Source organism: Hetaerina americana, unplaced genomic scaffold, assembly GCF_022747635.1.
Source record: "Hetaerina americana unplaced genomic scaffold, ioHetAmer1.1.p SCAF_4, whole genome shotgun sequence".
Classification (NCBI taxonomy): domain Eukaryota; kingdom Metazoa; phylum Arthropoda; class Insecta; order Odonata; family Calopterygidae; genus Hetaerina; species Hetaerina americana.
The window spans coordinates 84,590,176-84,662,264 of NW_027286985.1; positions in this window are offsets into that span (position 1 = coordinate 84,590,176).

The following is a 72,089-nucleotide window of genomic DNA, read 5'->3' on the forward strand; positions in this document are numbered from 1 at the left end:
TCCTCTTCTTAAGGAATATGCTATCGTTTGCTATTAAGGCAAACTTTTACGCTATTAAATAAAAATGTTTAGTAATTGTTTAATGGAATTTAGCGTTTTGCGAAAATTCTTATAAAGATTATTATAATTAATGACTTCATAATGAATGGCTTCAAGAAAGAGCTTCAATTAGTATTTATATTTTATCATGAAAAATCAAATGCTTCAGCATAATATTATGTCGAATGCCCGAAAGGAAGCATATTTATGATTCTCAGTGCATTGATATGTGCTTTCAAAATTCATTATAGGTATCAGTTGCCTAAGCATCATTTTTGCTGCCTGAAAATAATAATTGAAAATTTTGACATTCTCCAAATTAAAGAATTATTTTTCTCTTACAGTACAATAACCATACAAATAATTTTTTAAAACTTCAATGCTGAATTCTACTCAATATAACCTGGAGGCTAGAAACTAATAAAAACCCAAGTCAAACTAAGCGGACGAATTTGGCAGACACATGGCAAAGAGTACCAGATTTCACGCAATGTGAAGGGGATTTATTCACTCAGCTATACCTTTGCCTATGTTAGTCTTCAGAGTCACAGCTTCCTTCTGTGAGCATATCCTCCCCTTACTTGCGTAATAAACGGCTTTACTACCCTTCTGGTGCATTCCACCTCCGTTGGTGAAGGAAAATAGCCCGGAGTTCGAGTTAAATGAGTCCAGGATGGACTTTCTCGTAGCCTCCTTCCCCCAACGAGACAATGGCCGAATTTTTCTTTGTGGAGCACTCGGTGGATTTCAGCGCGTCTCCGAAATGCAAGGGTGCCCTCGGTCTAAAGTAAGTAAACCAAAGAGAGTGGAGGGCATTCCGGTTCTATTTCCACGGGAGTGAGTGAACGGATTTCTCCCGCTTCAACGACCCGCCCGAGCACAATGGACGTACGGCAGAGGAGCGTACTAGAGTGAGGGAGAGAGATGGAAGGGCCCCGAGGGGTTCAAGGGGTGTCATAAATTGCCGCAGAGTGGAAGGGCCGGAGGGTCCAAGGGCTCTTCTAAGCCAGGGGAGAGAGGAAGCACATTGAACGGTGGATGGAAGCCCCAATCCCCTTCGTGCTTTCTCGTCTCCTAGGGTCGTATGGCTCCAGGTTAACTGGGCAGCTATTTGGTGATGTTAGGTTGTTTATTTTAAGTGATTTAAACTATCTCCCAAGATTTTCATTTATGTTTAACCTTAAAATAGACGGAGTTATTTTACTCAAATGAAAAAAACCGGTAACATGCTAAATAACACAGCGTTTCATAAGGATTATTTTCGGATTGTTCAAAGAGCATCTTACAATTGCCTGATTTTGAACTCGTTATTGCGGAATTGGAGGCCTGATTTTTTTATAATGTGGAGCATTGTTATCAATTTGTCATTAATCATCTTAAAATGTTTAACTTTGTTTAGTAAAATAATATTTTCGTGTGTAGTTTACCCTTGATGAGAACTTTTATACCATATTCAGTATGGCTTAGCCTCCCACAGATTCGCATATAAAATAAATTAGATTTTAGTGTATAAATAGAATTGTTTTATTAAATATTACCATACCGCTCTATTTTTAGTCAAAATATTGCTTACATATACTTGAATTGATGTCCACGCAAATAATTATTTGAATAGCCTTACAATGAATTTAAATTTGAATAATTGAAAGTAAATAACGCAGAACGGAATTGCTATTTAAGAGTCATAAAAATGTACAGTAGTTTCTCCTCCCATATATTATTTGCGGGGTTCTGCCTCTAACGGTTTATCGTAAATATTTGATTCTCGGTTCATAACCAATTAGATTCACCCTTTATGCTGCTCAATTACCTTTACACCTTTCATTGAAAGAGTCGGTTACATCTCTGTATTTTCCGTTCCATGTTCTCCGAACGATATAATTAATTTATATTTCTTATCTTCAAATTCAGGAAATTTATATCTTTCTTTTAGTGATTAATGTCCTGGGGAAGTAGTATAATGCACAATCCCTGCAAAATACATTTGCTGATTACATACTGTTTTGATATTTGAAATGCAAAATCACATATAAAAATATTTTACGATGCTCCGAATCCAAGGAGCGAGATATTTAAGTTTTAAAAAAATGAAAATTTTAAATATCGATATAGTTTAAATAAGCGGAATATTAATGAATGTTCCCAGTTCCTTGTATTCGTCTTCAGACGCGCAAACAATCCATTTTCATCGCAGCGTTCACACAAGATTCTGTCATGGAAATGCATCTGTTCTTTCCTACCGATTAAGGGCACAGGTCTACACTGGCGGGAAACCGTATGTCTGGCGACATCGGGAACCACTTAGAATAGCTCCCTTCAAAAACCAGGAAACGACTCTCATTATCTTGAAGGCGACCGATGGTGCCAAGGAATACCCGCTGGAGTCGGAGATGAAGTCTAGCTCTTCGCCTACCGGCAGCGTGCCATTATTTTCACAATGATAGGTATTTCCGTTTCAATTCAGGATGATTCATTCATATTCATTGCGTTTTTTTTGAAAAGTTGCCTGGGAGTGCGTTTCACCAACTCGCGTCAATCATCTGGGATCCAAGTCGCCGACGGGAGGTGCATATGTCTCCATTAAGTTAAAAATCGTTCATTTAAAGAATACACTTCATTTTACATGAAGCTTAACTAATCTTTATAAAAAGGTGAAACAGCATATCAGCGTATTCGGTCGATGTACTATAACGTGCAAGATTATATGAGGGTGTGTAATTTTGCCTGGGATGTGAATGCAACATCTTTTTAGGTAACTAAGCTTCTCTCTGCCGTGTGTGAGGAGCTTAATTCTTGACTGCGTGTCAACATATATATTAACTCTGATTTGAATACTGGAACTCATTAGATGATACATAGTACACGCTTGGAGAAATATATCGCGACACTAAAAAACAAAGAATGAATCTACAAGACAATATGCTTGTATATGCAAATGAGTGAGGCCAAAAAGTAAGGTTTTTATCTAAAACTTTAGAAAATTGCAATGCGTAGGTTAATTTTATTATTTTCCATTGAATAGCAAAAGAATATATTAATTTATGTTGCAGGTATTATTAAATAATCTAGATTTGAAGTTTTGTATCACATATTCATCAACCGAGAGGTTCCAGTAGTCAATTAAGTTTCATTTCATTGATTTTGACGGGAATGTGATTGTACTGACAAATCTCGAATTCTTAAATAAAAACATGCTTTCAAAAATATTTCTTCCAATATTTAAATTTTATCCGAATTCACTACATATTAATAATGAATTGATGATTCGTTGTACCTTCTGTATCAGAGAACTCCCCAGCTGTCTATACCTGCTGTGTCAGTTAATTTAATCTCATTTTAAGTAAATTAATCATTTCTTTTTGAATAAATATAAAATGGAAATACCCATAATCACTCCGTAATAGTTACTCTTTGGCTGTGTAATAATTTTGAATAGGTAGTTTGACTATATTCCAAAAAGAAAAACTTTCTTAACAGAATTGGCCGCTGTAAATTTCATCATCATCCACTTTTTTGTTTAAAAATCCAGGCTTCATATTTTAGGGGGATTAATGTGGTGATTTTTCTTTGCCTTCCACAGCAGTGCTGCGGTCAATTCTGTAACTTTCACTCTTTCCCGCAGCGGAGCTGTTAAGACCCTACCGATCATATTCATCTGTGCCATCAGCGCTTTACGGCAAAACTGGTGTCTTTCACCATTGGTGCTTGGTAGTTTTTAAAGAAGAATTTAATTTTCTCGTTAATCAGTTTCAGGAAAATTAAAAATTTAATTTTTCCAATGCTTAAAATCTTTGGTACCTTTTAAATCGAACTGGTGACCTTCAGCTCCGTAGTATTACATTTTGCCCCTGGGCCATCCCTTTCATAAATACGAGAAATATTCATTACATTTCTTTAATATAATTTCGTATAAACAAATTGTATGGTTACGAGAACCATGTCTTTGTCAAATAATTGTCTTCTATGTTTAGATATTGCGGATAAAGTTTCACCAAATCATGACCATTTCTCTCAAAATATTACTATCAATAATTTTTTCATTTAAATTATAGAGCATAGAGAATGTATTGGGTATCTAGAGTAGGGGTGTAAATTATGAGTGTCATTGTACTAGTTAATAAGTCGTAAAAGCCGAAAATAATGATTTTTGGGACCAGGGAATACACTTTTTCCCTTAAGGATACGAGTCAAATTTGCCGAAGCGAAAAAATAAAAAATGACTGTTATTTCAATTACCAATGAATATATTAGATTAATTTTCATTATAGGCACAAAATCGAGATAAAATGGCGAATTTCAGAAAATGTTCATTGATTTTTCGTGGCAAGTGTTTTTATCATAAAAAGAATGATTAAAAAAGCAATGTAAACAGAAAGGAAACGTTACCTTTTGAGCTTTTGAGCATAAGATCTTAAATGTATTAAAGTTATTTAGAAAAGAAGTAAAAAAAATACAGATGCGACGAATAATATTCATCTTCCTTTCGTAACGGTCTATTTGATTATAGATCAAATTGTTTAATCTTGATTTTTAAATAAAATTATGTTAGGATTAGTAAAATTCAATTATATTCCGCTAGCTTTTTCAGCTGACAGTATTGAAATGCATTAAACATGAGAAATTTTGACTGTAATAAACGCTCAAATTTATGCATATTCATGCATTAAATTTTAACAGCATAGAATTAAGTCTTTCGTATGCTGTTACGAAGTTTCCTCTCCTTCCATTAAAAATGTCATATTCCGATTTCCATTTTTTTAGTAGCATCGAAAATATCTCGTTATATATTGATAAATTAATCAGAAACAATGAAATGTACACTATTTCTAACGATTAACTTCTCCTGTGCGAAAAATAAAATATAAGTATGTTTTTAATAATGATTATGATGGAAACACATGGACAATGCACTAATGTTAAAGAGTGAAAATCGTTCACCTTGCCCGGGATTTAAACCCAGACCTCTCGACGACCGGTCAAGTGCTTTAACCTGTTTTCTAGCTACCAATGCTTACTGAGACTAAAGCACTCGCTAGGACATCGAGGAATCTAGGCTCGAATCCCAGTCAAGGGCAATGATTTTTACACTGTAAAATGATTGCATTGTAATGTGTATCATCGGATGACTCGATTAAAATTTACAATCGCTGAATCTCAAGCAGTTCTTTTGAACGTTTTGAATAGAGTGGTTTCTGAACGAAATGATTGGGAACGTAAGAACTGGAAAATATTTCTCATATATTTTTCTATGCGAACGCTGAGTTACAAAAACTAGGATAGCTTATTCAGAGAAAAATATGGTGAATCGATAGAATATTGATCTTTTCCGTGCGAATTTCAAAACTAGCTCTCATTTACAATTCATCATTTTTGTTAAATCGACAAGCTAAGCGTACAAACATTTAGTTTCAAATCTTCTTTTTAAGCCTAGAGCCTATTAATGGGAGTTAATGCAATGTGACCTCCCGCTAGGCAACGCAAATAACCTACTTCACATTTATTAGTGCAAGAACTCAGCGGAATTTTGGAACATTTTGAATCAAATTTTATTATGCTAATTATGAAATAGCATTTGTTTGAAGTTTATAAATATGTGTATTTATTTAAAATTAAGTTAATAAAGACACTAGTGGCATTTAAGATATGGAAATTTTTATTTACTTGACTTATTCATTGTATACATACGTCTATTAGTCTATTCATTGCCTATGTATGCCTACGTCCATATAAAGGAAGCAGTGAAAAATAAAAAAAATGAATACAGCAAGTATTTAACGTGAAATTTACAGTTTACAGCAATGCTAATATTACCATTGGTTGTACAATTTTGGGAAGTGAGATGGGAAGTTCTGATGTTTAACCGCATTTATTAGGCCATTACTTGAACTAATGAAACACCTGGTATATTTGGTCCTACCCGGCCAACTTTCACCGCACTTTGAGGTAACGAATTTCCCAAGATTGAAATTACCACGGTACACTAAACCCTTCCGCAGGGTGGTGAGAGTAACTACTGGCCCTAGAAATTTCCCTCTCTTACATTTATCGCTTTCCTAAAGTCGCTAAGTAAGACCCAATCACTAAAGGATTGGCTTCGTACATTTAATTTTAAAAATGCGAGCCCTCCTAACATAGGTCATCCCCTCAGCACCATTTTTCGGCAGCGCGGTTTAAAAATCACGATAACCGATTTGGCTGGCTTCACTACACTTCATCTCGTCTGCGATGATACTGATTCGCACCCACAAATCGATCGACCGGACGATGGTGGCGATCCGCCAAGTTTTGGGTATGAAAATCTGTCCGTAACGCATGCGAAATTTATGACCCCAGCCCTTCGAACTCACTCAGTGTAAGCCGGGGTCTCAGCGTTGATAGGTGGCGTCTTCCAACTGCAAAGCCGAATCAGAAAAGAAGTTACTGCGGGAATTGAATGGAGCTTAATATTACCATGCCATAACTTCTGTGCTAACCTGTTCTCTAAATGAGAAGTTCACAGAGATAACTGCATCAACGACGAATATTTAAATCTCATTGGCAGCCATTAGTGCTGAACAAGATCTCTTGAATGCATACTATTCCAGATTTTTGCATGCCTGAGCGACGCACGTAATAGATGAGCTCATTACAATCCTAAGGACTAATAGTACATCTCAATTCGCAGTTCAAATAATTCTTATAATTCCTGCTATAATAGTAAGAACTCATAAAACATTGCAGAACCATATATTCTATTGTTTCAAGCTTCATCTGGTGAAAGTATTTAATATCCATACTAAAAAGAAAGACTTGTCCTTTTCCACATATTTTATTATATTTTATTTATATAATAAAATCTGTGGGAAAGTCCAAGTCTTTCTTTTTAGTATGGATATTACAGAATCAAATGCGACTGACCTTTATTATTTATTATTATTATCTGCGATTTGAAATTATATGCAAAACAAGAATATGTGTAATTTTGAGGTACTCGAAAATAGTCTAAATGTGGATAAAAAAGTTGTATTTCAGGAATGAGTTATTTTTTATTTAACAGTTGTTCTAAGGGATAAGGAATGCGCCCAGGTGTAGAGAGGTGAGGAGATTCTTGCAAAGGTATCCTAAACGTGGAGATGACGAGAACCTTTTCAAGCCTCCCGTCACCCTTTCTCCTATAGAATGCAATTATATAATGTCGACGTGCAACGTGGCAGTGACCCCAATTGCATTCATGGATATAATTGGTTCGAAAACCGGTGCCCATTTTCTCTTACACGGAAAGACAAAGCTTTTTTTGCAATTTTTGTCGCATATCATAAAGATACTTTTTTAAATTTCTTATTGAGTTTTAAAAAACTTTCATTTCTTGAGCCCAGTACTTCTTTTATTTAATATTTTTTTTAAATTACTCATTCACCTAAAGAGTTTCTGATCGGTAACTAAATACCTAATTTTAGTTCTCGGGTCTCTAATCAAATGCTCTATTTTGGCTCTTGTTGTCTGCAGAAAATATATTAGAGAGATCCATATTGAAAAATATGATTTTATTAACTTCGTATCTCTTGGACTATTTCTAAATGACTATTTTAAGAAATAAATTTTCACTCACCTCGCGTTTAAACCTTGGTAATTCAAAGAATCGTTATTCATTTCTAATAGAAAGGCTGGCCTCAGACCGGAAAATTATTGTTTATACGTCTCACATAGCGATTACCTTTCAGTTGTGCTACCCTCTCCAATACACAAACCCTCCATTGCTGTATTCAGGATTTCCACATTCGCTTTTATTTAGTGGATGTTTTTTCCAGGTCGCAACGTTTTTTCCATAAAAATTCCAAAGGGAGTCGGGTTTGTTTTTCGATAAGCTGTTTTACTTATTGCATTATTATATTATTTTCGATAAGCTCTTGCCCCTACATATTATTTTTTAAGTAATCTACCGGTTAAGGTAAGTATTGAATGGGCACCACTACCAAATGCATATTTTGGGACTCCTAACAAAACACAATCCAGCAACCTACTCTACATCAAGTCCCATTCCATCTCTTTGTACTTCCTTTCACCCTTCATCCCGTCCAGCATGTCTATCCTGTTCCTTCCCTTTTCTCGTTTGCCTAACACTATCCCCTCTAACACAGTCTTCAACATCCCACTGCCAATCAATACGCCTTTCATCCACTTTTCCTGCCTCCATAGGATTTCTCCCAACAAACGCCTCTCCTCGCCCACCATACCTAGTACTTCTTCATTTGTTTTCCTTTCGGGTAATTACGTCTCCTCCATTCTTCCCCACGCTCAGATTTCGAAAGCCTCCTGCTTCAGTGACCACGTTTCCACGCCGTACACAGCTACGCTCCATATCAAAGCTTTTACGAGTCTTTTCTTAATATCCTTGCTCAACATCCCTTTCATCAACACCGTCCTCCTTGTGGAAACCTCTTTGCCTGCGCAATTCATCTTCTTACGTCCTTACTTCTCATACCGAGCTGGTCCAAAACACTTTCGAGACACGTGAAATTTTCTACTTGCCATAGTTTTTGCCATTCAATTTTAATGTTTCTGGCTTAGACTTTTTCTTTCTGAAATATCATATAACCATTTTTTTATTTATATTAATTCTCATCCCATACCTGTCGCACTGAATTTCCAATTCACTCAGCAATGCTTGCAACCTCTTGCCTGACAGGCAAACTAGAGCTTGGTCATCAGCAAACCTAAAGAATTACGTATTCCCCTCCGACTTTCATTCCTACCTCCATCTTCCCATGCCCCTTTTATCATTTCATCCACACATATGTTCAACAGCGACGGTGACAATGGACAACGCTATCTTGCACCTCTTTCTAACACTGCCCGTCCGGATTCTCCGTTCCCCACTCGCACCTGAGCAGTCTGAGACATGTACAGATTATGGATAAGCCCCCTGTCCTTTCAATCTATTCCTATTTCCTGCAATAAACTCATTAATTTTTCCCAATTCACTCTATAGAACGCTTTTTCGAAATCTACGAAACAGGCAAATACCTCCTGGTTGTGTTCTATATTCCTCTCGATTAATAATCTCATTACTGCAATGGCATCACGCGTACCTCTCTCCTTCCTAAACCCAAACTGATCATCCCCTAAGTAATCATTTGCCCTACTCTCTATCCCTTTCTTTATATCTGTTTATGATCCTGAGAACAACTTCAGCTGTGTGGGATATCAAACTCATCGTCCTGTAGTCCTCACATGACGTGGCCTTTACCTTTTTCGGAATAGGAACTTACAATGATCTCACAAAGTCTTCCGGCCAGATTCCTTCCTCGTAAATACTACGGATCAGCCCATATAGCCTCTTCCTCCCACATTTTCCTAAGCATTTTAAAAGTTCCGCAGGAATGTTATCCACCCCCACGGTCTTATTTAGTTTCATCTCCCTTAATGCTTTTTATATCTCATCGTCGAGTATGCCTGGACCTAACCTATCTTCCTCTACGTCAAGTTCCTTTCCAATGTCTAACTTTTTTAGTCTAAGTTCTTTACTTTACAGTTCTTCTATATACTCCTTCCGTCTCCCTTGGGTCTTTCCTGCGTCAACTATTATCTTACCCGCCTTATCTCTAACTGTTAGCATAGATCTTCCTTTCTTACTTCCCGATAAAGATTTAACTTTGCTATACAGCGCACCAATTTCACCCTTCCTCTGCAGACTTGCCATATCCTCACACTGCGTCTTCCGCCATGTTTCTTATGCTTTATTTTTTGCCCGCCTCAATTTATTGTTTAACTTTTTGTTCTTCATTTTACCTAACTGTATTTACATTCTTCCCTTTCCTCCGCTCAGCCATCTTGGTAATCATCTCATCCGTGATCCATTGTTTCCTAGTCCTTTTCGCGTTAAGGGTTCCAATAGTGTCTTTTACGGCTTTCGATAACCCTTCTTTGATTCTTCCCCATTTTTCTTTGATAGTACTCAGCTCTTTGTCATCCTTCATGATTTCCTCTACAGCCTGTTTGTACTCCTTCCTTTTCAATCCATTTAATGCTTCTACATTCCATTTTCTAACCTTTCTTATCTTTTTGAAACGGACGCTACATTTCATAACAAATTTCTTGTTATATTCCCATTTTATTTCAATCGTACTCAGCTCTTTACCGTCATCCATGATTTTCTCTACAGCCTGCCGACAATCCTTCTATCTTTCATTTCCCGATCCGCCGCCCCTGCCTTATATTTTTGAAGTGGACGCTACACTCATAACAACTAAATTGTGGTCGGTGCCCACATACGCTCCCAGTAAGCTGTGCGGATTGATCACACTGTTCCAGAATCTGTACCTAACCATAATACACTGTTATTTAACTGATCCCTTTTTGAGTCAAATGACATTTTCCATGTAATATTTTGCATGTTTATATTATTTGTTGCGGGACGCTGCGTGGGCTACGTTTCTTCCGGCTTCTAATCTTTAACCTATTTCGTATGAATGACCCTAACAGGAGAAATTACCATTACTCCTACCAGCACAGCTATAGGGGTCATCGGAACGCAAAAGCTCTTCCACAACATCAAGGTTGTAGTCCATTAGAGGGCGTGCTCTTATTACGGAGTAGTTATTTTTATCTTTTGTTTCAGCTCTTACGGTTTGAACAATGTGCATTTTGATTTTATAAGTCCTTTTTTCTTTTCTTAATTTTTATTTATGTTGATTATGTACTTGAAATGAGGTCAGTTGCGGGGGTAAGTCATCTCAAATAAAGGATTTGCCACGAACCCTCACACTCGCCACGGGAGAAGGCGTTCGTCTAGCTCTTATTCTCTCTCTCTCTCTCTCCCTCTCTCCCTTCGATTCTATTCTCATGCATTCCCTATCGAACTCAACTCCATTGTCTCTTCCCTCGCTTCTTTCAACCATCCCTCCTCGTCTTAATGAGATCCCTCCCGCCTACGCCACGTCACCCTCCCCATGGCAACGCCCTTGCGATGGGGTAACAACACTCCCTTGGACTCGATAATAATGATCGGAGGAGGTACTCGCGAAAGGGGTGCATGCCGTGAGGCACCTGTGCCAAGGGCGGTCCGGTTCACACGGTGAACCGTCGACATTGACCTGTGTAAGTGCTTTGATCCCGCCAAGTGTCGCACTACCTCTCGGAGAAAAAAAGGGATTATTTCATTTGCAAAGAATGATCTGCACCCATTACGTTGTTTTCCTTTCCAAGGTTTCTCGATTCTTGGAATGGAAAGAGGAGCAGTTTCCCAAGCTACCTTGCTCACTACAGATCCTCTTCCTTCTTTCATGAATTCCTCCATCGATGTTTCTCCAATTTAAAGATCTTATCACGGTTTCAAGTCAAATGTTCAATGGCTTTTCAGTATTGTGCCTCCGATAAGCCCAAATAATTTTTGGTTCGCGTTTCTTAAATGTTTTCTCATAACATTTTCCTAGAACAGTTTATTTAGTTACTGTCCATATCCATTCTATTTGCAAATCTGTGATACTGTGAACCTGTATATCCAATAGCGCAGTACTTTTTTTTGGGAGGTTTTTCCCCCTTCTTACGACCATTTCCACCTTAGTTGATCAAAAACAAACTCTTTGTTTAAGTTTTCATCACACAGTTTCTTCCATTTTTGGTTTCATGAAAGAGCTCATTCATTTATTTTTGAATTTTTGAACGTAATACCCCTAAGTTATCAATGTTTTCATATATTAATTGAAGCATAGAAGGTGTATCTATTTCTCGGAGTACGGATGAAAGTCATTTTATTTATTAAAAAAGGCTTTTAAAATCAATTAATATTTTGCAATAATTTATTTTTCAAGTTTTTCGAGGACTGATTTTATCAGCTTTCTTACCAAATGGCATCCCTCAGTGTATCAAAATAAGTGAAGCTCTTCTCATTAAAAGGAGCTCTTCTATCAAACATTAACGATAATTTCAAGCTATAACACTGGCTTTTTATCCAGAGATTCATAAACCAATTTGAAAGCGTCACGACGACGCCTCTTTGTGCGACCACTTTCTTGACGAACAAGTCAGCCTTAGTCTCAGCGTTACTGAGGTGGTAAATAAAATTATCAAATGAGTCATTTCTGCCAGAATGGCATCATGATGTAGTTATAACTACCGTATCGCTCAGGGCTACTGGGGTTGTTTCACGGCCATGCAACTCAGAAACCGCGGCCGCAGTATCATTGAAGTGAATAAAGAAACTAATGGCATTCTTCAATTCAAGTGGAGTAACTATAAAGTCCTCAAATATTGATTGTTTTAAAGGATTAATGGATCAACCACTTGAGATTCACATAGGTTTGGCCGTGGCAGTAGTATAATGCCTCTAATAAATAAATCATCATATGATGAATACGTAATCTGAAAATATATTAGGATTAAAGATATCGCATGGTTCAAATTACACCATTAAATCCACATTGCATGAGTATTCATATGCACATGTAGAACCTGCAAAGGAGATGAAGGTCGCGTTATGGGTTGTCATCCTAATCGGTGTCTCTGAGGGTGCGAGATGAAAAAAGATGGATGTTTGAAGTTGGCCACGCTTAGCGGCGTTTTAATCGCGAGGTTGTGATGGAAGAGCAGTTGAAGTTTGAAGGGCGCGCACTACTTCCTCCTGTCCCGGTAAGGGAAAAGGAATCGGAGAAGTAGGGCACGTTCAAAGGGAAGGAGGTGTTTGAGTCACCGCAGCGCATACACAGGCTATTTGCAGGGGAATCGACAAACCCTTTTCGGCGGTGCTTAACAACAGACTCCCTCCCCCCTTTCCGCGCCTTCTCCTGCAAAACCGAAAAGAAGCGCCTTGATAGGACGAGAAGCTATTAGTGCCGTCACATGGTTAACAAATTTGATCTAGAAGCCTTTATGTACTCGTACAATGTCCCTCGCAGTGAAGTGGGCGCTAACCATTAAGGACTAATCTCTCATTTAATTTATTGGAAACAGTAAAAGGACTAACCCTTATTTTACCATTGTGAAATAAATTCCATTTCAATTACATATGTTATGGTGACCTCCTCTGTTAGAGCTGAAAAATGGATTTTTAATACCAGTGTATAAAATAATTAATCCATTCTAAAGGTAAGTCTTGAAAACGCTTATTTTTCGTGATTAAAATTATACCATTTATCACGAATGTGAGCATACTATCAAAAATATTTTATCTGATTTAAATCAAAAATAATTTCGAATTTATTTGGGTATATTCAGTAAATTCCTCAAAAACAGCTCCAATTGCATAAATATCTTCCTTCTTGATCTCCTTAAAATTATCTTGAAGCGGAAATATAATTTCTCCTCCCCTCATGGGAATGATAAACAGAAATTATTTTTAATTATGATCCAACCCAACGATACAAAGGTATATATATATATATATATATATATATATATATATATATATATATATATATATATATATATACACACACACATTTACCAATAAGCTATTAATCCCTCTCTATTCAAGAACAATGTTTTATCTGCATTACGAACGACAAGTATTTAAATTTATGAATGAAACTTGAACGATACTTTTCTCTGAAAAGGAGTCTTTTGGATAATTTGGTTTTCACTGTTACTGAAATAGAGATTTTAACTTTTATTCCTAGAGAGTTATTTCAAGGAATTCTTTTGTATTAAATATACGACTCTTGTCATAAGTAACTCACGCAATAGAAAAACATGAGGAGTTGAAAAAATATTTGGATCGTAAAAATAGTGTGTGCGCGTTTTTTAAGGCTCGGAAGTTGATTAAGTTGTCCGTAATGATCTTATCCGAAGAAAATTCATTTTCTACCAATTTTTCTCATTTTTTATCAATGCATCAACGATAATTTTTAAATAATTTTAAACATGTTTAAAAAGTTTTTTGCCTCAATAAAGCAATGGTATTGGGAAGGTTTCGAGAGAGACTGGACACACTGCGCCTTGCTCGAGGGTAGGACACATTCAAAAATCAACCCTTTAATATCCGTTTTTATACGTGGCTCCTCTATGCTGCGACCTCACACCCCTCTCTTGGTTTGTGCTTGAGCCCCCGAGCCCTTACGGCGTAACCTCTGCGCGTAACGCATCGGAAGGCGACTGAAGCTTCTGGAGGGCGATTGAAGCGGAGTGGAAATGTAGGTCTCGTAAATCTGAGCGAAGGAGAGACGGTGATTGAAATACTTGGCGTGGCCGTCTCCTTCCAACTCCAAATGTATCTGTGTTTTTTGGCTTCAGCGTGTGACCTCATTTTTGTTCCTCAGGCCCGTGCATAATCTTGACGCAATAACATTTCCAATAATTCCCCTTCTCGTCAACTTCCGCTTTCCGGTATTTGGGGAACTTAGATGAGCATCCTGGAAGATTTTATATTACAATAATTTTCTAAGGTGGTGGAGAAACTCGAAATAGCACATAAAACCTTTGTTTCGACACCTCCTGACTAGTGTTGAGACATTTCATTCATAAAATTATCATAGCACCACTATCCTCAGCTAATGTGTGAGAATTCTTATAGATTGGTTGAGCATTTTTTTTCATTTAATCTAAGAATCACTATGCCCCTGAGATGTTAATTCATTACAGAAGAGAGTAAAAATACGCAGAGAAAAAAATCCGCTAGAAAAATATGGTCCCTTTCTATTTGTGGCATCGCGGTGTATAATTCGAATTCATAAAGCTATGCGTATACCAATATTATAATACACAAATAATTTCAAGACAACACAAAAAGGGAGTAATTATTTAAATAAAATCTAGGAAGCCACGCAGATTGCATGAATATGGTGGAGGGGAAAGATTTGACGTTGAATGGAAAGAAATGAATCATGCAGTAGAGTTGAAGAATGGTTTATTGTATCTATTTCTGAGTGCTATAATATTCACTACTTGGTTAGATGGGGTTATAAATTGGTATGCTTAATCCCTTGTTCCATTACCAACTGCCTAAACTTGTAGGCAGACTACTATTTATAATGACAAGTATTTGTATAATAAAGGTCAAGTATTATTAAAAATATTTTTACGGTGCATCTATTGCCGATTCAGGCATTGTAGCATTAGGCCAGGTAGTATTATGTACAGCGAGTTTAACCTAATCCTAAGCGATCCCTTCTTATTGAAATTATTTTAAATTTTGTGTATCGGTTTATTGGTTTCACTGATAATGGATTTTGTTACATGTTAATACGCATTGGTGTTAGACATAAGTGTAGGTCTCGTACAGTCAGGGTATTCATGTCAAAAGTTGTATATACGATTATTTATTTTTCGATTGCATTGCTTTCACATCTTCAACCCGAGCCGGGTTAAGATTGAAACTATGGTGTCTGTCTACATCGGACCCGTCCTGAAATATTTTCCAATTTTGGCCAATGAACTTGTATTTTTACACCCTAATAAGCAAATTAGGAAGTTTACTTTATTAATCTTTTATTAATTAGTATTTAAATATGAATATAAGGTAAGTTTTTATTAAATGAAACTTATAATAAGTATAAATAACGTATAAGAGTAAAACATTATATTAAATGACTTTATTTTTCGCGCTAATATAACATACTATATGTATGTAAAATAGGGTGACGAAATTAAACCTATGTACCGACACTAATTGGGTGGCCCTGAAATTTTGACGTTTTGTTGCGTAATATCTTATTTCATTATCTTTATTTCGTCTATCTCACATATCCTGGCAAGTCTCATTCCAAGAAATTCACTCAATAACCTAAACATGGTGAACATCTTGTTGAAAGTTTAATCTACGTAATTGGAAAAGTTTTAATTTGATTTTTTTACCCTCAGAATGTTAGCAAAGTTAGAATTTTAATGAAGACTGGCGGTTACCGAACTTGACCAGTTAAAATAACGTTGTATCTTCAGTAAGTTCATACGAGGTGGTATCGTTAACTCTTAATTATTAATAAAAACTAATTGAGATAGAAATTTATGTATTATTTACAATTCTTAACATTGAATAGTCACCATTCAGAATTATACATATCTCCCAGCGTTTCTTGGCTTTTCGTAGGCCGTAATTTTAGAACTCAGCAGAATGCGTCAAAACCCAATGCTACACAATCAATAACGTAGTTTTTTACCGAATCTCCGACTCTGCAACGGTTTTTTACGTTCCGGGAATAGTATAAAGTTGCTTGGGGCGAGATCGAGAAAATAGGATGAATGCAGCACAATTTCAACGCCACATCGCTATGATTCCTCAGGCGCACCTCGGCAAGAAGACGAATGCCTTTGGTGATCATACCGTGCCGTTTCTTTCTCATACCATCACGCAGTTTGTTCAGCAGTGTGCAGTAATAGGCAACAGTGACGTTCTGATCCTCCTCCAGGTAGTCTATCAAGAGGACTCTACGACAGGCGCCCCAAAAATAAGCATGACCTTCCCTGCAGACTTCTACACCTTAGCCTTCTTGTGGGGAGGTGTGTCAATATGCTTCCACTCCTTGCTCATCTCTTTGGTCTCTGTATCATATCGATAGATCCAAGGTTCATCCATGCTTACTCTGCAACCAAAAATGTTCTCTTCGCTTTTTCCCAAAATATAAAACATTTCCCTTCATAGATCGTGCCGTGTTTGCTCATAAAAAAGGGTCAGTAGTCGTGGAACTCAGCCTGCTGTCAACTTTGACATGTGAAGTTATTCATGAATAATTTTCACACAAAGCTGTAACTAAGATCATTAATTTCATTCATAATAATTATGATGGCTTCTCTTCGGTTTAACAGGGTTAATTACTCCACTTTCTTTGCTGTGGTAGCAACTTCCATGAGTAATGGTCCTCCACTTCTTGGATCGTCTGTGAGAGACTTGTGCCTGTCTGAAAATTCCTTTTCCCCCTCACAACTATTTTATATAGAGGACTATTATTTTCATAAACAGCCATCACAGTGGGATTTCCTAGACCTGTAAATTTTCAAGTGAAGGAACTTGATTAACTTTTGAGGCTCTATCTCCATGTTGATAGTTGCTTCAATATGCGGCTTCCTGAAGGAGAAAAATATTTTAATCAATAACTTTAAATCACAAAATCATGTATAAAAGGCTTAATAATTATGTAGATTCATTTTATCCAAATTTCCATATTTATTCGTAATTATATTATTATAAGGAAATCTACCGGTTAAGGTATGGTTTTTGGATGGACACAACTACCAAACAAATATTTTGTGACTCCCAACAAAACACAATCCAGCAGTCTATTCTACTTCAGATCCCTCTTTATCTCTGAGTATTTCCTTCCTCCCTTCATCCCGTCCAACATCCATAACCTCTCCCTGCCCTCTCCTCGTTTGCCTAACATTCTCCCTTCTATTAGAGTCTTCAACATCCCACTGCCGATCAATACGCCCATCATCCACTTTTCCTGCCTCCATAGGATTTCTCCCAACAAACCCCTCTCTTCGCCCACCATACCAAGTACTTCCTCATTTGTTTTCCTGTCGGTCCATTTCACCTTCTCCATTCTTCTCCCCACCCACATTTCAAAAGCCTCCAGTCTACATCTATCTTCCTGCTTCAGTGACCACGTTTCCGCGCCGTACATAGCTATGCTTCATATCAAAGTGTTAGTGATTTAACCTTGCTGTATAGTGCACCAATTTCACCCTTCTTTTGCAAACTTTCCATATACTCGCACTGCGTCTTCCTCCGTCATTTTTTTTGTTTTTTTTTGTAGCCCATCGCAATTTATTATTTAACTCGCTCTCGCTATCTTTAGTCAAAAATATAACCACGATAATTAATTCTCTGGCCTCATCATAACTTTTTAAATATGTTATATAATTAAGTGTTTTCCATTTTCAAGCTTCATGCTTTTTTATGACTACATGTTCCATCTCATTCAACCAGAAGACGTAGGATGGGCCTCAGGCGAGCTTTAGCTAATCTTAGTTGCGCTCATGAGTTAAGTTCATAGACCTGGTAGACAAAACATAATCTCTGTATGAGGAAATTTGATTTTTCTGCATTAAACAAATGCCAAAAGCGTTGAAAAATGACGGAAATTCTTGTAACTAAGGGTCAGCATCGGAGTTCAAATTGATTTCAATTGTTTCCCTAATCCTAAAAAAAATGGGTCCTCATGATATCCAATTCATTCTTTAAATGTGGGAATAGTTTCGATCGGCTCTAATGTCCCATCATTTCACGCCTATGTCACAATGCACAGCAATTAGAAACCAGAAGAGATGTAATTTACCACCAGTCGTAAATCTGCCGCGCTGATCGTTAGCGAAGGGCAACGTTGCGTCTGATTGTGACGCGCGCTAAAAGTTGAAACAAGTGAAGGTCGTGCATCAATTTCGAGTGCGCGAGAACGTTTTCTGCTGATCGTAAATCACTTATCGCTGATTATCCGAAATGTTCGTCTTACTGAGAGAAGCATAGATTGGAAATGAAGGCTAGATTATTCCTCGATAGCAATTCACAGCACCGATGACAGTACTGTCGATAATCAATCCACCTTTTTATCCTTCATTTTGTGTCTTTGTTGAGCCTTAAATTGTGCAAGATATTTAGTGATTCATTTGAAAAATCTCGGCAAATCACATGTTTTGCGTGCTAAGACTAGATAAAATTATGGACTACGACAGAAACCGTTTCAGTACAAGATGTGAGCACTCTCTTTGGCAGATATATGTGTATAATTTGTGAATAATATAATAAGCAAGTCATGTTGGCAAAGTAAAAATGTAAGCCCGGATGAAAGCGTCCCAATTCCCTCAATGATGTGAAACAGTGTACTGTTTGTTTTCAGACATAAGGTGGCGGGCCAATAAAAGGCTGGCTAGCAAATTTCTCAAGTCAAGTGGCGTCTATTATGACTATTTGTTAATGGCATTGATCAAAACCACATAATTAATTTGTTTCAGAGTGATTATCGATCGTTCAATCCTACCTGTTATTTTTAGTCTGATTAATTGCCATATGATGCGTACAAATAGTAACTCTAATTCTCTTGTAAGGAGTTGGTTCCATAGTGGGTATTCTTTTAATAAACATTAACTTTTGTCAATAATCAACGGGAAAATTACTCTATTAATTTTCCTCACAAGGGGGTACTGATCACCATTGCCTGATTGTAAGGGATACACGTTAATCACGTTATACCTCTGCATTTTCAAGCTCCAACCTCAAGCCGAAAAATAAAATAGATCTTTTCCTCTGTCACGTTAATTTTCCTCCTCTTTACGGAATTAAACAATCTTCTACAAAGGATGAAAGTGTTTTTTTTTGAGGTCACCTTTATTCCCCAGCTATCTCATGTCGGTGATAACACTTACTCTCCTGATTGATGTGACTGTTTAGGTAAAGAGGCAAGTTTTATTCGACGAGTATGATCATTATTACATTCTTCGAGTGGAAAATCCTTATCGCGTCGTAAGCTTACGGTAAACGACGCGTCGAACTGTTTGTAACTCAAAACGGCTGGGAGATACGTACTACGGTCTGTCGCTTGAATGAAGGGAAGGGATTATAATTCAGTGGAAATGGCGCGCGAGTGTTCACGGTCGGTACCGAACCCGTCGCAGATTGGCAAGGACCTAATTCGTGACCACACCATCGTTCCACTCTATTCGCCTTGCCGACGCTCGAATCAGATCAGGGTCGGGCACGGAGCGCCGAGCCACACGGCCGGGAAGGGATCTCCAGGGCTAGGAAGTGCCCCTCGTCCCTAACGATGTCGCCCTAATCGATGGAGCCGTGATCATGCCTGCAGACGTCACTTTTTTGACGTTCATCAATCTCCTTTCGACACGCTATATCGTCACCAGTTTTATATCTCTCAGCTTTTGTTTTCCCGCGGATGGATTTCCAGATGATACGAGAGCTTAGGATGTTAATGTTCGTCAGATATCAAGACTTTTGCGTATACTTTGTCCGATGAAATATGAGCAACAACCCAAGTTAGCAAAGTTATCAGGGCTTTTCTTCAACCAGTGATCGTCACGAAAATGCATGGATATCAACTAAATTGTATTAAAATTTGCAAGAAAAATATTATACAGGTAGTATCATACTTACGTAACATGCAGTATGCAGTATTGCACCAACGTGTTGCATACCATGTAAAGCAAATCAATTTAAAATGTTTTCAGGATAATAATTTAGCCGGTGATCGTCACGAAAGTGTATGAATATCAACTAAATTTTATAAAACGTTGCACAAAAAATATAATTATGTGTAGTGTTATACTTACGTGTTGATAACCACGTAAAGAAACGCAAGTTTGCAATATTTTCAGGATATTTATTTTGTCAGTGATCGTAGCGAAGTTGTGCGCTAACCAGTTATGTAAAACGTTGCCGAAAAATTAATTTATGATTTATTTGATTTATTTAAAATTAAAAATAAGTTCTTGCAGGAACCTGCTGCTACGAAAGGGAGCTGTCGCAAACTTCTTTCTTCGTTTCGGTGAATGAATGAGAAGTGATTACGGAATGTCTAATTCTATGGGAAGAATACTTATGAAAATTCTTCCCAAAGAATTAGACATACCTTAATCGCTGACATTCTGTCCCTTAAGGGATTAAGTGAATTTAATTATCGGTATACCGGCTTACTGAGTTGATATTAGGAATATGCTGGATAATTTCTTTTAATTAATGTTAATAGCTTGAAGAATGTATTATTAGGCTTGAAAGTTGAAGCTCAGCCTTCGATAATTGTTGTGGAAATTCTATAAATTAAGCTCTATGTTCATTATCTATTTAGGGATGTAGTCGGTAGATCATAAAAAGTAAATGACCTAAATTTAATTTTAATTTCAATAAAATGTACCCTTATTTTATAATTAAAGCCTGAACAAACAAAGGTAAAACACATTAAAAACATTTCGCACTCTACTGTTTACTGCGTGTGATTGATCGATTTTGTAAATTTTATTTATTGATTTCAAGTTATCTGTTTTCCCTAACCGTTTCTCGAAACCGTGATGCTTTAACTTAATTAGTATTTATCTGTTTTATAGTGGGGTGAGAAAAGATTTTTACAAATATTACTAACAGATCATCGCAAAAAATTAGGGAAAAAACAAAAAAGAAAAGCATCTTATAGTAAGACCACTTCACTTTTTCTCCAAATTTTAATGCGTGGCTAGTAGAATAATTTTCATATTTTTTTTAGACAAAAGCTACATGAAATTATAATGTACAGTATAATATTTACGTGTTATTAACCGTGTAAAATAGGTGATGTAACTGTTGCATTGGGCCAGACTCCTAAGAGAAAAAATGCGTGCAGTATATTCAATGTTACCTTTTACAAAGTTCAAACATTGTTTTCGAAAAATTCCAGAAAATATTTGGAAAATACAAAGTTGAAGATATGATTGTGAAAAATCAAATGAAATATGCTTTTTTTGTTAAACCCAAAATAGAGTTCCTTCCGGCCCTCACAGACTCACGCCGAAAATAATGGCCAAAAAACTTGACTGAGGTAGAGTGAAAAACTGTACAACTGTATCATGCTGTAGCTGTTTAATGTATTTTATGGATAGGAGCTATAGCATGCTTTTGCTTTGAAGACTTATTTTTTGACTTCATTTTGTGAAGTACATTTTTCTTCAAAATTCTCTAAAGAGGTTTATTTCGCAAGATACCCTGGGTTAATAAAGATTGTGGCTTATGACCGGTCAAAAATTGAACCTGATAGCCTCAATTTCGACCAAAATAAGAAGGCACTCTCCTATCCTTCTTCCCTTCGAGTACAATGGATCGTTCATTCGTTTGGGCTATGAAATTATTAGATGAGACGACAAAGAGGTGGAAAAGTCATCGAGCGGGCCGATATTTTGGTCTCCTTGAAACTTTGAAAGTTGAAAGAGTGGATTGATGGGAGAATCCACTAGAGGCATGAAAAGGGCGACAGTTGAGTGAACAACAAACAAATCTGGCGAAGAGAAGAGGGGTTTGGTGGTTGGGGTCAAGAGAATAAGAGTGTCGCAAGCCGAGACAGATGCGGCTGCGTTGGGGATGGGGTGTAAAGGGAGAGGAGGGAGGGTATCGGCTTTTGAGGCCGGCCGCAACAAAAGAAGCGTCTCGGCAGGAAAATTGTTTGCGGAGTTGGGGTGTGTCCTCGCGGAGAGGAGAGGCCATGGGACGCGCTCGAACAACTCAATCGCTGGCCGTTGTCGGGGAACAAAATAAGGCACAAAAGGGGTACGACAAGGTCCCCCCCTCCACTTGCGCCCTAGATGGCATACCACCCTCAACCCCACTGTGGATGAGTCAATCCCCCCTCCCCTTTCCTTGATCCCCTGAGTATGAGCAGTGTGTGAATCGGTGGATGTGTGTTTGAGAAAGGGAGTGAGCACTATTATCCTCACAGGGAACTGGCCATAAAAGGGAGCATCCGCCGCTGGTAGAAGAAGTGAGCGAAGACGAGGAGGAGGGGATATCACGAGAACCAAGTTTCGGTTCCGGCAATCGAAGTAGGAAATGTGGGGGGAGGGGAATCTCAAGCTACGTCGTTGTCGGAGTCGAAGGCCCTTTTTTGGAGGCAATCCGGGCCTTGAGTATTGTGTGACTGTCGGAAAGGGGTCAGAGGAAGTGGGGTGGTTGGAGGTGAGTCGCCACCCATGTCACGTAGTGGATGATGAGTTAGGAGTGGTATGGTGCACAAAAGGATAAATATTGCTTCTATGTACCAAAGGGATATAAATGTAGTATGTGAGTCTTAAAAAAGAGTGCCTAATTTGCTGCAGGAGTGCAATATCTTGAAGGGGTTGCAGAGGAAATAATGGAAGAAGATTAATACGAATACCTGACGTTGCTCTTTCTTATCGTTATTTAAGACATTTTCATACAAGGCTAATCCCAGAAGTACCCGACCCAACAAAGAAGGCAAAAATTATGGGAAAAATTGTATTTATTTTTCAAAATATTTTGCTTTCAACTCTAAATACTTTTCCCAGTGACGTTCAACAAGTACAATACCCTTTTTATAATAAGAACTGTCTTGCTCCTCAAAATAGCCATTAATTACCGACATCACTTCTTCACGGTTGGAAAATCTTTGGCCGCCGAGGGGTTTTTTCAAGTTTGCGAACAGAAAAAAACCTGAGGAGGCTACACCTGGCGAATAGGGTGCCTAAGGTAGCCATTTAAACTTTAATTCATAAATTTTGGCCATTGCAATAACGGTTTTTGATAGCTGGTGCATTGTCTTGAGGAAACAACACTTTCTTCTTAGCCAAGTGCGGCCAAGTTCGCATAATACTCGCTGTTGATAAATTTTCCTTTTTCAAGATACTCAATGAAAATTATCCAACGTGCATCCCAAAAACCCCACGCCATGACCTTGCTTGCAGATCTGCTTGCGGTCTTCGCCTTCTTTGGAGGTGGTTCACCCTTTTGAATCCATTGTCATGATTGTTCTTTTGTCTCGGGTGTGAAGTAATGGACCTTGTTTCATCCATGATTATGAAATGGCGCAAAATTCTGCTCTGTTGCTGTGAAACTTTGCTCTACACTCAATTAAAACATCTTCACGACACTGGTTTTGCTCGATTGTGAGCAAACGTGGCACCCATCTTGCACACAGCTTTCTCATGTCCAAATTTTCAGTTAATATGCAATGTACTGCACTTTATGAAATGCCTACTATATTGGCTAGCTCGCGCACTTTCAGTCAATGAGTATCCAGTATCACTTTGTGGATTTTCTTCACCGTATTTGGAGTCATCTCATTTGGTCGACCAATGCGATGCTCGTCCTGGCAGCTCTTTCGGCCTCGTTTAAACTCTGATTCCCAATATATTACTGCTGTAAGCGAAGGATCAGACTCACATAGGGTAGAATCCAGTCCAGCTTCTATATTGGTTGGGCTGAGGTCTTTCAAATAAAAGTATTGTATCAGATAACGATGACTGATTTTCTCAATTTGCACGAATTCATTGAAAACGTTCGCTATTGATGGCTGCTAAACAAATATTAAAAAACGTAGCGTATTCATACCTTAAACATATGCTTTATAAAATGCATATATTCTAATACAGTGATATTTTTTAACCAATACCGCCATTTCTAGGTCAGGCCGGGTACTGCTGGGCCTTTCCATGTAGGTTTTGGAAAAATATAGCAGGGTTGTTCCATCTTATGGAGCTTCATAATTAGTACATAGTATAAGATCCCGAAAGGTATGGAATGCTTATTTAATGTTATCTATAATCAACAGTATCCGTTTCCTTCCTTGTCTAAAAGGCAGTAGTTTCCAAATCATATAATCGGGAGACGTTTGCAATGTACCAATTGTAACCAATCTAATTGATTGCTACTGGGATTACTAAATGTTGATCTGATTTCTTTTCTCCACACATTTGCCATTATAATGGTCCTTAGGTGCACACATTGTGTTCACTGTGGTGAGTAAAACATTTAATTAATCCTCGTATTTAATATTGTCATAACTTAAGATTACCAAAATTAATGTAATAAATCTGCCTCAAATGGCCGCAGCTTACTCAAGAGCTTGAGAAAAATTTATAGCTCGCAAAATATGCCAAGTATTCGTAAAAAGAGATGACAGAAAGCAATTTATTATGTGAGCACTGGAGAATTTTTTGGCAGTGATCATGGTTCGTCCAAGGGGAAAACCATCATTTAAATAAATATTGCAGATAGGGTACTTTTGTCTTTATCTCTGCATCGTATGCCCTTTCGATAAAATCATATATTTAATTTTTTATTACTTGTCATACCTTAACTAGATTTGCAGTACAATTAAATTCTGACAAGCTTTTTAGCAAAATTTTTTTGTAAACTTGTTATTTGAGAATATTGCAGTCCTTTACCAGCATCAAATCATTTCCTTATTAACACTTACTTTGGTACATTCAATGTATAATTTAATCTACTTTAAATTTTATTTTCACTTGAAACAAAACTTGTACGAATGTACGAATTTTTATTGCACACTTCCACTCGTACAGTAATTCTTACATTATTTCAAAAATCTGATGAGAGGTTTTCCACGCATTCCGCATGGTATCTTCTGCTTCTCATTTTTAAGAGAAATATTTCCTGTTCCTAATATTATTCATCATTGAAATAATTTTTCAAATTTGAAATTAAATATAACTTTAATTTGTTGCCGTTTTCGTTATTCATGATGCCGGAAACAGTGTAAGTAAAATTATTTTGTGCCTGAAAGTCCAATAGTTTCCACCTCCAAGTTTATTTCGTGCTGCCTCGAAACAGTTTATCATGACAGTCAAAATATTTTATTTTCTATTAAAACTACTGGGGAGGACATTTGTGTAAAGTAGCCATTTCCGATCTCCTTAAATTTGCGTGGGTGTTTCCGAAAAGTAGTTATTAAATTACTTTCTATATAAATAGGTTGGCGCTACGTTAATCAAGCGCATGCTTTTCTCAGAAATGAATTGAGATGTTAAATGACTTCAGCCTATTTTTAGGCTTCCGGTGAGTGATTATCCGTTCAAATGAATGGTGTCCTCGATTGAGAAGTTTCTTGGAAAAGCGATCCAAATCTCATTTACAAATTGTAACAGTAAAAGGAAAGTTGAGTTCAGTCTTTAGGATAAGGTTTCTTGGGACAAAAACGTTTTGATAAATATTGGCACCACAAATCGACTTGGCTACTACAGTCATATCATCAGTACATACTCAGTATAAAACGTTCATGCAATTATGGCCAGAAAAAATGTTACTCGTGCTCATAAAAATTGCGTATGCATAATCGTTTGTGAATTTTTAATGCACCAACAAATTTTTTGCACGAATGAAAATAATTTAAATTATAGGCATCTCCGCAGGAAAACATGAAGATTTCTAAATTTTATTCTTCAAGTCAAGTTCTCTAATTTAAAATGGAAATAATAATCATGTAAACTTAGCCTAACTGCTACATTCTATAATAAAGCATGAAAATAATGCGGTTGCAAAAATTAAATCATTGAAGTTTAACTTTCCATTATAGACTGAATGTAATTTTTAATGAAATGTTATTCATACAAAACTAACGCAAGTAAATAAAGCGTGCTTATTCTAACATTGTAGTGAAGATATGCGTGACTCATTTCATGAATTCGCGCAAACAAACACCGTATGCTTGCCGACTTAAATGTTAGGCTGTATTGACACCAGATAGCGTGATAAGCTTTCCTTCGTACTTTCACTAGGAATGAATTGCCGTTGCTTTCTCAAAATAAATCGTAAACTAGGCGTTAGAAACGTTATAAATTAAATATTAATATTCCTTGTGGCATTACTAATATTAATAATAGCTCCACTGTAAGTTCTCAAACCCAAGAAAGATTAAGATCACAGCCAAGATTATTTTGAGGCATATTAACGTAAAGTTGTTTTGATAACCGTCGCTGTAATGACACACTTAAAAAAACTCTCATTGTACTCGTCATCACATTTTGTGTAAGGTGTTAAAAAAGTAGTTCTTCTCATATCATGTCCTTATTTGCGCTTCTCCTATTCGCTCTCTTACTGTCCAGTGATTCTCAGATGACCTTATGAGTCAAAACTTTTGCATGTACAGCAAGAGAAAACATATAGATATATAATTTGAAAGGAAAAATCTATTTTCACTACATTTCTTCTATCTTCCTAATGCAACCACTCCTGATTGAAATACCTTCACGATGTTATTTCCATCTTCCAAGGCTCGTGCTATCAACCTGGTATTCTTCCCACTCCAACTAAGCCACACACTGCCTGGCCGAGCTGGAAGGACGTTAAGCGCTGCCTATACCTCCTCATACCTTGGCGTATGCTCCCCTCTTTGTTCCCTGGAGAAGCAGTAAATTTACTCTTTAATATAGAGTGCCACAAAAGACCTTGTTTCAATTGCTAAGACGAAAACAATTCCCCCATGACTCAATTTGGATACGCATACATTCTCGATAGCGATAGTCTCGCTTAGTGCCTCTACAATTCTATTCTAAACAAGTCTTTTCTAATGAAAACACTAGGTGCCTTCATTAAATTACTTCTGCGTCTTAAATTGCCCATTTTTCGTGAGTGAGGGTCTACCGTCGTAATTGTGCGGTGTCTATTTCGATCTGGCATTTTCAACCCCAAGAAATTCTGGTCTTTTTAATCAATCACCGCCCGTTATCCCCGACGGATTTCAAATGTATTTTCCTATAAGTATTTTTAGCTGTGGGACCAGAGGCGTCAATTTCTCAATTTCTTTTGAGACTGCCTTACGTCTACATTCAATTTCCCAAATCACTCGTAATCACTGCTTTCCTCTTAACTGTAATCACTGCCTAACCCAAGTGGAGACCGATTCTCGGTAGGTTTTCCAATACCTCTTTAAAATACCAACTCCATCATTTTGGGGGCACCGTTGGTCTAAGTCTTATGTACGTACAGGTATATAACTGAGCTTTCTCCCTCTCGGTGCTATTAAGTGCCTCAATGAATTTCTGCTTTTATCTTGTAACTTTTCTTCCTCAATGGAAACCCACCAATTTGATCCCCATTCATAAAGCTGACACAAAAACTGACGAGTCTGTCGTCAGAACCCCTGTGTATCATTCTTCCTTCTCTCGCTTGGATGATTGTTTTGAATCACTTCTACTATTTTAAGTCTCCTTTACTGACTATCAGACATCATGGCTTCCTTCCTGGCCGATCATTTGTGATAAACTTAGCAATCTTTTAGAGCCATACTCTGAATTCAATTACAAACTCGATCCAGCCTGACGTCATCTTTCTCGATTTGTCCATAGCTTTCGAATCTCTTAACCTTCATTGCTTCAGTTTGCGGTATAGCATCCATGGAAAAATTTTATGAACACCTTGTCCAGCAATCTTAGTGACAGAAACCAGTAAAAGAAAGCGGGTAAAGGTGTTTGGTTCGTTATCCACCAGGTCACCATAGACACCAGAGTTCCCTATGGCCTTGTCCTAGGGTCACATCTTTTTAATTTTTACATCAATGCTCTAACTTCCTTATTCCTTTACTCCGAAGCTCACATCTTGCCTTATACTGTCGGCTGAAGGACATTTAGAAATATTCGTAATGCTGCAGACTTTTACAATCAGGATGCTCTTAATATAATACGAGGGTCATCCGGAAAGTAGTACCCGTTCGTGAAATAAAGACACAAAAGTAAATATTAACAAACATAAAAAATTTTATTTGAAAGAGGATACTTTAAACTACTTCTCAACATAATCTCCAAGCAAATTAAGGCATTTGTCATAACGTGTGACAAGTTTCTGTATTCCTGCTGCATAGTCCTTCGCCGCCAGCTCATTGAGATACGCGAGGGACCCATCTTGCACAAATTTTTGCATAATGCAAATGGTGTTTAACAATTTCATGAACAATTGTTCGAGAAACATTGGGAAAATGCTCACAGATGTCATCAATTGTGACGCGCCGATCGTTCCTCACGAATTCGTCAACTGAGCTCACCAGTTGGTCTGTAATGACAGACGGTCTCCCCGAACGCTCATCGTCGTGTGTGTTCCCCCTCCCCATGTTGAAGTTGCGACACCACCGCCGAACAGACGACTCGTCCATTACATTGTCTCCATACACCTCCTTTAATTGGCGATGAATATCACATGGGCGAACGTTTCTTGCATTGAGGAATTTAATCACTGCCCTCACTTCACAACTGGCGGCGTTCTCAATTTTTTTAAACATTGTAAACAATCACAGAAACAACACAGGCAATGCTAGCGTCACGCAACTTGGCTCAGAGAAGGCAGACAAGCCACTGAAGCTATCTGACCTCGTCCAGTGGCTACTCGCGGCGTCAGCACTTCATGCGGCACGAACGGGTACTACTTTCCGGATGACCCTCGTATCAAAACGGTGTGATTCCTGGAAGCGCTACTTCAAGCCATCTAAATCCCAGTTCATCTCCCTAAAATAATCTCGTTTTAACTTCAACGACATCATTAAGTCCATGCTATTAAATTATGAGCCCTCATTTAAGGATCTGGCCATATTCAGACAGTTAATACTAAAGCCATATCTCTCCTAGACCTCTTATATACCACTTGAGGGAAATCAGAGGTCCCTTAACGCTAACCTAGTACTTTTCCCTACGAACAGTTTCTCTTCCAGTTATTTCGTTTGTCCTTCCTATTTGATTAATGGAAGTTCCATCTAATCTCAATACTCTTAGTAATGTAAATTATTTATTTTTTGTGCAAAATTGAAATGCAGATTCCCCCATTTTTGCACTATGCTCACCGACGCCATTTTGTCTTAAATTTACATCTGTGATCATCTAATCACAGACATAAAACAGATTTAAAGTCCATTTATGATACTCCTAATTCCATCATTAACATTCCTAAACGGTTTTTCAAATATACTGGAGAGTACCTTTTCGACCTATCCTAAACCACTCCTTACTCTATACGCCCGTTCCTATATTATCACTCACTAACCCCTCGCTATTCTTCTGCTTCTCTTTTCTCTTTAATTTTAATTTCTCAGAGAATTTATCCCTTTTCTTTACCTTTAAATTACTTCGCCATCTAAGCTCTATCTAATATCTCCGAAAAGTACTTACACCCTTCTATTTCAGTATTTTAAAATATTTTTATACGGTTCTTGCTGATATTGCGCTGTGTGCGAATTTAATTCTATGTTTTGTTTTATGTCCCTCTATAAATTGGCAATATTTCTGAAGGAGGAGAAGGTTATTAAATTGATAATGAATGAATATGATTTTCACGTCAGTATGAATGCTTCTCTGTAAGAGGAACCACACATTTATTTGGAAAAGTATCGTGACATCGGAAAAGTATTGACAATATCAAGAAACATCTGCATGAAGAAGTGTTTGTTAGTCTTATCTTTGGATATAAAAGGTTAGAGTGACTAACTGTTTTGTGGCTAAACTGTGATTCATTTTCCAAATTTGTGATAACCATTAGTGAGCAATCATAATTATTATTAGCAGATAGAAAGTCAATGAAATAGTTTCGAGAGGTAACGGTAGGCCAAGAAGTTAATGAGTGAATATATCGAAGAAGATCTCAGATGAACACAAATAAGAGCTTATTTTATTTTTTATTTTATTACCTTGCAATCCATCTCTAGGGTGTGTGATGGGGGTGAATGCCCATCAGGTTAATTTTGACCAGAACATGACCCTACCGCGGTCGGACAATGTTATTCTGATCCCTCATCGTTCTTGGAGAATATTACATCTTTGATCCATCTGTTTTACTTTTAATCTCTCTAATTTTATTGACATGATGTTTCCTACCGTACTACGATGGCGGTAATACTGCATTTTCAACATCACTGCTAAAGAGACGTCCTTCCAATTTATACAAGATATTTAATCTGTAATTTAACCATTGAGTGATTCCCGGCCTAGCTCCTCTGATATTTTGGGTGCACTACTAAGTTTATCATAACAACGTTTTACAAATCTAGCTCCTCCACGCTGCATCCGATTCAGTTCGGCAATCAATCCAACTTCTTGAGGGTCCCATATAATAGATGCATATGCTAAATTAGACCAGCGAAAGATAACATTTCCCTTTGACATTTTCATCACATTTACCCATTACTCTTCTAATAAGTCCTAATTTTTTTTGTTATCTTGTCCATATATTCCCCACATGTGTTTCATCCAGGAGATATCGTGAGTGAGGGTAACTCCTGGGTATTTAATTGAGTCTACGCATTCCACTTTGGTGTTCACGATGCAATTGACGTTCGGGAGGGAATATCCCTTTTCCCAAAAATTCATCACTACGTCTTTATTCAAGATCAACATAGTATGTATGAAGCAACGTGTGAAGGTGACAGAGAAAAAATAAATATGCACTGAGAATACAGTTTGAAATTTAATATCGCGAGGTTTTAAATTTTCTGAAAGAGCTTCAAATCAATTGTTTTTGGCTTTGCTTACCCTGAAAGGGTACGAGAGTGAATGGTATAAAAGAATGAACGTAGTTATATTTTTATTGATATAAAATGTGGGAAGGAGAAAAAAGAAGAGGAAAAAATTGAATCTATCAGTGAGGTAAAGTCTATCTCCGACGATATATTTTGCTCCATATGGGGTGGTCTAGTCAACCTTTAAAGTGCGTCTGATCTAAAAGGGATTCTTTTCCTTGTTCAGAAGTAAATTCAAAAGTTTTATGCCCTTTTAAATATTTCCCTCGCTCACTCTTTATAAGCTTATACTATTTTAATATCGTCGACTAACTTCCCCAAAATGATTTCTTCTCGTTCTGACTTTTTATGAGTCTGACGGATCACTTTGAAGCCTTGCAAATGTCTTTTCAAAGACCTCTTTTTTTAAAATTACATTTCTTCAAATGTTATTTCAGAACATGCATCACATTTTGCATTCACCGTGTGTTCACGCTATTTAAGTGAGAAAGAAATATAACTCCAGTCATTTGGGATTGACGATAAAATACGATCAGAGTTTCGACTAGCCTTTCTCGAGCGGTTCACCACTATGCGTACGGGGGGTTTCATGGGGGAGGAACTGGGTGGGGGGGAAGAGGGCTGGAGAAGGGAAGGGTGGCGCACGCACATAGGCCCTAAAGCCCACGCTCAAGAGAATGAACGAGCGACCAAACATTGACCCAACTCCGTTCAAACAAGAAAATTATGGATTTGGGATTTTGCAGTACTCCGGAAGAGCTTCAGATCGGTGGGAGTGAGCTGGGAGTGTGAGGATCCGGTGGTGTCACTAGGAGGGAAGGAAAGAGAGGCCTGAAAGCTCCCTGGTGACCCTTGAGACACCCACCCACACTCGCAGGCTCACATTTAAGGCGGGGAGATAGGCTAGAGATTACATGGCGGTCCTGCGCCCACTCCAAACGGACAGTACCCCTAACGCCTCCCGAGGGACGCGACACGCGTTAATCGCCGGCCGTGGTTTGAAGTGAGTGTTGCGATAGGATCCGGTCCCTCCCGCTGGACCCGATTCCAGGCGCCCTATCCCTATCCCTTGGCATTGCTGACTCGATCGGAACCTCACTTCTTAATCCGCCATTCGGCCGAGGAAATTTCATACCCCCCTCTCCCTCTTTGTGAGATCGATGATCACGTCAGCATAATGATTAATGGCCTAGTTTTGGAAGGTTTGCAGAAATGAAGAAAAATTGCCAGGTTTGGGAGAAACTTTCGAAATATTTTCATGGAAAGTTTATTTTCGACACCTCAAGATAAAGGAAAAAAAATGTCCGTTGTTGTGGAAGTGGTGACTACAATGTGAAGATTGAACCGATAGAGTAGTAGTGGGGAGTAACGTAGCTCTAGGATATGTTTAGACCTGCTCATACGTGTGCATGTATTACGAGCCCTTATGTAAAAAGGAAACTAGTTACAGAAAGAGAATTTTTTAAACTTTGATTTTAAAAATGTCCTCTCATGCATCACTTAGTATTTGCTGAAATTAATTTTTAGTAAATCCGAATTAAATTAGTACACTAAAAGCCACGCATCCGAAAACGTGGAATATTCCTGGTGTTAGTCATAAAAGGAAGCACAAAATAAGAGATATTTTATTGTATAAATATTCAATGACGTATAATTAATTTTTTTCTTATTTTTGTATTTCAACGATAATGAAACTGATAAATCAAGCACGTTTCCCTTCGTCAGCATTCTGATTATCAACTCCGTTTCCAAATATAAAGGAAATAACCAAGAGAGGTCGTCAACAACAATTTTTTCGGGCTTTTCCCGCGGTAATCCATTTGACTATACCACTTTAATCTTTCTAACAGGTTATCTCGGTGTCATCAGCACATCGCCCTCAAATTCTTTGGCTACAGAACTTATTTTAGGAAGATGAAGCTATAATATGCCAACTTTCCAGTAAAATATCCATTTCAACACTAAATTTGTGTGACAAAGTTTAAAAATGGAACGAAATCAAGATTTCAATCGCCTGATTGGGGAAAGCAGGGAAAAAAAATTGTCAAATCTGTCGTCAGAATAAACCCTTACTCACCATCTAATTTCGAAGTCTTCAGTGACTTGGAATGAATAGGCACAGATCCAGGCTTTAGTTTATTTTTCTCTTTTCTATTTATTTCTTTGTCCGTTCCATTCTGATTAAACCTGATTTACCTCGTCCGTCGAGGCATAACATTGATTCCTTTTTTACTTTTAGTTAAAGAGTGCTGTAATTGCAATAACAAAATTTTCTCGTACTCTTCTACGTCATGAAATGCTTTCGAGCGTCAAAATTCAATAATGCAATTGATATAAGCTAAATGTGGCCTCTATTCATTTAAATATTTTCTTGCGTCGCCATTCGAAAGTTAAATTTATATTTACCTTGCCTCTCTGTTATATCATCCTCAACCCAAAGTGGCTCTTACGATATAATTTTGACAATTGGTCCGTTGTGCTCCCTTTCACCGATCCACAGAAGGGTTTTAGGTCACTCCTTCTACGCAGCGGATTAATATGAGGAAATTTAGGAGAAAAGGTAGTTTTGGAGGACGGAGAATGGGTCGAGGTGGATGTGGACAAACGTTTACAACCGCGTTTCCTGAACTCTGGCGACGATTCACCTGATGGATTCAATCCATTGTTCAAACTCGACACGCTACGAAAACACAGACTGCGATCTGCCTTGATGAAAAGGATTGACTGATTTTGGGAACGGATTTACGTTCTTGGTCCCTCAGTGTGGGAGGAGGAAAAGATAGGACCAGCAAGCACCCTTTCATTTTACGAAGTTCTCTTTGGAGGAACTTCTCCGAACAGACCACTCTCTTGCTTCTGTGCTACCTTAGAATAACCCTACTGTATGAATGAATGACAACACCTGCTGAAAAGAAGTAACCAATTTATCAAGTGAAATATCAAGCATATTTGATTAAACCACCTTAGAACCACAAGGCCTAAAATGTCAGCGCAGATAGACTGACAAAAACCTTAATTAAATCTTATTAATAGGAAAATTTTACGTTCATCTTTAGTGATTGGTATCAATACAATTAGCTGTTTTGATACCCATAAGTCTAACAGTATGTGAAGTAATTGAATACCAAAAGTTTCGCCAGGGACCTGAATATCTCTGGTATTGAAAAATAATATTCATGTTCGAGAGGGTATTTATTTGCGGCATTATTTGTGAATATTTAAATCCAATTGCCTATCAGAGTTGACAAAATCTGTCTCTATGTTTGATATCTCTGGAGGAAAATGTACAGTTTTAAAAAGGTAGCTAATATATTTCCAATGAAATTTGACATACGTACAGTACGGATCGCTATCATTTTCAAGTAATTCAGTAATTCAGACAGACCCACGTTTTATCCTAAGGGTTTCTTATAAATTATTGTATACTTATGTTATTTGACAATGGGTTTCTGGATCGAATAAACTAAACATGAAAGAGTGGATAAGTTTGGGCTTGTCCATAGAATTTTTGTTGAAGCAGAAAAATTAAAATTACCCCTAAAATGTTACACATTATTATCTTTAATATATGAAGTATGGTATAGCTTAATTTCTGAAAATATGCATATCTCCTCCATTTTTCATACAAGTCATTATCTCGAGTTTCCAGTAATAATTATTAATTAACTATTGTCGAATATGCGACCACAGTATGGGATCCCTTTGAAATAGAGCATGTGAAAAAATTAGAAGCAGTGCAAAGGAAGGCTGCCAGGTACGTTTTAGGGCGACATAGGCAGACCGACAGTGTAAGTGACATGCTAGGCTCACTAGGATGGGGGTCACTAAAGAACAGACGGAAGCTGAATAGACTGTGTGCCATTTTTAAAATATTGAAAGCTGACGGAGGCTGGAAAGAACTGAACGAGAGTGTAAATAAGCCATGTTATCTCGGCAGGAATGATCACCCGCTTAAAATCAAATACATGCCCCAAAGGACAAACACCGCCAAGTTTTCGTTCCTAAATATGGGAATCAAAGAGTGGAACCAGCTGCCTGATGAACTCTTTAAGCCCTTACCCAAAAGCATTAAATCATTTAGGCGTGAATGCAAAAGGTATACATGATGGGATTGTTAAATGACACTATTTAATGGCGACTATTTAATGACACTGTGATATGTTTTAAGAATGACTACTGTTTGTTATATCATGTCATTGCCACCCGGCTTATCGCCTAACAGCAATGTATCCCAAATAAATAAATTACTGGTAACTACCTGGAATGTTTTCTTGTAACATTTTAATTATTAGGAATGTGGCTTTTCTCGAAGTTTTCCTGAATTTTTACATGAAAATAATAGTATAAATAAAAGCAAAATTTTGTTCTACTTCCCGTGAACTCTGTCAAAATGATTGATGACATGCCAAGGACGACTTTTTTTTAGATTTGAATACCTTTACCTTTATTCCTGCTTATAAAGAGCATGAAGACAGTGATGAATATTGGACTTTCTTTTCGTTATTCAAAATATTGTCCTCAAAAATTTCCTCCCAGTTGGTATAAGATAATATGATTTTAAAGTTCATAAAAATTAAGATTTTTTCAGCTTAAGAGTTTTACCATTTCAATGACCTTTTAATTACTTTTTTAATTTTTCAAATCATTTTTCGTTTTTATAAAAAATTTACCGATACAACAAAAAATATATGGTTCATCATCCTTACATGTACTTCAATATAAAACATGTAACAACTCACGGCATTTACTGGCGTAATGTTTCGGAACAATTTCTACCATTTCAAATTGATTTAAAATATTTTCATTCATTGAGATTTTAAGTGATGTCTTTGGTTGTGGTAGTCAAGTGGGAAGGACGAGGACCCGAGTTGGATTCGGGATGACGACTGTTCGCACTACAATCCTCACCCAGGTTTTGTGATTTTTTCGAATACCAGTTTTTCCTGGGAAACCACGGTTGGCATAAAGAAAACAACTGACCCTGATGTATGAATTACACACACCACTTGGCTTATCAATGGAATGGACAGCTCTACCCTCACCTATAAAGCCACCTTACGAATTGACAAATGTTACTACTAAGTAGATTACTTAGTTAAATGCCGCTTGATTAAAATGTTTTAAGTGAAAGGGGCTCCTTTCTTCTTCCAACGTATTCTTCATTAATGGACTACAAATTTTCCGGTATATTGAATGGATTTCAAACGTCATTTATCGTCTTTTTTCGATAATATTTCTTTAAATGGTGACAGACCTTATTAGCGCAGTCAGAGAATAATGGAGAAATGGGGACTCTTTCCTTCGTCAAACGTCGTTGTGATTGAATTCATCGACTGTAGACGCCAGGGAATCGTTTTCAAACAAGGACGTGGGCGATTAAAGCTCCAATTTCGAAATTAGTTCGCAATTCGATGATGTTTGCACGGCGTGACGTCAATATCCCACGGATATGCCCTTATTCCGTTCATCAAGACAGAAAAGCTTCCATGGCCGCCGCCGCTCCCGTACCTGTCAAAGGAGCGAGATCACTTGGAAGCTGCCTTTATGATAAGAATTAATTTGCTTGCGGAGTAGATTCATTACCAAAAATACGCCAATCAAGCTCCCAATATAGATTTTCTGCTTTCATCCTCTTACCTTCTATGATTTCCTTTTCTGCCCTCTCCTCACCACATCCGCTGCCAACCTACACCACATTAACCCTTAACTCTTTCCTTCCGATGTATCCCTTGTCTACCATTCTCCCAACTTATCTGTCCCCCCCTGCGGGAGGGTGAAGGTGATTCTTTCATTTTTTTCCGTCTGAACACTTCAATTGCCAGTCGTTTTAAACAAAATCCTTTTCAAATTTTAACCTTCAGAATACTACTCTATATAATCTATGGCTCACGGTCTTATTAATAATTTACCTATCAAAAATAACATAATCAATAAAAGGTTTTCGTCGCATATTTTTTCATGGAATTTCACCGGTTTAATTGAGTTGTTAGAAGGAAATTCGAAGAACATTTGGTTATATTGAATGGATTATTGAAAAAAGATGGGAAAACCGAAAGGAAATTTCACATTGGAGAAATAATTCCCCTAGCGAGAAATATATGAATGTAATGAATGATCATTTATATTGTCGTATATTTTCTACGATTCGTCAAAAATTCGCTTCTGCGATATATTTTTAACATCTACCGTTATTCTTCTCTAATCCTCTTTGCGGTAGACTGCGTTTGATATTTTTTTTCAAATGAATATAGTTAAAGAAATTGAAGTACCAACAAGTTTCAATATAATGTCACGAGTATAATAACTATTACCATTTTACTTGGACAATGTAGTATTTCATAATTAATTTGGTCGATAAGTTTAAATTTCACCGCTAAATAATCAGAATATTTATATGATGATGACAATTTTATTTACATTTGAATTTTATTTGCTCAAGTTGAATTGGCCATGACCCCGCACTGTCTGGAATGAGATAAATACTTGAGAAACATAAGATACTAATTTACTATAAAGTTCAGATACCATGCATTTATGTTTCCTTACATTCGTTTATATAACGTATATATTTATAAATATTGCGAGTATTTCTCTTCATGCTCCATATTTGGAAGCTAACAAGTTATCGTAGATCAAGAAACAAAAGATACTCACAGCCAGCAACTACATGGGAAGATGGGCTGTGTTCCACGAAGTTGGTCGGGGGCGAGAAAGAACGATGATAGCAGAGAGCAGCAAGAGGAAACATAAGGATATCATAATGGGGGAGGGGGAGTGGGGAAAGGAGGAGGAAAACCGGGAGGATGGGCCATGTGCTTGCTAATGAAGGGTGTTCAACCCCCTCTGCTTCCGGCTTGCAGAAATAAGTTCACCACTAGACTGGTAGGTGAGGAATCTTAACCTTTCATGGAAAATAGAAATGTGGGTAGAAATTGTATTTCTCTCTCTAGTTCTTCATTTGCACTACTTACGAGTTCTATCAAATGAGCAAATATTTATTTTGTGCCATGAAATTTTCTAAAATCGGTAAAAGGATCAGTATAGAAAATGATCGTTGACAAATATTTTTATTGAAATCTTCATTTTAATATTTTTATATATCTCTTAACTGAATTGTTAATGTTTAATGTATTGGATAGTGTCTTATTAGATATTACTGTGTTCGACGGGGATTTGCAAAAAGCTTGATTTCGAAAATATCACTTCTATCAAAGCAGGACGCCGTCGATGCTCTGTAAGATGAGAGGAGGCTGCCGAAAACTAAAGTCCCTTATACTTTTTCTCGCCTCCAAGAATAATGAGCTACTCTCTCGCACGAAGGGAACTCATTTTCACTGAGATTCCTGGCGCAGCGTTTACGAGGGTAAAATTAACATTGTTAAAATATAATAAAACTCTTCCCTAGAGTTCCGAGGGAAAGTGAGGGAGAATGAGAGCATTGCTCATAAGTTCCACTCCGTTTGGAGGCTGAGAGCGAATATTTTTCGAGCCCGGAATCAGACTATACTCACGCACATTTGGGCAAGTCGCCAAAACTATCTTGCCGTGGCAGGTCGCACTTATTTTTCTCCAATTAAAGAAAAAAACGTGATGGTGGTATTAGTAATTTTATTGCTAGTGAACTGGTATATACTATATTACTTTTATTGCGATGTAACAAATATGAAAACTAAAATTGTTACAATATAAAATGATAGAAAATGCTTCTTCTAAAACGCCTCAGAAATAATCCGGGAGAAATTCGACACATAAGTGTTGAGGAATGTTCTTTTATTTAGGAAATATCATCATTTTTAATTATTCCTCAATTAAATATTAATTTTTCCTTGTGCAATTATTTTTAATAAATCACATATCTAATCAATTCAATACCAAATTTTCTGTTTGATTTTATTTAAAGAATTTGGTAACCTGTTTAATACAATTCGACAAATAAAACCAATCACCAACTTTTCGTCTCCTCATTGTCTCCTTGTCCGGCTGTATGTTAATTTATGTTTCGGCATTTTCGCCCCTCGGTTTTATTTTTAAATTTCACCCTCCTGCTTGATCACTTCTGTTCTCCCATTGTGAATTCAATGAATGGAGCACATTGATATCCATCTCCTTCTGGCAAAGATTTTTATATAAAAATAACCTAATAGGTTTTGTGGATTGATTTGTAATTTTTGACAATCGGCTAAAAGGTAAAAATAAAATAAAAGCATTAATATGGAAAGAGGCTTTGAAACTTTTACACATATTTAGGATAGGGTTTGGGTTATTAGACCAAGTTCTCAGCATCTGAAATGTCTGGATAGAGATACATTAGAGAAACTGAGAGCCGACTTCCGATATTCTTAACGAGACATGACTGTCAGAGCTAGAATTTAGTCCCGTCATGATGGCACTGTTCACCATTCTCTTTTTTTTCCCCGAGAGTTGTAAATTGAATCATATAAATGCTTCTATTATTATTTTATCTATGCTCTTGTTTTATGAGATATTAAGGGAGTTCTTATTAATTACAACAAAAGTTCCTAAACTGTGGAGATAAGCTTAAGGAGAGAAGCGGTGGGTTGGAAATAGTTAGGAAAAACGACAACGGAGCAGGATAAGAAAGAACAGCGATGAATTGATGGTTTGGAGGAAGATTAAGAGCCGAGAAACTTTTGTGATGGTAATATAAGATCCGGGTTTGGTAGGATTCGTTCACGGCCAGAGGGCGACCATGGAACCATAAAGGAATAGAAAATATGGGGAAAGAATTCTTCAATGGCCGTGGAATAGAAGAGAAAATTAAGATAGCTGTGTAGAGATAGAGAAACTATTTCCCGTGTAAGAGTCAAGGAGAAAAATGAATCTCACGGACTCCTACACATGATTCATTCGCTGGAGACCCCTGCGGTGATAGGACAGCAGAAGGGCCACACTGCTAATCGTGTAAACAAGGGATATCCCATCCCATTCTCTCTCTAGCCCTCAACCTGAGCGGACCTGCCTACTGAGCGCTCCTGGTAACCGGTTTGACCCACCAGAGACTACCTGCCTGCCACCTCGATTCTTGGTGCTTTTGGTTTTAGTGAAGTGCAGTGTAGTGTCAACGTATACGTTGCTTCGTTTTGTGTGTGGTTTGTTAACCTGTGTGTTGTAGTAGTAATTTATTTAGTGGATTGTGGTGGTTTTTGTCCTTCGACTCTGATTGGTGACCGGTGAGTGCTTTCCTTTTTCTTTCTTTTGGTCCTCTGAAAACCAGACCTTACTCAAACATCGTTTTTTCCACTTAGGCTTCATATTCAATTCCAAATCGTAACTTATTGTTTGAGCTAAAGTTAGCTAACCCCTTCTAGAAATTTTAGCATAGTGTATACAGGTTAGCTTTTGTTGGGAACTTGGTAATTAAATTAGGATGGCTTCATCCAGGTCCCCTGTTGCTATGCTCGAAGGCACTGGCGAATGCGCGGCTTTAAGGGCCCGTATCGTCATGCTGGAGAGAATGGTGCGGGAGCTTCGATCGGAGATCGCCGGCCGGAGGGCTCCCCTCGGGAGAGATGGTGCTCAGGGTGGGAATTCGAAAACCCGCCACGCCCATAGGGGTGCACGGATTCGTCCGAATGCAACACGTGGCTGGGCGATTAGAGACCTACCCCGTGTCCCATCTCTCAACGAGGGAGTGTCTCACGTCCGTAGGTCGGACGATTGGAGGGTCGTCTCTCGGGGCAAGGGGAAGGTAACGCTGCGGCGAGGATTGGACTCTGCGGAGGCAGATACCATCCCCGTCTCCAACAGGTACCAGGTGCTGTCGGATGACAGCACCACCGTACCTGCAGCCCCTATCCCTACTCCGAGGGCACTGCCTAGGGTAAGGCATCAGCGGTCGGGGAGGGAGGGAACCGTTATATTAGGTAGTTCAAATGTCCGGCGTATAATGAACCCGCTGCGCCGCAGAGTCCAACAGGAGGGAGGTGTTGGATTCTTGTCGTCCTGGTGTATACCGGGCGGCGGGGTACCCCAGGCGACGCTGGCGGTGAAGGCGGCCGTCAGTAATACGGGCTGCTCCAAGCTACGCATTGTGGCTCATGTCGGGACAAACGACGCCTCGGAACGTGGATCTGAAGAGATCCTGCGCTCCTTTAAGGAGATGCACTCGGAGGTGAAACGAGTCGAGGCAGAGTTTAAGGTCCCAATTAAATTAAGTATATGTAGTATTGTGCCGCGTTCAGACCGCGGAAGGCTCGTTTGGAGCCGCATTGAGGGTTTAAATGAGAGATTGCTGGGATTTTGCCGGGGAATCGGAGCGGACTTCGTTGATCTGAGGCCCGTCCTCTCATCGTGTCGGGTACCCCTTAATCGCTCCGGGGTCCATTATACTGCCGAGGCATCGCAGTTGGTAGCGCGTAGGTTACACGAACACGTGTCGAGGGTTTAGCATAACTGGTAGGCAAGAGCGTAGGTCATATATTGGGAAAAATAAAGTAGAATCCAGCGCTTTTTGTCAATTCAGTCCAGGTAATGCCTCTCAAATCCCCAAAAATATTGAACAAACAAGCACTTGCGTTAAAACAACATATAACCCACGTAAATTTAATAAAATTGGTGCCTCTACATACATAACAGATAGCAATGCAAGTGAATGTAATTCTTTTGTCTCTGTTCACCACGAATCGTCTCAAAACAGTTTTGTTAGCGTACATAAAACCGAAAAACAAGAAGTTATTACCATATTAAAATTATAACATTAAATTGCCGTAGCATTAGAAACAAAATATCGGATATTGAACATATTTTTGTCAGTACAAACGCAGACATAGTAGTTGGAACAGAAAGTTGGCTCACGGGAGATATAGCAAACAATGAGGTTTTTCCAAACGGCTTCACAATTTACAGAAGGGACAGACCAAATAGGTTGGGTGGGGGAGTATTCATTGCAGTAAAGTCACATCTTAGTAGCCAACGATATGAATGCGACGTAGATGACATAGAAAGCGTTTGGTGCAACATTAAGGACTACAACGGCAGAAGCCTATGCGTGTGTTCATTTTATAGACCCCCAGATTCTAACACAGATGTCCTACACAAGCTCGACGAACAAATATCCACTATCAGCAGCAGACAAAGCAACAGTATTACTATAATCGCTGGTGACACAAATCTACCGTCAATTGACTGGGAAAACTACTGCGTGGGAAAATCTGCCAAAAACAGAGATTCATGCCAAGAACTCCTTCATATATTCACAAAACACTCCTTAGAACAAATAGTTAAATCACCAACACGGGGCCAAAGCATACTAGACATCTTTGCGACTTCTATGCCCGAAATCATTACTAACATTGAAATAATAGACGGAATCAGTGACCATAAGGCTATTCTTGTGGAGTTAAAAACTAAGTTCGTCAAAATAAACAAAGAAAAGCGTAAAATATACCTATACAACAAGGCAAATTTTAACGGACTAAGAGAATATTTAAAGATAAAATTACCGGAATACAAGACAAAAACACTGACAACAAATACAGAGAACACTTGGAATTATTTCTTAAATATTTTACGCGAAGGAATAAAGACGTACATCCCGTCCAAACTCAAATGCGACAGTAAGGAACCTAGATGGTACAACGGGGAAGTCAGATCGGCATTAAGAAGGCAAAGAAAGCTACAGTCAAATTTCAAAAAGAGTTTAAAAAGTGACGATATAAGTTTTGTGAATACAACCAAACAGCTACTAAAAGAATGTCGTAGTAAGACGAAAAGTATTATGCGCACAGCACTACACTCTTTTAAATCTAAAATGCTAAGCGAATATCTTGAGGAAAATCCAAAGTCATTCTGGTCCTATGTTAGGGAAATACAGGGTAAACGTCCCACTGTTCACTCTTTGAAGACGGAAAATGGAGAAATCATTACAGATAGCGTGAAAAAGGCAAATATTTTAAACCATTTTTTCCAGAGCGTCTACAACAAAAACACAAACGCACCAAACGATCCTCCACACCCACCCGGGGAACACATGAGCGATCTTACACTGACCAAGCAGGGAATAGTACATCTGCTCCGTAGTATCAAAGCACACAAGGCACCTGGTCCGGAAGAAATACCTGCTAGAATATTAAAGGAATTAGCTGACGACATTGCCCCATTTTTACATATTGTTTTTCTAAAATCGATAGAAGAAGGCTCAGTGCCTCGCGACTGGAAGCTAGCCCATATAACTCCCATCTATAAAGGCGGCGATAGGGATAAACCAACCAATTACCGACCCATTTCTTTAACATCGATCTCTTGTAAAATATTGGAACACGTTATTGTCACTAACATTATGAAATTTCTTGATAGTAGGAAAATACTAATCCACAACCAGCACGGATTTAGGAAAAGCAGATCTTGCGAAACACAACTTGGTCTCTTCATTCACGATATACTTAGATCGGGAGAAAACAACACCCAAGTCGATGCAGTATTCCTGGATTTCAAAAAAGCCTTCGACAAAGTCCCACACAATAAATTGTTACACAAACTTAAATACTATGGGATCAATGAGAAAATAATTAATTGGATTAGGGACTTCTTGTCAAACCGCAAACAAATAGTAGTCATAGATGGGTTGTGCTCAACGGAGAGAGATGTTACTTCGGGCGTCCCCCAGGGAAGTGTAATAGGGCCTCTTCTGTTCTTAATATACATAAATGACTTAAGCACACACGTTAGTAGCAATCTAAGGTTATTTGCTGACGACACGGTGATATACAGGGAAATAAGGAGCCAACTAGATCGCGAGCTACTCTCTAGAGACTTAGACAATATCTCGGAATGGTGCAATAAATGGGGATTAACACTTAATATAGATAAATGTGCAGTTTTGAAATTTTGGAATAAAGGAAGCGAGGAACAGGATATAAACTACAAAATAGAGGGTTCAGTATTGACTACGGCAAATCAAGTTAAATATTTGGGGGTTGTTCTAACACCACGCCTTTCATGGGGAGCACATATAAGGACAATATGCGGATCAGCTTTAAAGAAACTTGGCTTCATAAAACGGGTGGTGGGGAAATGTAATGAAAAAGTTAAAGAGAGGTGTTATTTTGCTCTAGTTAGACCTCATTTGGAATATGCCGCAAGTATTTGGGATCCGTGGGAGAAAATTTGGCAAAAAGAATTAGATAAAGTCCAGAGAAAATCCGCTAGATTTGTTAAAAATTGTTATGATAAAAACACAAGTGTGACAGGTCTCTTAGGGGATTTAGGCTGGGAACCACTTGAAGTGCGGAGAGAACAAGCGAGGCTTAGACTTTTAGAAAGGTTCAGAACAAACGAGTTTAAATATGACACTGAAGGAATTATAATGGCCCCACACTACTTAGGTAGATCAGACCACAAAGATAAACTAAGGGAGATAGATTCCAAGACAGATAGGTACAAATACTCATTCTTTCCCCGAACAATCAGTAATCATAATAGCAAGAAACCGAAGTCACTTTAGAAATATTAAAAACTTTGAATTTACAAGTCGGAACAAAATTAAACACTATAGAGATGTTAGGTATACTTTCAGGTGCATGTGTATGTTAGTTGGTAGTTTGAGTGTTTGCATGTGTGTGGGGTGTAAGTGTTCATGCATGAATGTATGCCATGTTTTTTTTTTATATATGATTTTGTCGTTATTGCATGCGATTTTTTTTTTAATTATTTTTCTTTTCTAAATTATGGGTGGTGTCCTAGCACCCCCCGCCACACGCCCTTGCGGCGGCTTGCGGGGTATTGAGTAGATGTAGATGTAGATGTTTTTAACCCTTTCCCACTCCCCCATCCAACCGTTCAACCACACATCCCATGCCAGCCAGAAGCGTTCCAGTTGGCTAGGTAGGGGCGGAGTCGCACTATGTAAACACGCGAGGGAGAAATTTCATTTCGTCTATCCCGTACATGGGGCGGGCGTGGGGTGTAAAAGTTGACCATTGACCGAGTTATGTCCTTATTTACTCAATCTTGAGAAGGCACCCGAGCCAAGGATGCACAACAATCTGGGGGAATCGAAAAGATGGCCCTTCTCCACGCAAAGGCGATCGTAAATTTTTTAATAAGAATGCTCCACGAAATGGTGAGCGAATGAAGAATCCCCCCCAGGACCACCTTCTATACTTTCGTTCTATTTTAGTACGAGGTGCGAAGATGCCTTCCTCTGATCACAACGCCGAAGCTCACTTGAAAATTTGATGAAATCATGTTCGTTTGCATGTTAGTTTTCATTCGGCACGAAGAAGAGTGGGATACATTTTTTATTCATTAATTATGACTTATTTCATGTAATAGTTGATTCCATGTATCCGAAAATAATGTCGGGGTTAAACAAATGTGCGTGATAATAATTATGCTCAATCCAAAAATGTTAGGCCTGAGTGAAAATATTCCTCACGCGATCCCTTAGATTAGTTGAATCAGCGGCACTGCTCATGTTAAGAGCATTTAAAATATTTGAAAGATTGTTGTTGATTGATTGTCATTAACATGGGTTATCAATCTCAGAATCGTTCGTAATAGCTCTTCAAGCTATCCTGTTATCTGAATCTCTTCCTCTCTCCTTCTAGAGGGCATCTCTGCATTCCTGCATGGTTATTTGAGAAGGTACCTTCCTTCGTCACACTCTTTTAGTAATGGGTATATCACTATAGAACTTTTGAAATTTTTTATGTTGTTATTTTCACTTCGGAGGGCATATATTTTATGAGAATATTTTTTTATTTAAAAATTTATTAAACATAGTATTTAGTGCCCATTAAGGGAGGCTCATGACAACCAATATGTAAGCTAGTTTGGAACGTAAATTTATTCATAGGTAATGAGAAAATAAGTTAATGTTCCCCTAAAGATATCCCTGAACTTATTAAACCTATGTTGAGTGTTTCATAATTAACGTACAAATAGGGACATTTGTTGTCCCAAGCATAACTTTATAGAATTTGCGTAACATATTGAAATGAAATGACATTATTGACTTTGTAATTCCACGCACTTGATTTAAAAACACGACCCAGGTTTCGACGTTGAACGGCATCATCACCTGATTATGACGTTCAAAGTCAAAACCTGGGTCGTGTTCTTGTGTGTGTGTGGAAGTCAATAATTTCATCTCATTTAAATAGGGACATAGATATAATTTTGAAATTCATATAATCCTTGATACATGGTCTGTATAATTATGAAAATTAATTCATTTTGCATTGATCAAAATTTTATTTTTGCCGAAATCATCATTGATAAATTGAATTTTTTTCATAATTCGGAATATGTTTTTCTCCGAAAGTTAGAGTCTGCCATAAATGAGTATGAACTAATTCGCTTATTTGTTATATATAAAAGCAGTTGTTATCTATTAAAGCAGTTGTTAGACAAAATATTTTGAAAGATGATTGGCAAGTTGAAGTGATTAGATGAAGGGGAATATCAATTCTATTGTTATTAAGATTTAGCGGAAACAGTATGTATGTACTGAAGCTCCTTTGCTTCCTCGTCAATGCCAGAGTTAACCCAAATGGCTATGAGCCTTTCGTTTTGCACCTCGGTTTTCCACTTACTTTCATTCACCTTGAATTGTCTCTCTTGGATTGTCGCAAAATGGAAGACTAACACACGTCCTAGCAGATTAATTAAATGAAATTGTAATATTAAGAAAAGAAGAGAGCGAGGGAGGCGAAAAAGACAGGATCGAGCTCAGTGAAATATTTCGAGGATATTTTTCCCGACTTCTTTCCATTGAGTTTTCAAATTTTTTATTCCTTTCGTCTTTTCCGTTGGGGAATAAAATTCATAGATGTTCCAGTGGCCAATATCGAGGATGCTTCTATCAGCGCTCAGCAGAAAAACCAAAATATTTCTCCCTTTGATTAATTACCCCTCTAATCGTTCCCGGTTAAAAATGTAGCTCTACATGTACCATAAACGAAATCGTCTATTCTCTCGTATATAGTCTCTATTAGCGGTTGATCCTGAACACATTCTTCATTGCATATTCTATTGAACTAACAATGAAATTCTACTCATTTAGTTCACTTTCTTCTTAAGCATATTATATTTTCTATCACCTCTAAACCATTTCAAATTCGTCTCCCTTTACTCCATCTTCCCTTTTTACCCATCTTACTTCTTCTCAGAACAGTCGTCCTTATTCCATTGCCTCCAAACTATGTCTCCGTTCCCATTTGTTTTTCCTCAATGTTTCCACTATGCATCATTTTGTGTTTGCAACGGAAAATCCGTGCATACTATCCACGATGGGGTAAAAATTAATGTTAATTCAATCAAAAACGATTCAAAAGTGATAGAAAAAACATATTGAGGATAAACAGGGCGAACATATTAGACTAGTAAATTTAAACATAAAAAGAGATGATGAGAAAAGATGAAGATATCTTTGGCTTACGCCTAAATTATAGCGAAATAATAAAAGTAGGGTCGAGAAGAAGTAAAATGGTTACTTTAACGGTCAGTTCGCAAAGAGGGTTGGAATACGTACGCGTTGTTAATACTATGGCATTAATGGAAATAAACTACGTAATACCAATGACCATAAACTGGAATCAAAACATATTTTTTTGTTTCGTATATTTAGAGGACGCCTATATTGGAGTGAATTTGGTAGAACGAGCAGATAGGAGTAGAATAGAGGGACTTATGCGCGACCTTTACAAGTCTCAGCCTACTCAGGTGCATGCAGCGCATGGAGACTCATGAAAGAGACTGTTATGACGGGCAGTGACACAATGGTAACCATTATAATCCGTGTTTCTCAACGTAAGCATGGGGGAAATGGTTAATAAGTCGTTGGAAAGCCTAGGAAAAGAAATGACAGCCGGTTGGAATTTCATAAAATAAGTTTATAGTTATTAAAAACAAGTTTTTGGTTTGAAGTAGGTTTCAGGATAATCAAACTTTAGCTAGATAAACAGTTCAGCTATTATAATGATTGATAAGCGCATTAGAAAGTATGTGACCGGTATCAGATGATAATTAGTGCAAAAAAAATAACGGTTTTGAGGTGTCGGGAAAGAGAAAGGCTTATCGTTAAAATACGAGGGCAAAAACTAGAGTATATTGTAATAGTTTTTCTATCGTGAAATTACTGTGGAACAAGATGGTTAAAGTAGTAGAGATGTATGGAGAATTGCTTTAGGCAAATAACCTTTCCCTAGGAAGAAGAAATTGATGTTAGAATCATTGAGTAAGGATGTTAAAAAAAGACTCATCAAAACTTTTATATGAAGCGTGAAAATTAATTATATATTTGACCTCAACCGTGAGATATCACCTTCTAATTTCTTTTCATCTCCAAATAAAATTGCTAATGAATGGTCACTGGACTAAGAGCTACACATATCGTCAAATAATTGCTAATCATAATCAACTCCTAGCAGTAATCTTCTTATTTAAGTATTTATGTATAATGCACGTCAACGAATCAGCGTTTAAACTTTAAATAGATATAGCCTTTGTTACTTTACACTATGAGAATATTAAGAAGCAAAATAATACCGTAAAAAAAACCGGTATTTCGGTCGGCTTTTTATCTTTACAACGCATCAATCCTCCTCACATAGAGCGTCGCCGTGCTGATCAAACTACCGGTATTAGAGTTTTTCTATTCAGTACCATATATTAATTTTGGCTTAGGCTTTTGCTGATGCAAACTTTATGTAAATAGCTCTTATTGTAAATAGCATTTTCAATTCCACTGATATGACATTTTATATGTTGCAAATATTTAATATTTATCAGCAATTTACCCTAAATGTCTTACATTTGATATCTTCTGATTAATTCTCTCCTTAATTGGCACTTTCTTCTTTATTTTTTAGGTAAGCCAATCTGATACTTCGGCTGCAGCTGCTTCTTTCCGGTAGGCACCAAATATAGTAGATATTATTTTAAGTCCATAAAATATATTTTCCCAATGGTAATTTTGGAAGAGTAAAAAATTGCATGCGAATTAAGGGCGTAAGGGTAGTTGAGGAGTGAGGAAGATATTGAGTAGTAATCATGATTTTTATACGAACGGAAAGAGGCGTGAATTCTCCTGTGCAGAAAGTTGGGAAGGAGTCACAAGAAAGGCGGTATGTGATATTTTTTTGGGGTGTAAGTGGCCGTTGAGATTTTAAAAAATAAATTTTGAAGCGGAGGATAGGATAGGATTCACACATTAGGCGTTTGCAGAGTGGAGAATGTGGAGTGGAGGACAGGCAGGAGAAGTGGGTGTTTAGCGGACTCTAATAGGTCGAGAAAATTTCCAGAAAGAGACGAGTTTCCATGCTAAAGGGAGAAGGGTTGTATATTCATGTTTATTAGTCATGGCGTGAAATTTGACGGATTCTGTTAAAACCGAGGTATTATGAGGGTGAATCAAAATAAATCCTGGAAAGGGAACTAAAATTTCAAAATGGTGTATCACTGTCCTGTTAGTTTGCAATGATGATAGCCATGGTTTTATGAGAATGAGAGAAAGTTACATAGTTAGTAGCATGATTCCTGATGGTAAAAATATGGAGTAACTTTTCTACGAGATTTCTCTTGATCAGGACAGGCTCACCAAGTAATGAAACCACTGGCCTCAGTAGCAATTAAAGTCATGGTATTTATAGGGTTGTCATAAACTTTCAAAGTGCTGGAATATTTCAATTGCCCACCATGAAGAGTACATATTAAAACAATTTAATTGAGAAACTTTTGCATTAAAAAAATTGCAAGGTTAAAAAAATGTTTTTCAAGGTTTTTATTTCACTCTCCCTAGTAGGTGGTGACAAGATGGAGGCAATCAGGATGGTGTGGTTTTGTTTAAGGAATTTTTCTGGTAGTGCAAGTAAAAACTTGGCACTGAGTACTTTGACGAGATCTCCGTTGTTATCTATGACTAACTCTGATTATCCACATACATCCACACTCCCACTTATAAGATTTCTCACCCGCCTAGCAAATTTAGTGTCAACTAGCCAAAATTCAGCTTCAATGCCAAATTTTTCTCTCCGATAAAAGGCACCGTCAAAAGCACCAACATGGCCACAACTTAGGTTAATGTCTTCATGAGCCATCTACAGAATACTTTACTTCTAATAAAAATCTTCAAACTCCTCCCTTGGTAGCATCACAATGGCCACACGTTCGTATTCCATCTTTGGCTTCATGTAATATCTTTCGTATTCTGTCGTAAATCCGTATTCTTCCTGTTTTTATCACTTATTTCATCCATATCTGTTTATTTGACTGATTCTTAGCTCATAGACTTTCACTTTAACCCTCTAATTCGAACCATCTTTGACATAGATTTTAGCCTCCAAAATACAGTAATACATTTACCAGGTCCGTCCTAGAACATTAACAAATAACGAACGATTTCTCCATCTCCGCAGTGGCCACCCACCACACACCAAACCCTCCATAACATTTTCTCTCCCTTTTAACGATTAGAATATGCCGTTACAGCCCCTCCATTAAGAAATACATAGAAAGCCTACGGCATTCCCTCGGCAAGGTGGAACGAAGAGGATATATTTGAGAAGGAGATATTTGGAAAGAGAATTCGCGACAAGGAATTTTGGGTGCTAAAGTGGATATAGAAAGGATTTTTGTGATTTTAAGAATATCAAAAAATGTTTCGAAGAATTCAAATATTACACTGAGGTTTTTGGAAATCAACAGTTAGTAGTTGTTCAAAAATTACAAAGTATTTGGAAAACATTTCTTACGATAACTTATACGATATCATCCTAGGAATGTAAGGTTTAAAAATGAAGATAGTGCCTTTTTTGCAATGGCTCGTTTAAGGTTTTAATATCTGTTTAAAATTATTTGGTGAGGGGCGAGTCTAGGTAAACATGTCGGTGTAGATACATTTGAGGCCAGTATAATTACGAGAGGACTGTCACCTAACTCCTAACCTCTATATTTCCATTAATATATAAGTGTATATATATATATATATATATATATATATATATATATATATATATATATGTATATATATATATATATATATATATAATTTATAAATATATATTTGTATATATTCTGATAATGTAAGTCTTGCCATCCAAACGTCAAAGCTACATGTGTGAGTGTCCTTTCTTTGTGTTTCTGTGTTTTATAACTCTATATCAATGTCGTTATATATTTGAGCGTTACCGGAGAGCGTTCTTTTTCGAAAAAAAAAAAAAAAATATATATATATATATATATATATATATATATATATATATATATATATATATATATATATATATATATATATATATATATACTTACGTACACACATAATTCCAATTTACATTACTTAGAAAGCATCTCTATGGTGTTCACTTTTGGTTGATGCACTCACATTTCGTTACAGTCAAAAGAAAAGGATTAACAAAACAAAAACTAGGAAAAAATCAGAAGAGTGTGACTCTCACCCGGGTGAAGGTGAATGGGAACACCGAAATACACATATGACTGTTAGTGATTTTTATTATTTGATCTTTCTGTTTTTCTTGTCACTGTAATGAAAAACGTGTACATAAAGCATAAGTGAACGCCATTGAATATTAAAAGCTTCTATGACATAGGTACACACTAGCCCATGTATGTTTGTTCGTGTGGCTTTTCAGATTATGTGATTGTAAAAGCAAAGTGAATGTCTTCGGATTACGTCGACAGAAAGGATGAAACAATTAAAGGCCACCGAAGTGGAACGAAGTGAAAGAGGCAGTGAAGGCATGGGGGAATATGTGATGAAGGAATAGGATATGCCCATCTTTGCGACGTCGTGGGAAGATAAAGTCCCCCGAGGAGATTGGGCAGCTGCAGGAGGAGAGGGGGGGACCGAGGTGGGATTGAGGCATCCCCCCCGGCCCATGTGCAAATCCTCGCCGGAGCATTTTAATCCACGTAGGACCGGGTCTGGGTAGGAGGTGGTCTCCGTCTTTCAGTCTTCCCTCCCTACGCATCGTTCCTCCCACGCGCTATCTTCCCCGCCTCTCCCGACCACTTATTTCCTTTTTTCCTCGGATTACATGGGAGAAGACGAGTAACTTAAGGGAGGGGAGTTGCTCTAATCTCGCACCCCTTTCAGCCGATCCCTTTCATTCGTAGCCGTTATCGTTTGTCTGTGAGCAGCAAGAGTTAGAATTTACGAAAATCTGATTCCCCTCTTGCAGGAAAGACCTGAGAGCAATAAGATGAAATCCGAATCGACCAACCAATTTTGAACGCAGACGCAAGGGATAATAAGTGAATTCAAAAGTATTAGGTTTACGTCTTGATCGATGGTCAATGGCTGTCCATCAACCAATGGCCATTGATAATAATTTGATGTTCCCATAATGTCAATAAAAATCACTATAAAATATTATTTCTTCTTTCAATTTAATGATCATGAAAATAGATGCTTTCATCCAAATCGAAACTTAATGTATTACAGCCATGATATACCCTGAGTTTGTTTTGCATTTTGTGCTTTTTTTATTAATTTTTGCGCCAGCAGAATATTTTTCTGTTATGTGTGTTCAAATTAGTCGATTTTATAGCTTTTTATGATTTTAATGAAGCTCGGGAAATTATAAATTTCTTTCTCTTAACGGTAGAGAGTGACGGGAAACCTTCACCTGTATTTTTGACATTCCCATTCCTTCTTTGTTTATTCAGGCTTTTGTAGGCCTCAATGACGGTTAATGAGTCCGTAGAAAGCATTCGTCTCATTCTATGTAATTTAATATTGTTCTTTTTCAATAATGAAAACTCGAGATCTCATGAGTAGTGACGGAGAGGAAAGAGGAAGTAAAGAGTACAAGTAAAGTTACTTAGAAGGGTGAGATGGAAACATTAATAAGAGGGGGAAATATTCTGCCGATAATTAAAGAAGGATGCGGGAAAGTTAGCTGCGGGGGTGTGAAAAGTAATTACCGCTGCATGGGGAGAAAGGAGGACCCTTGTCACTTCCAATCTGGGGATTGAAAGATATTGAAGGATGAATGGGCATTGGAATTGGCGATGAGAGATGGATTCACAGTCCGAAAGCTGCAGTTGAATTCCAAGGGACCACTCAATTTCGACTTTTACTTGTGCCAGTAGCATATAAGTACAGAAAGGACGACATTACTCCGTAAACCCTGCAGTTTAGAAAAGGCTGATTACAATGGTAAATTTTCTCTCCACTCGTGGCAAATTTTAAATCCCTATGTATTTACTATTTTACACTTTTTGCCACAAGGCACCTAATTCATCCTCAATCAACATGGTGATTCATGCAAATTAGTATCCTAAACGTTATAATATACGCATTACTAATGTGTATACGCAATATGCATACTACACAGGGATATGGAAGTATGCTCTTTCTTGTACGTATTATGTACCAACGAACAGTGCAAGGTCCTCACTTGAGCATATTTTTTATGGTTTCTTAGGCGGTAACTGGAATCTCCAAACCTTAGATATTGTCCGTGAATAATGTTTTTCAATCCCACTTTCTAACTATTTAATGATACTCTTGTTTCATTGTCATACGAAGGGGCAGAGTGATAATTGAATATTTTGAAAAAATATTGTTTTATATATTTTATAAATTTCTTGGACCAAAACTGTAAGGGTATTAATTAACTTCTATCTTAATTTTCCCTTCATTCATGATAAAATGTCAAAATATCATTGAAAGGAAGACAGAAAAATATGATTGTTCCTTCTTCCGTACGGCACTGCCTTCTTTCGCCGCATTGTTGTTTGAAAAATATTATAATATTTTGCTCTATTTTGTGGCGGACATTTTGGAAGATATTAATAGTATGATCCTATGCAGCGATTGTTAGTCGTACATTTGTAGAAAGGAATATTTTCCTTTTCTCCAAACCTAGTCATGCAGGAGGAACTTTAATCCGAATAATACTCCGATATGAAATTCGCATCGCATATGAAATACAAGAAATACGTGTACATTCCTGGTGTCTATGAGATATACTGATATTACAAGCTGATGTCTATGTATCGGTTATCCACTTTTTTCTTAGAGGAGTTTATTTTTGTGAATATTCAAAGACTGGGGGCTCATTAGTTTTTTTTAAAGCCTTTTTACGTGTGGTTTGTAAAAAAACAGCATCGCTGAGAATATTCTACACCATATAGCTCTATAGTATATTATGATTACAATGCCATAAAATACCTCCATTAAACACTCTTTTTTAATATTCTAAATTCAGCGCAATCCAGGTATTTTATTTGTCTTCACGTGAAATCGTAAAAATAGATTCAATTTGTGCTTTCTGTGTACTTCAAAAAATATTTTAAATTATTTTCTTCAAAAGGTCATCTTCCAATGTCTTTGTATTCAAAATGTCGGTAAATTTAACTTAAAGTCCGATATTAATGGCATTCTTAGGAATCATTAACGGGAGAATATGCAACCATTTTTTGTGAAATTTGGTTCTCATAATATTAGCTTTTGTTGATGAATAGAAGCTGAAAATTAAAATAAACTTGAAGCATGTATACATTTACCGATAAAATGTACAGGGTTCGTCCGGAAAATAAGTGTACTGACTCCTGGGCTGGGCGCGCCGCTCCCGGCGCGCCCAGCACCGCTCTGACGGGCTGCGATTGGAGGGGGGTATGTTGGCAAGCGACGCTGAAAAAGGCAGTCGGCTCTGAGCTGTGGTGTAGTGAGGAGCTCTGTTAACGCGAACCTCCACGCTCGACCCACGTCACGGAACGCGATGCCGAAGTTTTTGGAGCAGCGTTATTCCATCAAATTTGCGGTAAAGCTTGGGAAATCGTCTACCGAAACTGTCGGTATGATTAACCAGGCTTACGGGGAGTCAGCCATGTCCAGAAACATGATCTTTCGGTGGCACAAGATGTTCGTGGAGGGCAGAGAAGAGGTCGACGACGAGTCTTCGAGAGGTTCCCGATGATGCCTTCGCGGGAGCGTTCCAGGAATGGGAACGCCGCTGGAACAAGTGTATCGACTCACAAGGGTCCTATTTTGAGGAATACTATATTAGCTTAAGATATGTAAAAGTGTAATAATTTTTTTTCCTGAGCTTATTACTCTTATTTTCCGGACGAACCCTGTACGTTCATTTAAAGCTACGACTATATTAATTTAAATTGAAAAATTTCAAAACAAAGATCTATGCTGAAGTGTTGACATAATTTCATTGAGGTTCCCTTGTGATGTGATTTGGAGGTCATCAAATTAAGTTAGCGAAAACTTTGAGCAATATTTTCTTGCTCCAAATGAGTATGGAGACCTCAAACTACTAGTTAGGAAATGAGAGCTAACTAACCACGTCAGCTCTGATCTTTACATAACGTTGTAATATTCGTATCAGGCCCATAAATAAATTCAATTTAGTATGACACATGGCATCCATAACTCATTTTTAGGTCGGATATCATATATTTGGGACCTAACGTCCTGCGAGGGTATCGCTTCCGGTAATTTGGTTGGTCACAGTGACCCTAATTCATGAGAAGTCATTTGAAATATTCATAGTGAAAAAGGGAGCGATTTGAGCCGGCCTCTCGTTTCTTTATTTGATTCAATAAAGAAACGTCCCCTACCCCGTCTTCCGAGGCGCTGTCCGCTTCATTACAGCTTCTCCACCCTTCTAAGCGCTAGGCAGAGAGAGGTAGGCGGTCGTCGACTTGGTTCCCTCTATTTGTTTTTATTTAATGCTCCAAATTAAAAGAAAGAAATTCTCTAGTGGGAATTCCTTTCGCAACCCCACACAAACTCTATTTCGTCCTCGTACGCTTTCACTTGTTTTATGGGAAGTAATTTCGAATGCAAATTTTTTTCAGTCGTTTCCATTATTCATTCTTTGCGCATATGTCCCCAATTTGCATCCAGCTTTATCCCTTCTCTTTGTGCTCTGGTTTTTTTTCGAAAGTAAACTTGTGGGAAGAGATTTCAGTGTTTCTTTATCCCTCCTCTCCGAGGACGAAGATGTGTCGAGAAAAAAGGGATGTGCACAAGAAAAGAGAGTATCCTATAATTTGCCTGCTCCCTGAGCCGACTGTTTACTTAACCCCCCGGCATCCAGCCCTTTCATCCCCGGCTGCTCCTCCTTCATCATCCGCATCTCCTCCTTCGCCGCAACAACTCTGGTCCTTTTCGGAAGGCGCATTCGAACAGTTTAGCTTTCTCCACTACTCTTCTGACTCCCTCAGAAGTTTCTTGCTCCCTAAGACGTCACTTTCATACTCTCTTCTCACTTTTCCATAAGCACATGATCATTAGCCACGTTTTGGAGTCACAATTAAGCCTATCTATTTCCCAGTTTTTGTCATGTCTAGGATAATTTCTGGACAATACTTTAATTAAGAGTATAGGTAATTAAGGGTAAGGTAACTGTCAAGGTAAGTTTGTAAATGAGGTAGGGACTAAGTACCGTTGCTCTCCTAAGCTTGACCTAATGCATTCAAAAAATGCCACATCCAATGATTAAAAACAAATAGTTTGGTCGATTTCCACTTTTTACCTTCTTTTATACCATCAGATCTGCTTTATCAGTCTTTCTTGCTTGAATTCAATCATTCATATAGTAATCATATTATTTATATCTAATAGATGTTCAGATTTTGATATAATTGATGGTTTACGACGTAACTTCATGGAATCGATTCATATTGGCAATTAAAAAAACAGTAACTTTGTGATTCCGCTGAAAATTTATTACGATACGACCCCGGTTCCGACGTTCATCGTCCTCTTTAGGTTTTTTTTTCCTTTTCAGATTTTGATATTTGGGTGTGTAGAAGTATGGAAAAGGTGAAATGGTCAGAAAAGAAGACAAATAAGGGAGATCCTCTCTCCTCCCCCGACATAGCGGGAGAGGATATAGGATCTCGTATTTTCGTCAATGGCTATGTTGCTTTCTAGGTAAAAAAAATCTTCTAACCGTTATACTTCAGTTGATCCTCTCTGAAATTATCGTCATTTTACATTTTTCCATTAACCATTTTTACTTTTAATTTACGTTAGCATTTAAGACGTATGTAATCACAGTTTTTTCAAGTAGAACAAGATTATTTTCAGATCAGTCCTTAAAATGTATGCTCTTAAAATGTATGTCTAAAAGCGCACTCATTGCAATAGCTTACGCAAGATTAATCCTTTTGAGTATCTTTCTTTTTTTTCATCTAAATAATGACAGGAGGCAAAGATTGATACAACGCTTTCTTGTATTACTTCCACCCTTTATCTTATTTGATCCTTACCCAGCAACATTTATCAAAACCATTACTTCTTGATATGGAATGAAATTTATTCTACTGCTTTTATTGCACTCCTATGTTTATTATTTGTAAAACGATTGCTATTTCATTTCATTGAAAGTTACTAAACACTTGCTGTTAATCAATAAATGTTTATTTATCACTGATTTGCGTATAATTCTTATTCCAAGTTAGATGATGGTTTCTAAAAAAACACTTGTTTTTTCCGAAGCCAAGCTTCACTTCAAATCTTTTCGCCCCAAGTTATATCGTTCAATCTAAAATTATTGTCTAATTTTTCGTTGCAAACGCCGAAAGGTAAACCTTTCTACTATGACATATGGACAACAAAGTTCCTATGGAAGTGCATTAAAATCCTTTCCATTGCATGGTTTTCGGGCTCTCAATTACCGATTTTTATTTTCTGCTTCTTTTGTCGGATTTCATTAGTCTATAAAATGGATCCTAAAAACTCTTTGTGCTTTGTATTACTATTAAACCCTCAGTTCAGTGTAAGTTCAAACAGGATATATTCTTCATAATCACCCATACAGTGTTCTTTTGTTCACACCTTTCTAATTTTCAAATTTCTTCGGGTATTCTTCCGTCATCTCATTCTCTCTTTATTTCCCGTTTAAATTTCGCTTTTCCCTTTGATACTCAATTCCCTTTCACAAGATTACTTTGAAGTTATTTCTTTCAGTTCAATAAGCTAATTCAACTCTTCTCTGTGATATTTTGTTATAGTAAACTGATCACATTACATGAGACCTTCAACTATTTTTCCCTTGCTTTTAGAGAATAGCGGCTAATTATATTTGAAATAATTTTATACCTTGCGCCTTCTATTGGTTCGCACCTTTGTGTATATTCCTCTCTCTTTGAGAGGAAAGAAGAAACAAAAAAATCCATTCCATTCTGGAAATTCTTCTTTATTTTTTAACTCTTCTTACGTAAGTATCTTTGAGTAATTTCTTGCTAACTTTACTGCTTTCACAGCTCCGATTTTCAAGTCAATTCATCGACCTTTGAGATATCCTGACACTTTTCCATTTCTACCCAAACATTTCATCTGTCTTCTTTCTAAAAGCTAGGTAAGTTCCATTTCTTTAGCATTTTACACGTACCATCTTATTTTCACTAATACTCGTACTTTCTTTTAATGATAGGTAACATACAACAGCGAAAAATTGTTGCCGATATTTTTGTCAGATTAAACTTTCATCTCTTCAGCTTTACTTTGAATCTGGAAAAATAAAATGAATTCCGAGTAATTTTCTTCCGCCCAAAAATCTTTATTGTGTGTATATATATATATATATGTATATATATATATATATATATATATATATATATATATATATGTATATATATATACATACACAACTACATATGTGTGTATATATATATCCATCTTTAGAATTTATTGGAATCTCTCTTCATACGAAATAAACCAATTTGAAATCGTCTTCTGCTCCTATTACTACATTTGTATTTTCTCCAATGTTGTAAAACAATTACTTTTAATAATTATTAATTAATTAACTTGCTATATTGCGTGAATACATAATTTATATTATGCTATGATCATAAATATTGCTTTAGTAACTTTTACTATAATAATAATAATAGAATATACGAGGGTCATCCGGAAAGTAGTACCCGTTCGTGAAATAAAGACACAAAAGTAAATATTAACAAACATAAAAAATTTTATTTGAAAGAGGATACTTTAAACTACTTCTCAACATAATCTCCAAGCAAATTAAGGCATTTGTCATAACGTGTGACAAGTTTCTGTATTCCTGCTGCATAGTCCTTCGCCGCCAGCTCATTGAGATACGCGAGGGACCCATCTTGCACAAATTTTTGCATAATGCAGATGGTGTTTAACAATTTCATGAACAATTGTTCGAGAAACATTGGGAAAATGCTCACAGATGTCATCAATTGTGACGCGCCGATCGTTCCTCACGAATTCGTCAACTGAGCTCACCAGTTGGTCTGTAATGACAGACGGTCTCTCCGAACGCTCATCGTCGTGTGTGTTCCCCCTCCCCATGTTGAAGTTGCGACACCACCGCCGAACAGACGACTCGTCCATTACATTGTCTCCATACACCTCCTTTAATTGGCGATGAATATCACATGGGCGAACGTTTCTTGCATTGAGGAATTTAATCACTGCCCTCAATTCACAACTGGCGGCGTTCTCAATTTTTTTAAACATTGTAAACAATCACAGAAACAACACAGGCAATGCTAGCGTCACGCAACTTGGCTCAGAGAAGGCAGACAAGCCACTGAAGCTATCTGACCTCGTCCAGCGGCTACTCGCGTCGTCAGCACTTCATGCGGCACGAACGGGTACTACTTTCCGGATGACCCTCGTATAAGCATTCTTTTATTTCTCTCATCCTTACGTATGTTTCAACAGTCCCTTCCCCTCCTTCCTTGCCTTGTTCCGTCAATCTCAATCAATTATCATGGATTATTAATATTTTTTCAAGATTATTAAGTTACGCGAAATTTTCCTCTAATCTGATCCTCTCTTTACCTGCCTTCTGCCATCACGGGCGTGCTTTGCTTTCTGCCTTGAGAAAATTAAGCCAAATGGGCTTTCATCCCGATGCTAATTAAGACAACGAGAAAGAATATGGTACATTCCATTGGGTACAGTAAACCATCGTTTCCGTTTTTCATATTATTTGACCACGCATACCCTTGGCATAGTGTAATTTTGCACCACCTATTTTGGCCACCACTTTCCTTATATTAATAAATCAAGTCTTCCCGTATCCCCTCGACCTCCATATTAATATTTTTCATTGCCTTTATGGCAGCCATTTAGCAATCGATATCTCCTACAAACGATTATAACACTTGTTTCGTCCATGAGCAATCATTTACAACCACTGCTGTAACCGCTTAAGTTCTTAACTGCTCATTTCTAACGATGGAACTGGCCAATGTAGCACCTACCCACTGTGCCTATTAATTAAATCAACCACCACGCGCGGTGTTACGTATTAATAATCACCACATGTTGGGTACACTCGGTACCTAGCTGTAAGCATGTTTCCCTGCTCCAATTCTCTACATTTATTAACTTATATATGTGAAATTGTATTATCTAATTTCGGAAATTATAGCACAAATGATTACTCGTTATACATTTTTTAGCATTGTTTTTGTTTACATTTGATTTTAGGATTTTTTTTCAGGATATTTCTCTCTGAGGACTTCTGAAATCAGTATTTGAAAATAAGAGCCATTGAAGCAAATCATTGTCCTAAATGTTTGTTTTTCCAGGAAAGTCTTAATATAATAATTAAACATCAATTTTTACGACTCCTATTTGGTAAAGGAAGTAAAACAAAGTTCGTCAAAATTTATATAAATAATAGTCTGACAGCCTCAGATATGCTATCAGACTGTGGCTTAAGTTAGATTACTGAAACTAACGTTTAACCTTTCCTCATTTAGCATTCAAGGCAATCTAATTATTAAAGGAGTTTTAGAACCTAATATATTTTTAACAATTGTATTCTGAGGGCGACCTTTGCTTGTTTATCCCAGTACATATTAACCCCTACCTAATAAATTATACTGAAAATTAAGGTATATGAAATAAGGTTACACGAAATTAAAAAAAAAACATAAACACAGTAATCAACCCGAAGGTCTGTTGGGTAGGTGATGGTAGAGTTCACCCAGTACTAAGCCCGACGGCGTGTGAAATTCACACATCAGGGTAGGGGAGCCGGATCCTTTCCCTGTGCCGGTTATGGTTTCCCAGGCTACCCGAAAAATCACATGGCTTGGGTGGATCTGCAGGTGCCCAGAGTGCCTTCCCCGGAATTCGAACCCGCGCCCCTCCGGTCAGTAGTCCAACGCTCTAATCCCTGAACTACCGCGACCGACACACTAAATTATTAGTTAAAATAAAATAAAACTATTAAAAATCATTTTAATATTAAATTAAGTTAATATAAATTTGGATCCTGTCTTTGATGTTTCAGACTAAAAACATTCAATTCCCGTATAGATCGTATCTGGTTCCACAAAATCAATCGAAAAACTATTCATATTTATTAGCTTATTTATTTGCTTAGTAACTTCATTAAGTTTATCCAGAGGAATGTTTTATTAGTAGATTCGTCTTCTCGAACTTTGGAGAAAGCATTAAATATCATTTAATTGTTTCAGTCATAACAAAAAACAGATTCATTCAACTTGGAGTCTGACGCAAGGGCATTACGGGTGCATTACCCGAAATTCCGAAAATATTCCATTCATTCGGTCGGGCGAAAATTTCTCCCGACCCGCAGTCTCTTCTATAACCTCCTCCTCTCTACCTTTTCCACCCCCGTAAAATTCGCAAAAATTAAATCCAAACTCGCGTCGGCATTTGAAATGAGTAGCGGTTGACTCCGTCGGTCGCTAATTGGGTTACCGCCCCCGTTGTTTCGCACCCCGTTCCGAGCATTTGAAACCGCGCCACTCTCCAAGTGAAGTGTACTTCCTCTCCACTCCACCTCTTTTATTAAACTCTCTCTCTCTCTCCCTCTCCTTCGCCTCTCTTTTCTTGCTCTTCGTGCGAAAGGATCCAGCCGTCGTATGCCCTTTATTTCTCCCCTACCATTGTCTCGCTCACCGCTCCTGCCCTCCCAGCCCCCGCTACTCTATCCTCCATTCACCCTTACGTATTCTTCAATCGTTTTTCATTCTCACCCCATTGGGTTTTCCCTTTTAGAAATGCAATTGAATTCCCCGTAATTAGTTGCCATTATTCAAAGCGCATAAATTAAATTTCTAAATTATGTTACAGTTAAAAATATCGAATTTTCGCTTGTGAAAGAGCAAGTTTATAAATCTCAAGCGCATACTTTTTTAAAACCTGTTTGAGTTATTTTCGTTGGAAGCGATGATTTACTGGTTTATACGAAAAAAAGTCTGAATTTATTTATGAAATTAGGAATGGAAAAAGTCGCAGTTCTAAGCTCGTGATTCCAAGAGTATGTGTAAGTATCGAACGGCCGAAATAAATCTCGGACAAATTTCGTCATACGTTCAGGTGTTATATTACTGAATTTTATTTAAAGGGTTAAGATTCCCAAATGACATATCCACAGATATTTCTAGTTAAAATTGACTTTTTTGTCCTTTTTGGGAAGGGAAACCTCTGAAGGGTCACTGTTTTCTCGGCGTGTGATGCAAGTGAAGTTCTGTCTGGTTCCCCAGCAGGTCAGGTTTTTCTTTACCGACGTTTCGATGCCTCACTCACCCATCGATTCAACGCCTTGAGGACGATGGCTGAGTTAGTCACCGAAACTTCGGCAAAGATGTACCTGACTTGGCGGAGAACCCGGCAGAACTTCACTCAAAGGAGGTTTCATTGGAACAGTTCAGCCTTTGTTTTTAAGTCAGTTTCAGGTCCGACCGTATTTTTTTTTTAACTTTCAACTATGCTTCATAGCTTATTTGCTTTATTCTTGCCTATGTGACTACAAATTTCTACACATGGGTATTTGAAATGGTGAACAGCGACACCATTTCATCAGTCTAATTCTCATTGTAAAATTGTCATATTTTTCCTGTTTTTTATTTATGCATTATTTTGAGCTAGCAGCTCCCAGATTGGTAGATCAGGCAATTTAAAAGTATGTGATTAACTGCTTCAGAATCATCTGGCTGAATATGTATACGAGCATCTAAAGGTGTTATAATATAATAAATGGAAATGTAAATAAAATAATTCAAATTTTAACAAAAATAAAGCAATCTGAGCATGTGTCTGTATAAAATTCATGAGAAGGTTTCATTCGGAGTGCCCATCCGCTTGTGGCCAGAGGAAGAAATGATGTTTTTTTACGGAAAGCAAACGGGAGCCAAACGAGCAGAAAAACTCGGACCTGTTCTCAAGAGGAAACCCTCACTTTAACAATAAGTCACGCACATTTGATTGCTGATTTCATCTAAAATCTCGCGTATCTACCCTCATAGCGTGTCAATCTGCACTTATAGCGTTACGAATGATAGAACTAATGCTAAGTATGGCGCAGACTTTTGTTTCTTTGGCAGAGTTAAATGAGTAGTAAAAGAGGCAGCCGGAATGAATGTCTCCCATCCGTCGGGATAGCAATCACACGCTTGAGAGATAGTTTTATGTGCATTTTTTTTTTGCCAAAACAGTTCCAGTAATCAGTACCATATAAAGGTAAAGCACTGGCTGTAGTATAGCCTCAGCCAATACATTAAAATAAATAATTTTAATAACTAACGACTTTTTGGTCATATTCATCTATGAAATAAAAATATTTCCCTTTGCTGTTCAGCAAAGCCAGTAAAAACTTTTATGTAAAAAAATCAATTATAAAAAATATATTAGAAATGAATTAATCGGTATTTGTATTTTTCTTTTTGTTTTATCAATAGTAACTGATTCATGATAGGTTTTCCGTAGGATTTTTAAGTGAATCCAAAATATATATTACAATGCCACCAGCCTCGCAATTAATTGACAAATTACATTAAAAATAGATTACTATTCTACCTAGACCTTCATTACTTAACCTGCTAAGCTCAATTTACTACATACATGTGAATTTTATTTTCTCAATTATGTAATCAATTGCTCGTAATACTCGAAAGCATTTTTGTGCATGTCATTGCACCAAGTCAACTCTTAACTCACCTATGTTCTGTCATCCATAATTATCCGCTATATTGGTTACTGACATCAGGATTATCCTAATCTTCATCCTTGTAATGAAATAGCAATGAGACCAATGATATTAGTTCATCGAGTGGTTATTACTGAGATTATCGGTTTGATATTAATTGGATTGTTCTCGCAACTAAACTGATTTTTATTCAACTCCTTTATTAAATGTAATCACATGCGTTATCAAATATGTCATATGCATATTTTTCCATTTCAAGAATTTAAAATATATAATAGAGTTAACTAATTTCTTTTGTAAATATGGACGAGAAAATAACGTTTTATTTCCTATGGCAGTATAAATTAGAGTTTATTCTTTATTAATACCAAAAAAAATCATTTGTATATTCGAGAAAACAAATCACGAAGTGAGAAAATATTTGCACATTTAACGGCATTAATGATTCATTCACTCATTTTTTTATTCACCCTTTTCTTTTTTTTTAATCTCGAATTTATTTTTAATTACCCGACCAGTTGGATTTCTCATTCTTATGGCAACAAACGGCCCTTAAATAAATTTTCTCTTCTGGTGGTGCTCCTCGCTCTCCGTTCAGCCGTTTCCCTTCCGATTCCGCTCCAACCCCTAACTTCTCCTTTCCACTCGACGTCTGCAATTATCTTCCACTTCCGCCTCTCCGCCTTCCTTAGCAAGTGGATCCTTCTCATTTCGGGTCCTCGTTTGGAATTAAGGGACCACACTCCGTCCCCGTAACCTTTATCGCATATCACCTTCCAACATCTTTTCCTGACCTCCACAAGGCAGAAATAGAGGAGGAGAAATTATATTTTTAAAGAGAATGCGTAATTGGTTTCTTGTTTTCTCCACCCACAGGATTCCTGAAGCCATCCCCAAGGAGCGCACTTGTTGGCTTTTGTGGAGAGCTCTTTAAAAGACTCTAGTCTATTGTTTCTGGGCCAAGTTGTGTTTTTTCGGCAAAAGCGTTTCTTCGCAGACAGGTCGATGGAGGTATCAGTATCCAGAATGCCTTAAAAAGAAAGTGCGAGCAAATTGGAGTGGGGGAGTAACTCTATCCAAATAAAATGCTACTGGGCATATCCTTAAAAACATACACAGTACACTGAGCTCAATTTCAACTTGATTAATAATTTATTACATGAATATTGAAATTTTCTACATGAAAATACGATTTAGTATATAATGTTCCATTTATAGCTAGTTCTAGCTCAAGGCTACTTTAATTAATAGAGAGTGAATGTGTCATTTCAGAAGCCGCTGGGTTATAATACAGTATCCCGGATGAAAAGGGAAAATAGTACAAATTAAGGGTCTCTCGTTATTATTTTCTGTTGAGCCTATAAAATCATCAAAGTACATGCGTAGCATAAGAATTTTATTAAAATATAATTCGTAAATTTGTGTTAACTTTTCTTACGAAAAAACCGAGAGCATTAGAGAATCCTTAAATGCTAAGGGTATGCATATGACGTTCTAATTATATATAAAGGGTCGGAATTGGAAGTTGATTTTTCATACCCTTGCTCGATGAACGCCCAACAACAAATACCACGAGAATACTATTGGACTGCTGACTACTCTTCTGTCGTCCTAAAGTGGTTTCAGTTGAAATGTTACGGTGCTGAGTGTTTGACTCATAAAAATACTCTACAATTTGGAAGGGGGGATGCCTGATTAAAGGTAGACTTTAAACTATCGGTGAATATTTTATTTAGAAGAAGGAATATTATATTGTTACACATGTTCAGAGGTGTATAATAATAATCCGTGAGTGAAGACTTCCTATATAGGAGAATTTCCGAGTGGCGGAGTGCCATTCTATTGTTCATTACTTTCATGTTTTTATCCGTGATGCATAGTCATGTGTATTTATCTAACACTTCCAGAGAATTTCTTCGATGTCGAACTAACCGTCGAGTTTTATCGCAATGAAGAACAGATATCAATAATGTTCTTATAGATTATCTAATGGAAAATTGTTGCTACCTGTTCTTCATTAAGTCCGAATTCCAACACATCACGCCTGAAAATACTCAATGAATTTTATCGTGCCTAGGCAACGATTATTTTACCACCCTCGTGTCACAGAATTCGTATTAAATACAAATACAATAAATACGAATGTGAGTAAATGCAACGTTGAGATAAGTTCCAGCAGGTCTTGCTAAGCCATTGCGTTATCTGGACCAGCCAAGCTCTTAGCTTATCATTAGGTGCCACTTAAAAAAGGAAAACAAAAAAATCACAGCATTTTAAAAGGTAAATACATATTGTGTCAGAAAACATCATTGACCCTTCTAATCGCAATCATCTAACGACCAAATTTTTATTTTACTACATTTATAGAATCCAGTATCCAATCCTCATGTCTCATTCAGTTCAATGAAAAGCAAAATATCGGTTATCCCCAATTTTATTCACCTGATTTGGGTAGGCCTTGTTTATTTTAAAGCTAAATATCCATATACCCTTAAAACCATATGCCTACACATGTACAATACTTATCCATATAAACTTAATATCCTTATAATTAAAACTGGGAATTGTAAATTTTGTTTCCTTCGATTTCAGAAATTTTATAAAAAGGGTTTCAAGTAAAACCCGAATCCATTTAATTGAGGTTCTCGGGTAATGACCTAGTGGAATAGATAAAGCGGAAATAAACTCGAAGAGAACAGCCCACGAGGAAGACCCATGACACAAATGACTGAGCGAGAAAAATAAATGGGTGTTACGCGGAAGAGTTACAACGGCAGGAAAGAATTAACACTGGATAGAGAAGAAGGGAAAGGTCTTAAGTAAAACAGTCTCCAAATTGGTACACAAATGAAATGGCAAATAATGAATGACTACGGCAATTAAGCCGACGCTCAATCCCATTAAAGGGAAGGATTGAAAAATCTCGTAAAGTGAGAGAGAACGCGATGAACTTCACCCCCACCTCTCGTCGGAGAAACCCGGAATTCAATCGTCGCGTGACGGAAAATGATTTTCAGAGTCGGGAACGCCCTAACCAAATCTCCTCGCTTATATTTTATCGCCGGGATGTTCGTGTCCCACTAACCGTCGCCGCTAAAAGTGAACGGAAACGTTGAATCGTCCATCATCGAATCAATTAGAATAAGAATCGTGCAAACTAAAAAATATAAGGGTGTTGACCAAGGAACCGTTGAAATATAAAGGAGGAAAGTAAAAACGATTACCTAAAGCCTTTCTCTCTTTCTACTTTTCTCGAACACCTCTCCAATCGGTTTCGATAGATCGGTTAAGGTTTCCCATAGATCAGCGCAAAAGGTCTCCTGGTCTCCTCGCGTTGATTAATTTAAATTTCATATGGGCCCCATGGGTCAACAACGCATGGCAAAGATGCGGATTTCAAAGCGCTTTGCCATCATTGTCATCAACGGTTACCAATCGGAAGATTAGTTCACCTTATATCACCCACCCATCTTCTTGTAACGTATCTTAAAATATCTCTAATGTGGCACCATGACTTCACACATTTCATATTACACTTTCTAATTAATATTGTTCATTCTGTATCCCTTTCCCGCTATTTTATATCATTTTTTTAGAATTCCAGTGATTTTAGCAGGTAAACATAAAATTGCCATCAAGTCTTTGCCTCTTGGCCCTCCTCTGAGCTATGTTTAAAGGATGACTAACTGATAGTAGCACTATTCTGCTGGATAAAATTTTTTTTACGACCGGGTTTTGATGAATTATGTCATCATCAGGCCTAGGTTTTTGGACCTGATGATGATGTAGTACATCGAAAACCGGTCGTAAAATAAATTTTATAGAGTAGAATAGTGCTAATATTAATTATTCATGATGCTCAATTTCCCCCACATGACGCCTAAAACTACTCAAATTTTTTAAGAGATGATTTTTTCCCGCTTATCTAAGGAATATTGCATTCTTCGGAATATCTTTCGTGCATTAAATCTTTCGTCGTACTTTACAATACTAAACTTCTATTTTTTAATATGTTTCTGGCACTTTCTAACCCAAAGCATGCCCATAATATATGTGCATGTATGTGCAATATATTTCAATCTATTGTTTCCTGGTTTCCTTACACTTATTTTTTAATCTTAGCTTTTGTTTAAGAACTGTTTATATTTATATCCCATTTTTAATAATTAACGCGAAATTAGAATCATCATCAAATCGTTTGATAATATATCTATGCTGGAGGTACAAAATTATAGTATCTAAAATCTTTTTCAGTTTTTGTGTCCATCTCAGGAAATTCAAGTCGTACAATTCGTATTCATTCTTTATTTGTGCTACCGTAATTCATTTGGTACGACATATTTCCACAATAGAGTAAGAACTCCAACATGTACCACGTAAGCCACGTTTAACTCAAGCCTTCTTCTTAACCGACCTGGGTCACGATGGAAAAACACTATTATTATTTCAATTTCGAGAAATACAAATATTATGCATCGCTCAAAAGAGTCTTTCCCAATTCTATTTGATAGCATGCTTAAAAAAAGAGGGATATAGATCTAAATGGCCAGAATATTCAAGGTGGGCATTACCGGATAAATGGAAGGGAAAACGTTCAACTTCGAATGGAATAAAGGAAAGGCAGATAAAAATGATATATTCAAAGTTTCAGGATCTTGAAGATGGTGTAACGAATATAGCCGAGCGCGAACGGTAATTCGTGTATGTAAAATGTGACGGCAAAGGAATGTCTCGATGAAATTTGGGCACATTACAGGAGGCGAAGGATATAGTGAATTCGCAACGTATTTCCGCGACTTTTTTTAAAAAGGGACATTTTGAGAACTCTGAGGTAGTATAGGAAAATTTCATGCACTCAAATCAATTAATATCGCCAGAACACAAGCTTGAATTCACGCATATTTAATACTGATTCGAAATATGAGGTCACTTCTGAAAACTCTAGGTAGTGGATTGACTCATTTATTCGTCAAAGTACGTAGTGATGCGTAAAAACTACTAAAAATTCAATTAAAAGGCCACAGCTTGATAACAGCGAGACATATTACTATCGTACAGTACTATTTACTAGTGATTTTAATGGGCTCATAGGTGGAATAATTTATGGACCATGGTACTTTCGAAAAATTTTTTATATTTGCCTATATATATTAAATTTAGTGGGAGGAATGCACTCAGATATACTTTTGCTGAATACATCTAAACTCGTTGCCAATTATTTTGCCTTTGACTTAATTAATTTCCAGCATCATTCTATATGCTAATGTGAGCAGACATTTCGAAAAATAAAAGGCAAATCTTTATTCTTGGAATAAATACTCGTTCACCATTATTATGTTTTCAAAATGCCCATGTTTCTACAGGTTGCATAGTAATTTTTTAATTTTGTGAAAATTTGATAGTTTTCTATTATGGAGTCAATATCTAAGAAACCTACCAGCTATCTTGGCGAGATTTCAAATCAACTATTATTGGATATTTAGCCGTATTCATTCTTTCATGATAATATTGCGAAATTATGCGAGATACAAATATATTTTTTTAACAGTTTTTAAACCGCTAAATTAAGCTTTACTACCACAAAATTGAGTCTGATGCAAATTGATTGAAATGTTAAGGTGATGTTATACTTTGTATTAAAAATATTAGGCTCGCATTGAATTAAGAATGAGCAACATTTCACTATTCCTAATGCTTTTACTTCCATATGATTTCTCCAAGCTGTCCATATTAGTAGCTACTTACTCAATAGACTATACTTGGTGTGACGTCAGATGCTGCAGAGATATTTATAATTAAATAGATTTTAATGTTGTTATACCATACATCTTTTATTATTTTAAAGCTCCAGTACCCTCTGTACTACAATACTGTGAAGAATTCGAGACGCAGTTTACCTAAGCAATGATTTTATATTTACCTCCATACGAACTTTTTGCAAAAAGTATTCTCATTGACATGTTGACTGTGAGGAGAAATAAAGTGTCTTATTTTAAAATCAGGTAATTAGTATTTATCAGAATTATCAGTTTTTGTAGAGGCACGAATTCATTATTGTGCGGTGATATTTTCGCTAGTCTAAGATTCATGAAATATATATATTACCACACGTGAATATCGGTAACACAATGATTCTCATATGATTCACAGTATTTTTTGTGGCTAGGTTCAATGCTGAAACGGAAATACTTTTTATGCAAAAAAAATTGAGTCATAGCAATAATTGTGAAAATTTACGCAAAAACAGGTTATAGCAGATATGGGTAACCAAAATCACATCTGCATTTGGTATGTTTCTCAAAGCCTACTCGATGTACAATTACACATTATTTGATATTGGTATTAATATTAAACAAAAAGTTTAAATAATTTCTTGCTTTGAAATAAATTAAGTTCCGCAGCATTATTAAGCAAAAAGATGTAAGATTTTAATTCGTAAAATTTCACTATATTACACTTTAAATCAATTTCTGAACGATGCATAAATTTGTCCGATGAATTCCCAAAAAACTAATCGCATTCAGTCGCATCAATTTGCCTCAACAGTTTACCAGCATTATTTATTTATTTATGAATATTTAAATTCGCAGCACCTATCTGCTGCTTTCGCGGTCGGTAAACAGAATGAGATCCACCTTAGGAATTAAAGTATTTGCCATAGAAACAACATTCATATTCGGTTAGGTTAAACGGAAGTCTTAAGAGTGCCGCAGTGTCAAAATATTGATTAAATAAAAATTAATATCTCACATATAAAGTTAACCAATTCAAATTCGCTCTCTGTAATCTGACCCCCTGGATCAAATCAAATTCATGTGAAGAACTATATAAAATGCTCATGTCAGGGGATATAACAAAGAATAGTGGAGGAAATGAGAGCAAGGCATAAATGGAGGGAGAAAGGGCATTACTGTAATTAATGAGCGTAAGAGTTTTTAAAAATTTTAATCATTTTCTATTGGTTGTCGGTAAAGTTCGTTAATGGCATGGAGCTTAAATGTGCCTTTCCATGCGTGCAGAAGCTGCGGTGAGAACGGGACCGTCAAGTCTCTTCATGGACTCTGAGAGCTGGCAAATTGCTCAGTTCGCGTTTCATTCAGTAAAATTTATTATATTCTGACGGTATAATATCCTTCTACCGTTTAAATGATAACATAGTGCTAGTGAATTGTTTGCTTTGACATTGATTTCAACAAAACGTGACCAATAAAAAAATGCCTCTTCGTAAAGACATACAGCATTACTACAATTGCCACATCTTGCTTCCGATAGTATATTTCAGGAACATATTCATATCATAAATTATTACTTCCTTTTACCTTTCACCGGTTGATCCCAATGGATACCTTTTTGACGCGATTATTCACATCTTACTCTTAGTTAAATTGACACCCTTCATGCTAGTTCAGCTCTAGCCAAGCGACTGCCCTGCAAACAAAATGACTCCTATCGCTTGATTTCTGTGACGGCCTCAGCAAAGCATCGATCACAAGTATAAATATGGGACAGGGCACTCAGCTATACAATAGAGGGTTCTAAATAACATGTCAAGTGTTTATCCCGCGTGTCTCTGGATACAGCCGTCCACAATGTTGTAAGTGTCTTCAATATACCGGAACAGTGAGGACATAAAAAAATGATTAATTGGTGTGTGAATTTGGCATGTGATAAGGTTCAACTTGAGGGGACTTCTATACATTCATCCATAGATATACGAAAAAATTGGTTCTTAAATGTATTATTTCCTCACTCTAATTCGTACATTTTTCACTCGAGAGTATTTCACGATTCTCCTGTCACCAAATAAAGAAACGAACGAAAAAAGCATGTCGTTGGAGAGGTCGGGATAGAATGCGACTCGCCCAGCAGTGTTTTCTAGATCATATTGTCAATTCCCTTCATAGAGGAAGGAAAGGTATGGTTCCTAACCTTGTTTATAAAATGTCTAACAGTCCATACATCTTGCTCGAAAAGGATCAATTTGTCAAAATATGGGGAGAAAATTATCACTTCATTACAGGAAATCCAGTGTTTGTTAAAATTAGTATCAAAAAATTATGTTATGGTAGGGAGAAGACGTTTTTGGCAACTTCAATCATGGTGAGCTATTCTAGTCAAATAAGAGGCTGAGTAGCTTGTAGCTTGAAAATGATTTATGGATGTTAAGTACCCAGTTAATATGTACCTTGAGTTTGTTTTAGTAGAAAGGATTTGTTTTGTACGAAAGCAGGGCAACGTATTCACTCCACGATACAAAAATTCGACTAGGAAATGAAATTAATCAGGAGACGGTGCAATATTTCGT